This window comes from Eucyclogobius newberryi, unplaced genomic scaffold, assembly GCF_026437365.1.
Source record: "Eucyclogobius newberryi isolate DKJ021-1_F unplaced genomic scaffold, fEucNew1.0.hap1 SCAF_14, whole genome shotgun sequence".
Taxonomy (NCBI): Eukaryota; Metazoa; Chordata; class Actinopteri; order Gobiiformes; family Gobiidae; genus Eucyclogobius; species Eucyclogobius newberryi.
Genome location: NW_027315768.1, coordinates 5,146,391 through 5,218,479, shown reverse-complemented (window position 1 = coordinate 5,218,479; position 72,089 = coordinate 5,146,391).

Here is a 72,089-nt window from a genome sequence, read left to right as displayed (position 1 = left end):
TTCACTCTCCAGCTCTTCTTCCTCACACACTTCAGTCTCCTGCTCTTCTTCCTCACACACTTCACTCTCCAGCTCTTCTTCCTCACACACTTCAGTCTCCAGCTCTTCTTCCTCACACACTTCAGTCTCCAGCTCTTCTTCCTCACACACTTCAGTCTCCAGCTCTTCTTCCTCACACACTTCAGTCTCCAGCTCTTCTTCCTCACACACTTCACTCTCCAGCTCTTCTTCCTCACACACTTCACTCTCCAGCTCTTCTTCCTCACACACTTCAGTCTCCTGCTCTTCTTCCTCACAAACTTCACTCTCCAGCTCTTCTTCTTCCTCACACACTTCACTCTCCAGCTCTTCTTCCTCACACACTTCACTCTCCAGCTCTTCTTCCTCACACACTTCACTCTCCAGCTCTTCTTCCTCACACACTTCAGTCTCCAGCTCTTCTTCCTCACACACTTCACTCTCCAGCTCTTCTTCTTCCTCACACACTTCAGTCTCCAGCTCTTCTTCCTCACACACTTCAGTCTCCTGCTCTGCTTCCTCATACACTTCACTCTCCAGCTCTTCTTCTTCCTCACACACTTCAGTCCCCAGCTCTTCTTCCTCACACACTTCACTCTCCAGCTCTTCTTCCTCACACACTTCACTCTCCAGCTCTTCTTCCTCACACACTTCATTATCCAGCTCTTCTTCCTCACACACTTCACTCTCCAGCTCTTCTTCTTCCTCACACACTTCACTCTCCAGCTCTTCTTCTTCCTCAAACACTTCAGTCTCCAGCTCTTCTTCCTCACACACTTCAGTCTCCAGCTCTTCTTCCTCACACACTTCAGTCTCCAGCTCTTCTTCCTCACACACTTCACTCTCCAGCTCTTCTTCCTCACACACTTCAGTCTCCAGCTCTTCTTCCTCACACACTTCACTCTCCAGCCCTTCTTCCTCACACACTTCAGTCTCCAGCTCTTCTTCCTCACACACTTCACTCTCCAGCCCTTCTTCCTCACACACTTCACTCTCCAGCTCTTCTTCCTCACACACTTCAGTCTCCAGCTCTTCTTCCTCACACACTTCAGTCTCCAGCTCTTCTTCCTCACACACTTCAGTCTCCAGCTCTTCTTCCTCACACACTTCAGTCTCCAGCTCTTCTTCCTCACACACTTATGTCTTCAGCTCTTCTTCCTCACACACTTCGGTCTCCAGCTCTTCTTCCTCACACACTTCACTCTCCAGCTCTTCTTCCTCACACACTTCAGTCTCCTGCTCTTCTTCCTCACACACTTCAGTCTCCAGCTCTTCTTCCTCACACACTTCAGTCTCCAGCTCTTCTTCCTCACACACTTCACTCTCCAGCTCTTCATCCTCACACACTTCAGTCTCCAGCTCTTCTTCCTCACACACTTCAGTCTCCTGCTCTTCTTCCTCACACACTTCACTCTCCAGCTCTTCTTCCTTCTTCCTCACACACTTCAGTATCCAGCTCTTCTTCCTCACACACTTCAGTCTCCTGCTCTTCTTCCTCACACACTTCACTCTCCAGCTCTTCTTCCTCACACACTTCAGTCTCCAGCTCTTCTTCCTCACACACTTCACTCTCCAGCTCTTCTTCCTCACACACTTCAGTCTACAGCTCTTCTTCCTCACACACTTCAGTCTCCAGCTCTTCTTCCTCACACACTTCACTCTCCAGCTCTTCTTCTTCCTCACACACTTCAGTCTCCAGCTCTTCTTCCTCACACACTTCACTCTCCAGCTCTTCTTCTTCCTCACACACTTCAGTCTCCAGCTCTTCTTCCTCATACACTTCACTCTCCAGCTCTTCTTCTTCCTCACACACTTCAGTCTCCAGCTCTTCTTCCTCACACACTTCACTCTCCAGCTCTTCTTCCTCACACACTTCAGTCTCCAGCTCTTCTTCCTCACACACTTCACTCTCCAGCTCTTCTTTCTCACACACTTCAGTCTCCTGCTCTTCTTCCTCACACACTTCACTCTCCAGCTCTTCTTCTTCCTCACACACTTCACTCTCCAGCTCTTCTTCCTCACACACTTCACTCTCCAGCTCTTCTTCCTCACACACTTCAGTCTCCAGCTCTTCTTCTTCCTCACACACTTAAGTCTCCAGCTCTTCTTCCTCACACACTTCACTCTCCAGCTCTTCTTCCTCACACACTTCAGTCTCCAGCTCTTCTTCCTCACACACTTCACTCTCCAGCTCTTCTTCCTCACACACTTCAGTCTCCAGCTCTTTTTCCTCACACACTTCAGTCTCCAGCTCTTCTTCCTCACACACTTCACTCTCCAGCTCTTCGTGCTCACACACTTCACTCTCCAGCTCTTCTTCCTCACACACTTCACTCTCCAGCTCTTCTTCCTCACACACTTCAGTCTCCTGCTCTTCTTCCTCACACACTTCGCTCTTCTTCTTCCTCACACACTTCAGTCTCCTGCTCTTCTTCCTCACACACTTCAGTCTCCCGCTCTGCTTCCTCATACAGTTCACTCTCCAGCTCTTCTTCTTCCTCACACACTTCAGTCTCCAGCTCTTCTTCCTCACACACTTCACTCTCCAGCTCTTCTTCCTCACACACTTCACTCTCCAGCTCTTCTTCCTCACACACTTCAGTCTCCAGCTCTTCTTCCTCACACACTTCAGTCTCCAGCTCTTCTTCCTCACACACTTCACTCTCCAGCTCTTCTTCCTCACACACTTCAGTCTCCAGCTCTTCTTCCTCACACACTTCAGTCTCCAGCTCTTCTTCCTCACACACTTCAGTCTCCAGCTCTTCTTCCTCACCGACTTCACTCTCCAGCTCTTCTTCCTCACACACTTCACTCTCCAGCTCTTCTTCCTCACACACTTCAGTCTCCTGCTCTTCTTCCTCACACACTTCACTCTCCAGCTCTTCTTATTCCTCACACACTTCACTCTCCAGCTCTTCTTCCTCACACACTTCACTCTCCAGCTCTTCTTCCTCACACACTTCACTCTCCAGCTCTTCTTCCTCACACACTTCACTCTCCAGCTCTTCTTCCTCACACACTTCAGTCTCCAGCTCTTCTTCCTCACACACTTCAGTCTCCTGCTCTTCTTCCTCACACACTTCACTCTCCAGCTCTTCTTCTTCCTCACACACTTCAGTCTCCTGCTCTTCTTCCTCACACACTTCAGTCTCCTGCTCTGCTTCCTCACACACTTCATTCTCCAGCTCTTCTTCCTCACACACTTCACTCTCCAGCCCTTCTTCTTCCTCACACACTTCACTCTCCAGCCCTTCTTCTTCCTCACACACTTCAGTCTCCAGCTCTTCTTCCTCACACACTTCACTCTCCAGCTCTTCTTCCTCACACACTTCAGTCTCCAGCTCTTCTTCCTCACACAATTCACTCTCCAGCTCTTCTTCCTCACACACTTCAGTCTCCAGCTCTTCTTCCTCACACACTTCAATGTCCAGCTCTTCTTCCTCACACACTTCAGTCTCCTGCTCTTCTTCCTCACACACTTCACTCTCCAGCTCTTCTTCTTCCTCACGCACTTCAGTCTCCAGCTCTTCTTCCTCACACACTTCACTCTCCAGCTCTTCGTCCTCACACACTTCACTCTCCAGCTCTTCTTCCTCACACACTTCACTCTCCAGCTCTTCTTCCTCATACACTTCACTCTCCAGCCCTTCTTCTTCCTCACACACTTCACTCTCCAGCTCTTCTTCCTCATACACTTCACTCTCCAGTTCTTCTTCCTCACACACTTCACTCGCCAGCTCTTCTTCATCACACACTTCAGTCTCCTGCTCTTCTTCCTCACACACTTCAGTCTCCAGCTCTTCTTCCTCACACACTTCAGTCTCCAGCTCTTCTTCCTCACACACTTCACTCTCCAGCTCTTCTTCCTCACACACTTCACTCTCCAGCTCTTCTTCCTCACAAACTTCACTCTCCAGCTCTTCTTCCTCACACACTTCACTCTCCAGCTCTTCTTCCTCACACACTTCACTCTCCAGCTCTTCTTCCTCACACACTTCAGTCTCCAGCTCTTCTTCTTCCTCACACACTTCAGTCTCCAGCTCTTCTTCCTCACACACTTCAGTCTCCAGCTCTTCTTCCTCACACACTTCAGTCTCCAGCTCTTCTTCCTCACACACTTCAGTCTCCAGCTCTTCTTCCTCACACACTTCAGTCTCCAGCTCTTCTTCCTCACACACTTCAGTCTCCAGCTCTTCTTCCTCACACACTTCACTCTCCAGCTCTTCTTCCTCACACACTTCAGTCTCCAGCTCTTCTTCCTCACACACTTCAGTCTCCAGCTCTTCTTCCTCACACACTTCACTCTCCAGCTCTTCTTCCTCACACACTTCACTCTCCAGCTCTTCTTTCTCACACACTTCAGTCTCCTGCTCTTCTTCCTCACACACTTCACTCTCCAGCTCTTCTTCTTCCTCACACACTTCACTCTCCAGCTCTTCTTCCTCACACACTTCACTCTCCAGCTCTTCTTCCTCACACACTTCAGTCTCCAGCTCTTCTTCCTCACACACTTCAGTCTCCTGCTCTGCTTCCTCATACAGTTCACTCTCCAGCTCTTCTTCTTCCTCACACACTTCAGTCTCCAGCTCTTCTTCCTCACACACTTCACTCTCCAGCTCTTCTTCCTCACACACTTCACTCTCCAGCTCTTCTTCCTCACACACTTCAGTCTCCAGCTCTTCTTCCTCACACACTTCACTCTCCAGCTCTTCTTCCTCACACACTTCACTCTCCAGCTCTTCTTTCTCACACACTTCAGTCTCCTGCTCTTCTTCCTCACACACTTCACTCTCCAGCTCTTCTTCTTCCTCACACACTTCACTCTCCAGCTCTTCTTCCTCACACACTTCACTCTCCAGCTCTTCTTCCTCACACACTTCAGTCTCCAGCTCTTCTTCTTCCTCACACACTTAAGTCTCCAGCTCTTCTTCCTCACACACTTCACTCTCCAGCTCTTCTTCCTCACACACTTCAGTCTCCAGCTCTTCTTCCTCACACACTTCACTCTCCAGCTCTTCTTCCTCACACACTTCAGTCTCCAGCTCTTTTTCCTCACACACTTCAGTCTCCAGCTCTTCTTCCTCACACACTTCACTCTCCAGCTCTTCGTGCTCACACACTTCACTCTCCAGCTCTTCTTCCTCACACACTTCACTCTCCAGCTCTTCTTCCTCACACACTTCAGTCTCCTGCTCTTCTTCCTCACACACTTCGCTCTTCTTCTTCCTCACAAACTTCAGTCTCCTGCTCTTCTTCCTCACACACTTCAGTCTCCTGCTCTGCTTCCTCATACAGTTCACTCTCCAGCTCTTCTTCTTCCTCACACACTTCAGTCTCCAGCTCTTCTTCCTCACACACTTCACTCTCCAGCTCTTCTTCCTCACACACTTCACTCTCCAGCTCTTCTTCCTCACACACTTCAGTCTCCTGCTCTTCTTCCTCACACATTTCACTCTCCAGCTCTTCTTCTTCCTCACACACTTCACTCTCCAGCTCTTCTTCCTCACACACTTCAGTCTCCAGCTCTTCTTCTTCCTCACACACTTCAGTCTCCAGCTCTTCTTCCTCACACACTTCAGTCTCCAGCTCTTCTTCCTCACACACTTCACTCTCCAGCTCTTCTTCCTCACACACTTCACTCTCCAGCTCTTCTTCCTCACACACTTCAGTCTCCAGCTCTTCTTCCTCACACACTTCAGTCTCCAGCTCTTCTTCCTCACACACTTCAGTCTCCTGCTCTTCTTCCTCACACACTTCACTCTCCAGCTCTTCTTCCTCACACACTTCAGTCTCCAGCTCTTCTTCCTCACACACTTCAGTCTCCAGCTCTTCTTCCTCACACACTTCAGTCTCCAGCTCTTCTTCCTCACACACTTCAGTCTCCTGCTCTTCTTCCTCACACACTTCAGTCTCCAGCTCTTCTTCCTCACACGCTTCACTCTCCAGCTCTTCTTCCTCACACACTTCAGTCTCCAGCTCTTCTTCCTCACACACTTCAGTCTCCAGCTCTTCTTCCTCACACACTTCACTCTCCAGCTCTTCTTCCTCACACACTTCACTCTCCAGCTCTTCTTCCTCACACACTTCACCCTCCAGCTCTTCTTCCTCACACACTTCAGTCTCCAGCTCTTCTTCCTCACACACTTCAGACTCCAGCTCTTCTTCCTCACACACTTCAGTCCCCTGCTCTTCTTCCTCACACACTTCACTCTCCAGCTCTTCTTCTTCCTCACACACTTCACTCTCCAGCTCTTCTTCCTCACACACTTCACTCTCCAGCTCTTCTTCCTCACACACTTCAGTCTCCTGCTCTTCTTCCTCACACATTTCACTCTCCAGCTCTTCTTCTTCCTCACACACTTCACTCTCCAGCTCTTCTTCCTCACACACTTCAGTCTCCAGCTCTTCTTCTTCCTCACACACTTCAGTCTCCAGCTCTTCTTCCTCACACACTTCAGTCTCCAGCTCTTCTTCCTCACACACTTCACTCTCCAGCTCTTCTTCCTCACACACTTCACTCTCCAGCTCTTCTTCCTCACACACTTCAGTCTCCAGCTCTTCTTCCTCACACACTTCAGTCTCCAGCTCTTCTTCCTCACACACTTCAGTCTCCTGCTCTTCTTCCTCACACACTTCACTCTCCAGCTCTTCTTCTTCCTCAAACACTTCAGTCTCCAGCTCTTCTTCCTCACACACTTCACTCTCCAGCTCTTCATCCTCACACACTTCAGTCTCCAGCTCTTCTTCCTCACACACTTCAGTCTCCTGCTCTTCTTCCTCACACACTTCACTCTCCAGCTCTTCTTCCTTCTTCCTCACACACTTCAGTATCCAGCTCTTCTTCCTCACACACTTCAGTCTCCTGCTATTCTTCCTCACACACTTCACTCTCCAGCTCTTCTTCCTCACACACTTCAGTCTCCAGCTCTTCTTCCTCACACACTTCACTCTCCAGCTCTTCTTCCTCACACACTTCAGTCTACAGCTCTTCTTCCTCACACACTTCAGTCTCCTGCTCTTCTTCCTCACACATTTCACTCTCCAGCTCTTCTTCTTCCTCACACACTTCACTCTCCAGCTCTTCTTCCTCACACACTTCAGTCTCCAGCTCTTCTTCTTCCTCACACACTTCAGTCTCCAGCTCTTCTTCCTCACACACTTCAGTCTCCAGCTCTTCTTCCTCACACACTTCACTCTCCAGCTCTTCTTCCTCACACACTTCACTCTCCAGCTCTTCTTCCTCACACACTTCAGTCTCCAGCTCTTCTTCCTCACACACTTCAGTCTCCAGCTCTTCTTCCTCACACACTTCAGTCTCCTGCTCTTCTTCCTCACACACTTCACTCTCCAGCTCTTCTTCCTCACACACTTCAGTCTCCAGCTCTTCTTCCTCACACACTTCAGTCTCCAGCTCTTCTTCCTCACACACTTCAGTCTCCAGCTCTTCTTCCTCACACACTTCAGTCTCCTGCTCTTCTTCCTCACACACTTCAGTCTCCAGCTCTTCTTCCTCACACGCTTCACTCTCCAGCTCTTCTTCCTCACACACTTCAGTCTCCAGCTCTTCTTCCTCACACACTTCACTCTCCAGCTCCTATTCCTCACACACTTCAGTCTCCAGCTCTTCTTCCTCACACACTTCACTCTCCAGCTCTTCTTCCTCACACACTTCACTCTCCAGCTCTTCTTCCTCACACACTTCACCCTCCAGCTCTTCTTCCTCACACACTTCAGTCTCCAGCTCTTCTTCCTCACACACTTCAGACTCCAGCTCTTCTTCCTCACACACTTCAGTCCCCTGCTCTTCTTCCTCACACACTTCACTCTCCAGCTCTTCTTCTTCCTCACACACTTCAGTCTCCAGCTCTTCTTCCTCACACACTTCACTCTCCAGCTCTTCTTCTTCCTCACACACTTCACTCTCCAGCTCTTCTTCCTCACACACTTCACTCTCCAGCTCTTCTTCCTCACACACTTCAGTCTCCTGCTCTTCTTCCTCACACATTTCACTCTCCAGCTCTTCTTCTTCCTCACACACTTCACTCTCCAGCTCTTCTTCCTCACACACTTCAGTCTCCAGCTCTTCTTCTTCCTCACACACTTCAGTCTCCAGCTCTTCTTCCTCACACACTTCAGTCTCCAGCTCTTCTTCCTCACACACTTCACTCTCCAGCTCTTCTTCCTCACACACTTCACTCTCCAGCTCTTCTTCCTCACACACTTCAGTCTCCAGCTCTTCTTCCTCACACACTTCAGTCTCCAGCTCTTCTTCCTCACACACTTCAGTCTCCTGCTCTTCTTCCTCACACACTTCACTCTCCAGCTCTTCTTCTTCCTCAAACACTTCAGTCTCCAGCTCTTCTTCCTCACACACTTCACTCTCCAGCTCTTCATCCTCACACACTTCAGTCTCCAGCTCTTCTTCCTCACACACTTCAGTCTCCTGCTCTTCTTCCTCACACACTTCACTCTCCAGCTCTTCTTCCTTCTTCCTCACACACTTCAGTATCCAGCTCTTCTTCCTCACACACTTCAGTCTCCTGCTATTCTTCCTCACACACTTCACTCTCCAGCTCTTCTTCCTCACACACTTCAGTCTCCAGCTCTTCTTCCTCACACACTTCACTCTCCAGCTCTTCTTCCTCACACACTTCAGTCTACAGCTCTTCTTCCTCACACACTTCAGTCTCCAGCTCTTCTTCCTCACACACTTCACTCTCCAGCTCTTCTTCTTCCTCACACACTTCAGTCTCCAGCTCTTCTTCCTCACACACTTCACTCTCCAGCTCTTCTTCTTCCTCACACACTTCAGTCTCCAGCTCTTCTTCCTCACACACTTCAGTCTCCAGCTCTTCTTCCTCACACACTTCAGTCTCCAGCTCTTCATCCTCACACACTTCAGTCTCCAGCTCTTCTTCCTCACACACTTCAGTCTCCTGCTCTTCTTCCTCACACACTTCACTCTCCAGCTCTTCTTCCTTCTTCCTCACACACTTCAGTATCCAGCTCTTCTTCCTCACACACTTCAGTCTCCTGCTCTTCTTCCTCACACACTTCACTCTCCAGCTCTTCTTCCTCACACACTTCAGTCTCCAGCTCTTCTTCCTCACACACTTCACTCTCCAGCTCTTCTTCCTCACACACTTCAGTCTCCAGCTCTTCTTCCTCACACACTTCAGTCTCCAGCTCTTCTTCCTCACACACTTCACTCTCCAGCTCTTCTTCCTCACACACTTCACTCTCCAGCCCTTCTTCCTCACACACTTCAGTCTCTAGCTCTTCTTCCTCACACACTTCAGTCTCCTGCTCTTCTTCCTTACACACTTCAGTCTCCAGCTCTTCTTCCTCACACACTTCAGTCTCCAGCTCTTCTTCCTCACACACTTCAGTCTCCAGCTCTTCATCCTCACACACTTCAGTCTCCAGCTCTTCTTCCTCACACACTTCAGTCTCCTGCTCTTCTTCCTCACACACTTCACTCTCCAGCTCTTCTTCCTTCTTCCTCACACACTTCAGTATCCAGCTCTTCTTCCTCACACACTTCAGTCTCCTGCTCTTCTTCCTCACACACTTCACTCTCCAGCTCTTCTTCCTCACACACTTCAGTCTCCAGCTCTTCTTCCTCACACACTTCACTCTCCAGCTCTTCTTCCTCACACACTTCAGTCTCCAGCTCTTCTTCCTCACACACTTCAGTCTCCAGCTCTTCTTCCTCACACACTTCACTCTCCAGCTCTTCTTCCTCACACACTTCACTCTCCAGCTCTTCTTCCTCACACACTTCAGTCTCTAGCTCTTCTTCCTCACACACTTCAGTCTCCTGCTCTTCTTCCTTACACACTTCAGTCTCCAGCTCTTCTTCCTCACACGCTTCAGTCTCCAGCTCTTCTTCCTTACACACTTCACTCTCCAGCTCTTCTTCCTCACACACTTCACTCTCCAGCTCTTCTTCCTCACACACTTCAGTCTCCAGCTCTTTTTCCTCACACACTTCAGTCTCCAGCTCTTCTTCCTCACACACTTCACTCTCCAGCTCTTCGTGCTCACACACTTCACTCTCCAGCTCTTCTTCCTCACACACTTCACTCTCCAGCTCTTCTTCCTCACACACTTCAGTCTCCTGCTCTTCTTCCTCACACACTTCGCTCTTCTTCTTCCTCACACACTTCAGTCTCCTGCTCTTCTTCCTCACACACTTCAGTCTCCTGCTCTGCTTCCTCATTCAGTTCACTCTCCAGCTCTTCTTCATCCTCAAACACTTCAGTCTCCAGCTCTTCTTCCTCAAACACTTCACTCTCCAGCTCTTCTTCCTCACACACTTCACTCTCCAGCTCTTCTTCCTCACACACTTCAGTCTCCAGCTCTTCTTCCTCACACACTTCAGTCTCCAGCTCTTCTTCCTCACACACTTCAGTCTCCAGCTCTTCTTCCTCACACACTTCAGTCTCCAGCTCTTCTTCCTCACACACTTCACTCTCCAGCTCTTCTTCCTCACACACTTCACTCTCCAGCTCTTCTTCCTCACACACTTCAGTCTCCTGCTCTTCTTCCTCACACACTTCACTCTCCAGCTCTTCTTCTTCCTCACACACTTCACTCTCCAGCTCTTCTTCCTCACACACTTCACTCTCCAGCTCTTCTTCCTCACACACTTCACTCTCCAGCTCTTCTTTCTCACACACTTCAGTCTCCAGCTCTTCTTCCTCACACACTTCACTCTCCAGCTCTTCTTCTTCCTCACACACTTCAGTCTCCTGCTCTTCTTCCTCACACACTTCAGTCTCCTGCTCTGCTTCCTCATACACTTCACTCTCCAGCTCTTCTTCTTCCTCACACACTTCAGTCCCCAGCTCTTCTTCCTCACACACTTCACTCTCCAGCTCTTCTTCCTCACACACTTCATTATCCAGCTCTTCTTCCTCACACACTTCACTCTCCAGCTCTTCTTCTTCCTCACACACTTCACTCTCCAGCTCTTCTTCTTCCTCACACACTTCAGTCTCCAGCTCTTCTTCCTCACACACTTCAGTCTCCAGCTCTTCTTCCTCACACACTTCAGTCTCCAGCTCTTCTTCCTCACACACTTCACTCTCCAGCTCTTCTTCCTCACACACTTCAGTCTCCAGCTCTTCTTCCTCACACACTTCACTCTCCAGCCATTCTTCCTCACACACTTCAGTCTCCAGCTCTTCTTCCTCACACACTTCACTCTCCAGCCCTTCTTCCTCACACACTTCACTCTCCAGCTCTTCTTCCTCACACACTTCAGTCTCCAGCTCTTCTTCCTCACACACTTCAGTCTCCAGCTCTTCTTCCTCACACACTTCAGACTCCAGCTCTTTTTCCTCACACACTTCAGTCTCCAGCTCTTCTTCCTCACACACTTATGTCTTCAGCTCTTCTTCCTCACACACTTCGGTCTCCAGCTCTTCTTCCTCACACACTTCACTCTCCAGCTCTTCTTCCTCACACACTTCAGTCTCCTGCTCTTCTTCCTCACACACTTCAGTCTCCAGCTCTTCTTCCTCACACACTTCAGTCTCCTGCTCTTCTTCCTCACACACTTCAGTCTCCAGCTCTTCTTCCTCACACACTTCAGTCTCCAGCTCTTCTTCCTCACACACTTCACTCTCCAGCTCTTCATCCTCACACACTTCAGTCTCCAGCTCTTCTTCCTCACACACTTCACTCTCCAGCTCTTCTTCCTTCTTCCTCACACACTTCAGTATCCAGCTCTTCTTCCTCACACACTTCAGTCTCCTGCTCTTCTTCCTCACACACTTCACTCTCCAGCTCTTCTTCCTCACACACTTCAGTCTCCAGCTCTTCTTCCTCACACACTTCACTCTCCAGCTCTTCTTCCTCACACACTTCAGTCTACAGCTCTTCTTCCTCACACACTTCAGTCTCCAGCTCTTCTTCCTCACACACTTCACTCTCCAGCTCTTCTTCTTCCTCACACACTTCAGTCTCCAGCTCTTCTTCCTCACACACTTCACTCTCCAGCTCTTCTTCTTCCTCACACACTTCAGTCTCCAGCTCTTCTTCCTCACACACTTCAGTCTCCAGCTCTTCTTCCTCACACACTTCAGTCTCCAGCTCTTCATCCTCACACACTTCAGTCTCCAGCTCTTCTTCCTCACACACTTCAGTCTCCTGCTCTTCTTCCTCACACACTTCACTCTCCAGCTCTTCTTCCTTCTTCCTCACACACTTCAGTATCCAGCTCTTCTTCCTCACACACTTCAGTCTCCTGCTCTTCTTCCTCACACACTTCACTCTCCAGCTCTTCTTCCTCACACACTTCAGTCTCCAGCTCTTCTTCCTCACACACTTCACTCTCCAGCTCTTCTTCCTCACACACTTCACTCTCCAGCCCTTCTTCTTCCTCACACACTTCACTCTCCAGCTCTTCTTCCTCACACACTTCACTCTCCAGCTCTTCGTCCTCACACACTTCACTCTCCAGCTCTTCTTCCTCACACACTTCACTCTCCAGCTCTTCTTCCTCATACACTTCACTCTCCAGCCCTTCTTCTTCCTCACACACTTCACTCTCCAGCTCTTCTTCCTCATACACTTCACTCTCCAGTTCTTCTTCCTCACACACTTCACTCGCCAGCTCTTCTTCATCACACACTTCAGTCTCCTGCTCTTCTTCCTCACACACTTCAGTCTCCAGCTCTTCTTCCTCACACACTTCAGTCTCCAGCTCTTCTTCCTCACACACTTCACTCTCCAGCTCTTCTTCCTCACACACTTCACTCTCCAGCTCTTCTTCCTCACAAACTTCACTCTCCAGCTCTTCTTCCTCACACACTTCACTCTCCAGCTCTTCTTCCTCACACACTTCACTCTCCAGCTCTTCTTCCTCACACACTTCAGTCTCCAGCTCTTCTTCTTCCTCACACACTTCAGTCTCCAGCTCTTCTTCCTCACACACTTCAGTCTCCAGCTCTTCTTCCTCACACACTTCAGTCTCCAGCTCTTCTTCCTCACACACTTCAGTCTCCAGCTCTTCTTCCTCACACACTTCAGTCTCCAGCTCTTCTTCCTCACACACTTCAGTCTCCAGCTCTTCTTCCTCACACACTTCACTCTCCAGCTCTTCTTCCTCACACACTTCAGTCTCCAGCTCTTCTTCCTCACACACTTCAGTCTCCAGCTCTTCTTCCTCACACACTTCACTCTCCAGCTCTTCTTCCTCACACACTTCACTCTCCAGCTCTTCTTTCTCACACACTTCAGTCTCCTGCTCTTCTTCCTCACACACTTCACTCTCCAGCTCTTCTTCTTCCTCACACACTTCACTCTCCAGCTCTTCTTCCTCACACACTTCACTCTCCAGCTCTTCTTCCTCACACACTTCAGTCTCCAGCTCTTCTTCCTCACACACTTCAGTCTCCTGCTCTGCTTCCTCATACAGTTCACTCTCCAGCTCTTCTTCTTCCTCACACACTTCAGTCTCCAGCTCTTCTTCCTCACACACTTCACTCTCCAGCTCTTCTTCCTCACACACTTCACTCTCCAGCTCTTCTTCCTCACACACTTCAGTCTCCAGCTCTTCTTCCTCACACACTTCACTCTCCAGCTCTTCTTCCTCACACACTTCACTCTCCAGCTCTTCTTTCTCACACACTTCAGTCTCCTGCTCTTCTTCCTCACACACTTCACTCTCCAGCTCTTCTTCTTCCTCACACACTTCACTCTCCAGCTCTTCTTCCTCACACACTTCACTCTCCAGCTCTTCTTCCTCACACACTTCAGTCTCCAGCTCTTCTTCTTCCTCACACACTTAAGTCTCCAGCTCTTCTTCCTCACACACTTCACTCTCCAGCTCTTCTTCCTCACACACTTCAGTCTCCAGCTCTTCTTCCTCACACACTTCACTCTCCAGCTCTTCTTCCTCACACACTTCAGTCTCCAGCTCTTTTTCCTCACACACTTCAGTCTCCAGCTCTTCTTCCTCACACACTTCACTCTCCAGCTCTTCGTGCTCACACACTTCACTCTCCAGCTCTTCTTCCTCACACACTTCACTCTCCAGCTCTTCTTCCTCACACACTTCAGTCTCCTGCTCTTCTTCCTCACACACTTCGCTCTTCTTCTTCCTCACACACTTCAGTCTCCTGCTCTTCTTCCTCACACACTTCAGTCTCCTGCTCTGCTTCCTCATACAGTTCACTCTCCAGCTCTTCTTCTTCCTCACACACTTCAGTCTCCAGCTCTTCTTCCTCACACACTTCACTCTCCAGCTCTTCTTCCTCACACACTTCACTCTCCAGCTCTTCTTCCTCACACACTTCAGTCTCCTGCTCTTCTTCCTCACACATTTCACTCTCCAGCTCTTCTTCTTCCTCACACACTTCACTCTCCAGCTCTTCTTCCTCACACACTTCAGTCTCCAGCTCTTCTTCTTCCTCACACACTTCAGTCTCCAGCTCTTCTTCCTCACACACTTCAGTCTCCAGCTCTTCTTCCTCACACACTTCACTCTCCAGCTCTTCTTCCTCACACACTTCACTCTCCAGCTCTTCTTCCTCACACACTTCAGTCTCCAGCTCTTCTTCCTCACACACTTCAGTCTCCAGCTCTTCTTCCTCACACACTTCAGTCTCCTGCTCTTCTTCCTCACACACTTCACTCTCCAGCTCTTCTTCCTCACACACTTCAGTCTCCAGCTCTTCTTCCTCACACACTTCAGTCTCCAGCTCTTCTTCCTCACACACTTCAGTCTCCAGCTCTTCTTCCTCACACACTTCAGTCTCCTGCTCTTCTTCCTCACACACTTCAGTCTCCAGCTCTTCTTCCTCACACGCTTCACTCTCCAGCTCTTCTTCCTCACACACTTCAGTCTCCAGCTCTTCTTCCTCACACACTTCAGTCTCCAGCTCTTCTTCCTCACACACTTCACTCTCCAGCTCTTCTTCCTCACACACTTCACTCTCCAGCTCTTCTTCCTCACACACTTCACCCTCCAGCTCTTCTTCCTCACACACTTCAGTCTCCAGCTCTTCTTCCTCACACACTTCAGACTCCAGCTCTTCTTCCTCACACACTTCAGTCCCCTGCTCTTCTTCCTCACACACTTCACTCTCCAGCTCTTCTTCTTCCTCACACACTTCAGTCTCCAGCTCTTCTTCCTCACACACTTCACTCTCCAGCTCTTCTTCTTCCTCACACACTTCACTCTCCAGCTCTTCTTCCTCACACACTTCACTCTCCAGCTCTTCTTCCTCACACACTTCAGTCTCCTGCTCTTCTTCCTCACACATTTCACTCTCCAGCTCTTCTTCTTCCTCACACACTTCACTCTCCAGCTCTTCTTCCTCACACACTTCAGTCTCCAGCTCTTCTTCTTCCTCACACACTTCAGTCTCCAGCTCTTCTTCCTCACACACTTCAGTCTCCAGCTCTTCTTCCTCACACACTTCACTCTCCAGCTCTTCTTCCTCACACACTTCACTCTCCAGCTCTTCTTCCTCACACACTTCAGTCTCCAGCTCTTCTTCCTCACACACTTCAGTCTCCAGCTCTTCTTCCTCACACACTTCAGTCTCCTGCTCTTCTTCCTCACACACTTCACTCTCCAGCTCTTCTTCTTCCTCAAACACTTCAGTCTCCAGCTCTTCTTCCTCACACACTTCACTCTCCAGCTCTTCATCCTCACACACTTCAGTCTCCAGCTCTTCTTCCTCACACACTTCAGTCTCCTGCTCTTCTTCCTCACACACTTCACTCTCCAGCTCTTCTTCCTTCTTCCTCACACACTTCAGTATCCAGCTCTTCTTCCTCACACACTTCAGTCTCCTGCTATTCTTCCTCACACACTTCACTCTCCAGCTCTTCTTCCTCACACACTTCAGTCTCCAGCTCTTCTTCCTCACACACTTCACTCTCCAGCTCTTCTTCCTCACACACTTCAGTCTACAGCTCTTCTTCCTCACACACTTCAGTCTCCAGCTCTTCTTCCTCACACACTTCACTCTCCAGCTCTTCTTCTTCCTCACACACTTCAGTCTCCAGCTCTTCTTCCTCACACACTTCACTCTCCAGCTCTTCTTCTTCCTCACACACTTCAGTCTCCAGCTCTTCTTCCTCACACACTTCAGTCTCCAGCTCTTCTTCCTCACACACTTCAGTCTCCAGCTCTTCATCCTCACACACTTCAGTCTCCAGCTCTTCTTCCTCACACACTTCAGTCTCCTGCTCTTCTTCCTCACACACTTCACTCTCCAGCTCTTCTTCCTTCTTCCTCACACACTTCAGTATCCAGCTCTTCTTCCTCACACACTTCAGTCTCCTGCTCTTCTTCCTCACACACTTCACTCTCCAGCTCTTCTTCCTCACACACTTCAGTCTCCAGCTCTTCTTCCTCACACACTTCACTCTCCAGCTCTTCTTCCTCACACACTTCAGTCTCCAGCTCTTCTTCCTCACACACTTCAGTCTCCAGCTCTTCTTCCTCACACACTTCACTCTCCAGCTCTTCTTCCTCACACACTTCACTCTCCAGCTCTTCTTCCTCACACACTTCAGTCTCTAGCTCTTCTTCCTCACACACTTCAGTCTCCTGCTCTTCTTCCTTACACACTTCAGTCTCCAGCTCTTCTTCCTCACACACTTCAGTCTCCAGCTCTTCTTCCTCACACACTTCAGTCTCCAGCTCTTCATCCTCACACACTTCAGTCTCCAGCTCTTCTTCCTCACACACTTCAGTCTCCTGCTCTTCTTCCTCACACACTTCACTCTCCAGCTCTTCTTCCTTCTTCCTCACACACTTCAGTATCCAGCTCTTCTTCCTCACACACTTCAGTCTCCTGCTCTTCTTCCTCACACACTTCACTCTCCAGCTCTTCTTCCTCACACACTTCAGTCTCCAGCTCTTCTTCCTCACACACTTCACTCTCCAGCTCTTCTTCCTCACACACTTCAGTCTCCAGCTCTTCTTCCTCACACACTTCAGTCTCCAGCTCTTCTTCCTCACACACTTCACTCTCCAGCTCTTCTTCCTCACACACTTCACTCTCCAGCTCTTCTTCCTCACACACTTCAGTCTCTAGCTCTTCTTCCTCACACACTTCAGTCTCCTGCTCTTCTTCCTTACACACTTCAGTCTCCAGCTCTTCTTCCTCACACGCTTCAGTCTCCAGCTCTTCTTCCTTACACACTTCACTCTCCAGCTCTTCTTCCTCACACACTTCACTCTCCAGCTCTTCTTCCTCACACACTTCAGTCTCCAGCTCTTTTTCCTCACACACTTCAGTCTCCAGCTCTTCTTCCTCACACACTTCACTCTCCAGCTCTTCGTGCTCACACACTTCACTCTCCAGCTCTTCTTCCTCACACACTTCACTCTCCAGCTCTTCTTCCTCACACACTTCAGTCTCCTGCTCTTCTTCCTCACACACTTCGCTCTTCTTCTTCCTCACACACTTCAGTCTCCTGCTCTTCTTCCTCACACACTTCAGTCTCCTGCTCTGCTTCCTCATTCAGTTCACTCTCCAGCTCTTCTTCATCCTCAAACACTTCAGTCTCCAGCTCTTCTTCCTCACACACTTCACTCTCCAGCTCTTCTTCCTCACACACTTCACTCTCCAGCTCTTCTTCCTCACACACTTCAGTCTCCAGCTCTTCTTCCTCACACACTTCAGTCTCCAGCTCTTCTTCCTCACACACTTCAGTCTCCAGCTCTTCTTCCTCACACACTTCAGTCTCCAGCTCTTCTTCCTCACACACTTCACTCTCCAGCTCTTCTTCCTCACACACTTCACTCTCCAGCTCTTCTTCCTCACACACTTCAGTCTCCTGCTCTTCTTCCTCACACACTTCACTCTCCAGCTCTTCTTCTTCCTCACACACTTCACTCTCCAGCTCTTCTTCCTCACACACTTCACTCTCCAGCTCTTCTTCCTCACACACTTCACTCTCCAGCTCTTCTTTCTCACACACTTCAGTCTCCAGCTCTTCTTCCTCACACACTTCACTCTCCAGCTCTTCTTCTTCCTCACACACTTCAGTCTCCTGCTCTTCTTCCTCACACACTTCAGTCTCCTGCTCTGCTTCCTCATACACTTCACTCTCCAGCTCTTCTTCTTCCTCACACACTTCAGTCCCCAGCTCTTCTTCCTCACACACTTCACTCTCCAGCTCTTCTTCCTCACACACTTCATTATCCAGCTCTTCTTCCTCACACACTTCACTCTCCAGCTCTTCTTCTTCCTCACACACTTCACTCTCCAGCTCTTCTTCTTCCTCACACACTTCAGTCTCCAGCTCTTCTTCCTCACACACTTCAGTCTCCAGCTCTTCTTCCTCACACACTTCAGTCTCCAGCTCTTCTTCCTCACACACTTCACTCTCCAGCTCTTCTTCCTCACACACTTCAGTCTCCAGCTCTTCTTCCTCACACACTTCACTCTCCAGCCATTCTTCCTCACACACTTCAGTCTCCAGCTCTTCTTCCTCACACACTTCACTCTCCAGCCCTTCTTCCTCACACACTTCACTCTCCAGCTCTTCTTCCTCACACACTTCAGTCTCCAGCTCTTCTTCCTCACACACTTCAGTCTCCAGCTCTTCTTCCTCACACACTTCAGACTCCAGCTCTATTTCCTCACACACTTCAGTCTCCAGCTCTTCTTCCTCACACACTTATGTCTTCAGCTCTTCTTCCTCACACACTTCGGTCTCCAGCTCTTCTTCCTCACACACTTCACTCTCCAGCTCTTCTTCCTCACACACTTCAGTCTCCTGCTCTTCTTCCTCACACACTTCAGTCTCCAGCTCTTCTTCCTCACACACTTCAGTCTCCAGCTCTTCTTCCTCACACACTTCACTCTCCAGCTCTTCATCCTCACACACTTCAGTCTCCAGCTCTTCTTCCTCACACACTTCACTCTCCAGCTCTTCTTCCTTCTTCCTCACACACTTCAGTATCCAGCTCTTCTTCCTCACACACTTCAGTCTCCTGCTCTTCTTCCTCACACACTTCACTCTCCAGCTCTTCTTCCTCACACACTTCAGTCTCCAGCTCTTCTTCCTCACACACTTCACTCTCCAGCTCTTCTTCCTCACACACTTCAGTCTACAGCTCTTCTTCCTCACACACTTCAGTCTCCAGCTCTTCTTCCTCACACACTTCACTCTCCAGCTCTTCTTCTTCCTCACACACTTCAGTCTCCAGCTCTTCTTCCTCACACACTTCACTCTCCAGCTCTTCTTCTTCCTCACACACTTCAGTCTCCAGCTCTTCTTCCTCACACACTTCAGTCTCCAGCTCTTCTTCCTCACACACTTCAGTCTCCAGCTCTTCATCCTCACACACTTCAGTCTCCAGCTCTTCTTCCTCACACACTTCAGTCTCCTGCTCTTCTTCCTCACACACTTCACTCTCCAGCTCTTCTTCCTTCTTCCTCACACACTTCAGTATCCAGCTCTTCTTCCTCACACACTTCAGTCTCCTGCTCTTCTTCCTCACACACTTCACTCTCCAGCTCTTCTTCCTCACACACTTCAGTCTCCAGCTCTTCTTACTCACACACTTCACTCTCCAGCTCTTCTTCCTCACACACTTCAGTCTCCAGCTCTTCTTCCTCACACACTTCAGTCTCCAGCTCTTCTTCCTCACACACTTCACTCTCCAGCTCTTCTTCCTCACACACTTCACTCTCCAGCTCTTCTTCCTCACACACTTCAATCTCTAGCTCTTCTTCCTCACACACTTCAGTCTCCTGCTCTTCTTCCTTACACACTTCAGTCTCCAGCTCTTCTTCCTCACACGCTTCAGTCTCCAGCTCTTCTTCCTTACACACTTCACTCTCCAGCTCTTCTTCCTCACACACTTCACTCTCCAGCTCTTCTTCCTCACACACTTCAGTCTCCAGCTCTTTTTCCTCACACACTTCAGTCTCCAGCTCTTCTTCCTCACACACTTCACTCTCCAGCTCTTCGTGCTCACACACTTCACTCTCCAGCTCTTCTTCCTCACACACTTCACTCTCCAGCTCTTCTTCCTCACACACTTCAGTCTCCTGCTCTTCTTCCTCACACACTTCGCTCTTCTTCTTCCTCACACACTTCAGTCTCCTGCTCTTCTTCCTCACACACTTCAGTCTCCTGCTCTGCTTCCTCATACAGTTCACTCTCCAGCTCTTCTTCTACCTCACACACTTCAGTCTCCAGCTCTTCTTCCTCACACACTTCACTCTCCAGCTCTTCTTCCTCACACACTTCACTCTCCAGCTCTTCTTCCTCACACACTTCAGTCTCCAGCTCTTCTTCCTCACACACTTCAGTCTCCAGCTCTTCTTCCTCACACACTTCACTCTCCAGCTCTTCTTCCTCACACACTTCAGTCTCCAGCTCTTCTTCCTCACACACTTCAGTCTCCAGCTCTTCTTCCTCACACACTTCAGTCTCCAGCTCTTCTTCCTCACCGACTTCACTCTCCAGCTCTTCTTCCTCACACACTTCACTCTCCAGCTCTTCTTCCTCACACACTTCAGTCTCCTGCTCTTCTTCCTCACACACTTCACTCTCCAGCTCTTCTTCCTCACACACTTCAGTCTTCAGCTCTTCTTCCTCACACACTTCAGACTCCAGCTCTTCTTCCTCACACACTTCAGTCTCCAGCTCTTCTTCTTCCTCACACACTTCAGTCTCCAGCTCTTCTTCCTCACACACTTCACTCTCCTGCTCTTCTTCCTCACACACTTCGCTCTTCTTCTTCCTCACACACTTCAGTCTCCTGCTCTTCTTCCTCACACACTTCAGTCTCCTGCTCTGCTTCCTCATACAGTTCACTCTCCAGCTCTTCTTCTTCCTCACACACTTCACTCTCCAGCTCTTCTTCCTCACACACTTCACTCTCCAGCTCTTCTTCCTCACACACTTCAATCTCCAGCTCTTCTTCCTCACACACTTCAGTCTCCAGCTCTTCTTCCTCACACACTTCAGTCTCCAGCTCTTCTTCCTCACACACTTCACTCTCCAGCTCTTCTTCCTCACACACTTCAGTCTCCAGCTCTTCTTCCTCACACAATTCAGTCTCCAGCTCTTCTTCCTCACACACTTCAGTCTCCAGCTCTTCTTCCTCACCGACTTCACTCTCCAGCTCTTCTTCCTCACACACTTCACTCTCCAGCTCTTCTTCCTCACACACTTCAGTCTCCTGCTCTTCTTCCTCACACACTTCACTCTCCAGCTCTTCTTCTTCCTCACACACTTCACTCTCCAGCTCTTCTTCCTCACACACTTCACTCTCCAGCTCTTCTTCCTCACACACTTCACTCTCCAGCTCTTCTTCCTCACACACTTCACTCTCCAGCTCTTCTTCCTCACACACTTCAGTCTCCAGCTCTTCTTCCTCACACACTTCAGTCTCCTGCTCTTCTTCCTCACACACTTCACTCTCCAGCTCTTCTTCTTCCTCACACACTTCAGTCTCCTGCTCTTCTTCCTCACACACTTCAGTCTCCTGCTCTGCTTCCTCACACACTTCACTCTCCAGCTCTTCTTCCTCACACACTTCATTCTCCAGCTCTTCTTCCTCACACACTTCACTCTCCAGCCCTTCTTCTTCCTCACACACTTCAGTCTCCAGCTCTTCTTCCTCACACACTTCACTCTCCAGCTCTTCTTCCTCACACACTTCAGTCTCCAGCTCTTCTTCCTCACACAATTCACTCTCCAGCTCTTCTTCCTCACACACTTCAGTCTCCAGCTCTTCTTCCTCATACACTTCACTCTCCAGTTCTTCTTCCTCACACACTTCACTCGCCAGCTCTTCTTCATCACACACTTCAGTCTCCTGCTCTTCTTCCTCACACACTTCAGTCTCCAGCTCTTCTTCCTCACACACTTCAGTCTCCAGCTCTTCTTCCTCACACACTTCACTCTCCAGCTCTTCTTCCTCACACACTTCACTCTCCAGCTCTTCTTCCTCACAAACTTCACTCTCCAGCTCTTCTTCCTCACACACTTCACTCTCCAGCTCTTCTTCCTCACACACTTCACTCTCCAGCTCTTCTTCCTCACACACTTCAGTCTCCAGCTCTTCTTCTTCCTCACACACTTCAGTCTCCAGCTCTTCTTCCTCACACACTTCAGTCTCCAGCTCTTCTTCCTCACACACTTCAGTCTCCAGCTCTTCTTCCTCACACACTTCAGTCTCCAGCTCTTCTTCCTCACACACTTCACTCTCCAGCTCTTCTTCCTCACACACTTCAGTCCCCAGCTCTTCTTCCTCACACACTTCACTCTCCAGCTCTTCTTCCTCACACACTTCAGTCTCCAGCTCTTCTTCCTCACACACTTCAGTCTCCAGCTCTTCTTCCTCACACACTTCAGTCTCCTGCTCTTCTTCCTCACACACTTCAGTCTCCAGCTCTTCTTCCTCACACGCTTCACTCTCCAGCTCTTCTTCCTCACACACTTCAGTCTCCAGCTCTTCTTCCTCACACACTTCAGTCTCCAGCTCTTCTTCCTCACACACTTCAGTCTCCAGCTCTTCTTCCTCACACACTTCACTCTCCAGCTCTTCTTCCTCACACACTTCACCCTCCAGCTCTTCTTCCTCACACACTTCAGTCTCCAGCTCTTCTTCCTCACACACTTCAGACTCCAGCTCTTCTTCCTCACACACTTCAGTCTCCTGCTCTTCTTCCTCACACACTTCACTCTCCAGCTCTTCTTCTTCCTCACACACTTCAGTCTCCAGCTCTTCTTCCTCACACACTTCACTCTCCAGCTCTTCGTCCTCACACACTTCACTCTCCAGCTCTTCTTCCTCACACACTTCACTCTCCAGCTCTTCTTCCTCATACACTTCACTCTCCAGCTCTTCTTCCTCACACACTTAACTCTCCAGCTCTTCTTCCTCACACACTTCACTCGCCAGCTCTTCTTCATCACACACTTCAGTCTCCTGCTCTTCTTCCTCACACACTTCAGTCTCCAGCTCTTCTTCCTCACACACTTCAGTCTCCAGCTCTTCTTCCTCACACACTTCACTCTCCAGCTCTTCTTCCTCACACACTTCACTCTCCAGCTCTTCTTCCTCACAAACTTCACTCTCCAGCTCTTCTTCCTCACACACTTCACTCTCCAGCTCTTCTTCCTCACACACTTCACTCTCCAGCTCTTCTTCCTCACACACTTCAGTCTCCAGCTCTTCTTCTTCCTCACACACTTCAGTCTCCAGCTCTTCTTCCTCACACACTTCAGTCTCCAGCTCTTCTTCCTCACACACTTCAGTCTCCAGCTCTTCTTCCTCACACACTTCAGTCTCCAGCTCTTCTTCCTCACACACTTCACTCTCCAGCTCTTCTTCCTCACACACTTCAGTCTCCAGCTCTTCTTCCTCACACACTTCACTCTCCAGCTCTTCTTCCTCACACACTTCAGTCTCCAGCTCTTCTTCCTCACACACTTCAGTCTCCAGCTCTTCTTCCTCACACACTTCACTCTCCAGCTCTTCTTCCTCACACACTTCACTCTCCAGCTCTTCTTCCTCACACACTTCAGTCTCCAGCTCTTCTTCCTCACACACTTCAGTCTCCAGCTCTTCTTCCTCACACACTTCACTCTCCAGCTCTTCTTCCTCACACACTTCAGTCTCCAGCTCTTCTTCCTCACACACTTCAGTCTCCAGCTCTTCTTCCTCACACACTTCAGTCTCCAGCTCTTCTTCCTCACCGACTTCACTCTCCAGCTCTTCTTCCTCACACACTTCACTCTCCAGCTCTTATTCCTCACACACTTCAGTCTCCTGCTCTTCTTCCTCACACACTTCACTCTCCAGCTCTTCTTCTTCCTCACACACTTCACTCTCCAGCTCTTCTTCCTCACACACTTCAGTCTCCAGCTCTTCTTCCTCACACACTTCACTCTCCAGCTCTTCTTCCTCACACACTTCACTCTCCAGCTCTTCTTCCTCACACACTTCAGTCTCCAGCTCTTCTTCCTCACACACTTCAGTCTCCTGCTCTTCTTCCTCACACACTTCACTCTCCAGCTCTTCTTCTTCCTCACACACTTCAGTCTCCTGCTCTTCTTCCTCACACACTTCAGTCTCCTGCTCTGCTTCCTCACACACTTCACTCTCCAGCTCTTCTTCCTCACACACTTCATTCTCCAGCTCTTCTTCCTCACACACTTCAGTCTCCAGCCCTTCTTCTTCCTCACACACTTCAGTCTCCAGCTCTTCTTCCTCACACACTTCACTCTCCAGCTCTTCTTCCTCACACACTTCAGTCTCCAGCTCTTCTTCCTCACACAATTCACTCTCCAGCTCTTCTTCCTCACACACTTCAGTCTCCAGCTCTTCTTCCTCACACACTTCAATGTCCAGCTCTTCTTCCTCACACACTTCAGTCTCCTGCTCTTCTTCCTCACACACTTCACTCTCCAGCTCTTCTTCTTCCTCACACACTTCAGTCTCCAGCTCTTCTTCCTCACACACTTCACTCTCCAGCTCTTCGTCCTCACACACTTCACTCTCCAGCTCTTCTTCCTCACACACTTCACTCTCCAGCTCTTCTTCCTCATACACTTCACTCTCCAGCTCTTCTTCCTCACACACTTAACTCTCCAGCTCTTCTTCCTCATACACTTCACTCTCCAGTTCTTCTTCCTCACACACTTCACTCGCCAGCTCTTCTTCATCACACACTTCAGTCTCCTGCTCTTCTTCCTCACACACTTCAGTCTCCAGCTCTTCTTCCTCACACACTTCAGTCTCCAGCTCTTCTTCCTCACACACTTCACTCTCCAGCTCTTCTTCCTCACACACTTCACTCTCCAGCTCTTCTTCCTCACAAACTTCACTCTCCAGCTCTTCTTCCTCACACACTTCACTCTCCAGCTCTTCTTCCTCACACACTTCACTCTCCAGCTCTTCTTCCTCACACACTTCAGTCTCCAGCTCTTCTTCTTCCTCACACACTTCAGTCTCCAGCTCTTCTTCCTCACACACTTCAGTCTCCAGCTCTTCTTCCTCACACACTTCAGTCTCCAGCTCTTCTTCCTCACACACTTCAGTCTCCAGCTCTTCTTCCTCACACACTTCACTCTCCAGCTCTTCTTCCTCACACACTTCAGTCCCCAGCTCTTCTTCCTCACACACTTCACTCTCCAGCTCTTCTTCCTCACACACTTCAGTCTCCAGCTCTTCTTCCTCACACACTTCAGTCTCCAGCTCTTCTTCCTCACACACTTCAGTCTCCAGCTCTTCTTCCTCACACACTTCAGTCTCCTGCTCTTCTTCCTCACACACTTCAGTCTCCAGCTCTTCTTCCTCACACGCTTCACTCTCCAGCTCTTCTTCCTCACACACTTCAGTCTCCAGCTCTTCTTCCTCACACACTTCAGTCTCCAGCTCTTCTTCCTCACACACTTCAGTCTCCAGCTCTTCTTCCTCACACACTTCACTCTCCAGCTCTTCTTCCTCACACACTTCACTCTCCAGCTCTTCTTCCTCACACACTTCAGTCTCCAGCTCTTCTTCCTCACACACTTCAGACTCCAGCTCTTCTTCCTCACACACTTCAGTCTCCTGCTCTTCTTCCTCACACACTTCACTCTCCAGCTCTTCTTCTTCCTCACACACTTCAGTCTCCAGCTCTTCTTCCTCACACACTTCACTCTCCAGCTCTTCTTCTTCCTCACACACTTCACTCTCCAGCTCTTCTTCCTCACACACTTCACTCTCCAGCTCTTCTTCCTCACACACTTCAGTCTCCTGCTCTTCTTCCTCACACACTTCACTCTCCAGCTCTTCTTCTTCCTCACACACTTCACTCTCCAGCTCTTCTTCCTCACACACTTCAGTCTCCAGCTCTTCTTCTTCCTCACACACTTCAGTCTCCAGCTCTTCTTCCTCACACACTTCAGTCTCCAGCTCTTCTTCCTCACACACTTCACTCCCCAGCTCTTCTTCCTCACACACTTCACTCTCCAGCTCTTCTTCCTCACACACTTCACTCTCCAGCTCTTCTTCCTCACACACTTCAGTCTCCAGCTCTTCTTCCTAACACACTTCAGTCTCCTGCTCTTCTTCCTCACACACTTCACTCTCCAGCTCTTCTTCTTCCTCAAACACTTCAGTCTCCAGCTCTTCTTCCTCACACACTTCAGTCTCCAGCTCTTCTTCCTCACACACTTCAGTCTCCAGCTCTTCTTCCTCACACACTTCACTCTCCAGCTCTTCTTCCTCACACACTTCAGTCTCCAGCTCTTCTTCTTCACACACTTCACTCTCCAGCCCTTCTTCCTCACACACTTCAGTCTCCAGCTCTTCTTCCTCACACACTTCACTCTCCAGCCCTTCTTCCTCACACACTTCAGTCTCCAGCTCTTCTTCCTCACACACTTCAGTCTCCAGCTCTTCTTCCTCACACACTTCACTCTCCAGCTCTTCTTCCTCACACACTTCAGTCTCCAGCTCTTCTTCCTCACACACTTCACTCTCCAGCTCTTCTTCCTCACACACTTCAGTCTCCAGCTCTTCTTCCTCACACACTTCAGTCTCCAGCTCTTCTTCCTCACACACTTCAGTCCCCTGCTCTTCTTCCTCATACACTTCAGTCTCCAGCTCTTCTTCCTCACACGCTTCACTCTCCAGCTCTTCTTCCTCACACACTTCAGTCTCCAGCTCTTCTTCCTCACACACTTCAGTCTCCAGCTCTTCTTCCTCACACACTTCAGTCTCCAGCTCTTCTTCCTCACACACTTCACTCTCCAGCTCTTCTTCCTCACACACTTCACCCTCCAGCTCTTCTTCCTCACACACTTCAGTCTCCAGCTCTTCTTCCTCACACACTTCAGACTCCAGCTCTTCTTCCTCACACACTTCAGTCTCCTGCTCTTCTTCCTCACACACTTCACTCTCCAGCTCTTCTTCTTCCTCACACACTTCAGTCTCCAGCTCTTCTTCCTCACACACTTCACTCTCCAGCTCTTCTTCTTCCTCACACACTTCACTCTCCAGCTCTTCTTCCTCACACACTTCACTCTCCAGCTCTTCTTCCTCACACACTTCAGTCTCCTGCTCTTCTTCCTCACACACTTCACTCTCCAGCTCTTCTTCTTCCTCACACACTTCACTCTCCAGCTCTTCTTCCTCACACACTTCAGTCTCCAGCTCTTCTTCTTCCTCACACACTTCAGTCTCCAGCTCTTCTTCCTCACACACTTCAGTCTCCAGCTCTTCTTCCTCCCACACTTCACTCTCCAGCTCTTCTTCCTCACACACTTCACTCTCCAGCTCTTCTTCCTCACACACTTCAGTCTCCAGCTCTTCTTCCTCACACACTTCAGTCTCCAGCTCTTCTTCCTCACACACTTCAGTCTCCTGCTCTTCTTCCTCACACACTTCACTCTCCAGCACTTCTTCTTCCTCAAATACTTCAGTCTCCAGCTCTTCTTCCTCACACACTTCAGTCTCCAGCTCTTCTTCCTCACACACTTCAGTCTCCAGCTCTTCTTCCTCACACACTTCACTCTCCAGCTCTTCTTCCTCACACACTTCAGTCTCCAGCTCTTCTTCTTCACACACTTCACTCTCCAGCCCTTCTTCCTCACACACTTCAGTCTCCAGCTCTTCTTCCTCACACACTTCACTCTCCAGCCCTTCTTCCTCACACACTTCAGTCTCCAGCTCTTCTTCCTCACACACTTCAGTCTCCAGCTCTTCTTCCTCACACACTTCAGTCTCCAGCTCTTCTTCCTCACACACTTCAGTCTCCAGCTCTTCTTCCTCACACACTTCACTCTCAGCCCTTCTTCCTCACACACTTCACTCTCCAGCTCTTCTTCCTCACACACTTCAGTCTCCTGCTCTTCTTCCTCACACACTTCACTCTCCAGCCCTTCTTCCTCACACACTTCAGTCTCCAGCTCTTCTTCCTCACACACTTCACTCTCCAGCTCTTCTTCCTCACACACTTCACCCTCCAGCTCTTCTTCCTCACACACTTCAGTCTCCAGCTCTTCTTCCTCACACACTTCAGACTCCAGCTCTTCTTCCTCACACACTTCACTCTCCAGCTCTTCTTCTTCCTCACACACTTCACTCTCCAGCTCTTCTTCCTCACACACTTCACTCTCCAGCTCTTCTTCCTCACTCACTTCAGTCTCCTGCTCTTCTTCCTCACACACTTCACTCTCCAGCTCTTCTTCTTACTCACACACTTCACTCTCCAGCTCTTCTTCCTCACACACTTCAGTCTCCAGCTCTTCTTCTTCCTCACACACTTCAGTCTCCAGCTCTTCTTCCTCACACACTTCAGTCTCCAGCTCTTCTTCCTCCCACACTTCACTCTCCAGCTCTTCTTCCTCACACACTTCACTCTCCAGCTCTTCTTCCTCACACACTTCAGTCTCCAGCTCTTCTTCCTCACACACTTCAGTCTCCAGCTCTTCTTCCTCACACACTTCAGTCTCCAGCTCTTCTTCCTCACACACTTCACTCTCCAGCTCTTCTTCCTCACACACTTCAGTCTCCAGCTCTTCTTCTTCACACACTTCACTCTCCAGCCCTTCTTCCTCACACACTTCAGTCTCCAGCTCTTCTTCCTCACACACTTCACTCTCCAGCCCTTCTTCCTCACACACTTCAGTCTCCAGCTCTTCTTCCTCACACACTTCAGTCTCCAGCTCTTCTTCCTCACACACTTCAGTCTCCAGCTCTTCTTCCTCACACACTTCACTCTCCAGCCCTTCTTCCTCACACACTTCACTCTCCAGCTCTTCTTCCTCACACACTTCAGTCTCCAGCTCTTCTTCCTCACACACTTCAGTCTCCAGCTCTTCTTCCTCACACACTTCACTCTCCAGCTCTTCTTCCTCACACACTTCAGTCTCCTGCTCTTCTTCCTCACACACTTCACTCTCCAGCTCCTCTTCCTCACACACTTCAGTCTCCAGCTCTTCTTCCTCACACACTTCAGAGTCCAGCTCTTCTTCCTCACAAACTTCAGTCTCCAGCTCTTCTTCCTAACACACTTCACTCTCCAGCTCTTCTTCCTCATACACTTCACTCTCCAGCTCTTCTTCTTCCTCAAACACTTCAGTCTCCAGCTCTTCTTCCTCACACACTTCAGTCTCCAGCTCTTCTTCCTCACACACTTCAGTCTCCAGCTCTTCTTCCTCACACACTTCACTCTCCAGCTCTTCTTCCTCACACACTTCAGTCTCCAGCTCTTCTTCTTCACACACTTCACTCTCCAGCCCTTCTTCCTCACACACTTCAGTCTCCAGCTCTTCTTCCTCACACACTTCACTCTCCAGCCCTTCTTCCTCACACACTTCAGTCTCCAGCTCTTCTTCCTCACACACTTCAGTCTCCAGCTCTTCTTCCTCACACACTTCACTCTCCAGCTCTTCTTCCTCACACACTTCAGTCTCCAGCTCTTCTTCCTCACACACTTCACTCTCCAGCTCTTCTTCCTCACACACTTCAGTCTCCAGCTCTTCTTCCTCACACACTTCAGTCTCCAGCTCTTCTTCCTCACACACTTCAGTCTCCAGCTCTTCTTCCTCACACACTTCAGTCCCCTGCTCTTCTTCCTCACACACTTCAGTCTCCAGCTCTTCTTCCTCACACGCTTCACTCTCCAGCTCTTCTTCCTCACACACTTCAGTCTCCAGCTCTTCTTCCTCACACACTTCAGTCTCCAGCTCTTCTTCCTCACACACTTCAGTCTCCAGCTCTTCTTCCTCACACACTTCACTCTCCAGCTCTTCTTCCTCACACACTTCACCCTCCAGCTCTTCTTCCTCACACACTTCAGTCTCCAGCTCTTCTTCCTCACACACTTCAGACTCCAGCTCTTCTTCCTCACACACTTCAGTCTCCTGCTCTTCTTCCTCACACACTTCACTCTCCAGCTCTTCTTCTTCCTCACACACTTCAGTCTCCAGCTCTTCTTCCTCACACACTTCACTCTCCAGCTCTTCTTCTTCCTCACACACTTCACTCTCCAGCTCTTCTTCCTCACACACTTCACTCTCCAGCTCTTCTTCCTCACACACTTCAGTCTCCTGCTCTTCTTCCTCACACACTTCACTCTCCAGCTCTTCTTCTTCCTCACACACTTCACTCTCCAGCTCTTCTTCCTCACACACTTCAGTCTCCAGCTCTTCTTCTTCCTCACACACTTCAGTCTCCAGCTCTTCTTCCTCACACACTTCAGTCTCCAGCTCTTCTTCCTCCCACACTTCACTCTCCAGCTCTTCTTCCTCACACACTTCAGTCTCCAGCTCTTCTTCCTCACACACTTCAGTCTCCAGCTCTTCTTCCTCACACACTTCAGTCTCCAGCTCTTCTTCCTCACACACTTCAGTCTCCTGCTCTTCTTCCTCACACACTTCACTCTCCAGCACTTCTTCTTCCTCAAATACTTCAGTCTCCAGCTCTTCTTCCTCACACACTTCAGTCTCCAGCTCTTCTTCCTCACACACTTCACTCTCCAGCTCTTCTTCTTCACACACTTCACTCTCCAGCCCTTCTTCCTCACACACTTCAGTCTCCAGCTCTTCTTCCTCACACACTTCACTCTCCAGCCCTTCTTCCTCACACACTTCAGTCTCCAGCTCTTCTTCCTCACACACTTCAGTCTCCAGCTCTTCTTCCTCACACACTTCAGTCTCCAGCTCTTCTTCCTCACACACTTCAGTCTCCAGCTCTTCTTCCTCACACACTTCACTCTCCAGCCCTTCTTCCTCACACACTTCACTCTCCAGCTCTTCTTCCTCACACACTTCAGTCTCCAGCTCTTCTTCCTCACACACTTCAGTCTCCAGCTCTTCTTCCTCACACACTTCACTCTCCAGCTCTTCTTCCTCACACACTTCACTCTCCAGCTCTTCTTCCTCACACACTTCACTCTCCAGCTCTTCTTCCTCACACACTTCAGTCTCCTGCTCTTCTTCCTCACACACTTCACTCTCCAGCTCCTCTTCCTCACACACTTCAGTCTCCAGCTCTTCTTCCTCACACACTTCAGAGTCCAGCTCTTCTTCCTCACAAACTTCAGTCTCCAGCTCTTCTTCCTCACACACTTCACTCTCCAGCTCTTCTTCCTCATACACTTCACTCTCCAGCTCTTCTTCCTCACACACTTCACTCTCCAGCTCTTCTTCCTCATACACTTCACTCTCCAGCTCTTCTTCCTCACACACTTCACTCTCCAGCTCTTCTTCATCACACACTTCAGTCTCCAGCGCTTCTTCATCACACACTTCAGTCTCCAGCTCTTCTTCCTCACACAATTCACTCTCCAGCTCTTCTTCCTCACAAACTTATATCTCCAGCTCTTCTTCCTCACACACTTCAGTCTCCAGCTCTTCTTCCTCACACACTTCACGCTCCAGCTCTTCTTCTTCCTCACAAACTTCACTCTCCAGCTCTTCTTCCTCACACACTTCAGTCTCCAGCTCTTCTTCCTCACACACTTCACTCTCCAGCTCTTCTTCCTCACACACTTCACTCTCCAGCTCTTCTTCCTCACACACTTCAGTCTCCAGCTCTTCTTCCTCACACACTTCAGTCTCCAGCTCTTCTTCCTCACACGCTTATGTCTTCAGCTCTTCTTCCTCACACACTTCGGTCTCCAGCTCTTCTTCCTCACACACTTCACTCTCCAGCTCTTCTTCCTCACACACTTCAGTCTCCTGCTCTTCTTCCTCACACACTTCAGTCTCCAGCTCTTCTTCCTCACACACTTCAGTCTCCAGCTCTTCTTCCTCACACACTTCACTCTCCAGCTCTTCATCCTCACACACTTCAGTCTCCAGCTCTTCTTCCTCACACACTTCAGTCTCCTGCTCTTCTTCCTCACACACTTCACTCTCCAGCTCTTCTTCCTTCTTCCTCACACACTTCAGTATCCAGCTCTTCTTCCTCACACACTTCAGTCTCCTGCTCTTCTTCCTCACACACTTCACTCTCCAGCTCTTCTTCCTCACACACTTCAGTCTCCAGCTCTTCTTCCTCACACACTTCACTCTCCAGCTCTTCTTCCTGACACACTTCAGTCTCCAGCTCTTCTTCCTCACACACTTCAGTCTCCAGCTCTTTTTCCTCACACACTTCACTCTCCAGCTCTTCTTCCTCACACACTTCACTCTCCAGCTCTTCTTCCTCACACACTTCAGTCTCTAGCTCTTCTTCCTCACACACTTCAGTCTCCTGCTCTTCTTCCTTACACACTTCAGTCTCCAGCTCTTCTTCCTCACACACTTCACTCTCCAGCTCTTCTTCCTCACACACTTCACCCTCCAGCTCTTCTTCCTCACACACTTCAGTCTCCAGCTCTTCTTCCTCACACACTTCAGACTCCAGCTCTTCTTCCTCACACACTTCAGTCTCCCGCTCTTCTTCCTCACACACTTCACTCTCCAGCTCTTCTTCTTCCTCACACACTTCAGTCTCCAGCTCTTCTTCCTCACACACTTCACTCTCCAGCTCTTCTTCTTCCTCACACACTTCACTCTCCAGCTCTTCTTCCTCACACACTTCACTCTCCAGCTCTTCTTCCTCACACACTTCAGTCTCCTGCTCTTCTTCCTCACACACTTCACTCTCCAGCTCTTCTTCCTCACACACTTCAGTCTCCAGCTCTTCTTCTTCCTCACACACTTCAGTCTCCAGCTCTTCTTCCTCACACACTTCAGTCTCCAGCTCTTCTTCCTCACACACTTCACTCTCCAGCTCTTCTTCCTCACACACTTCACTCTCCAGCTCTTCTTCCTCACACACTTCAGTCTCCAGCTCTTCTTCCTCACACACTTCAGTCTCCTGCTCTTCTTCCTCACACACTTCACTCTCCAGCTCTTCTTCCTCACACACTTCAGTCTCCAGCTCTTCTTCTTCCTCACACACTTCAGTCTCCAGCTCTTCTTCCTCACACACTTCAGTCTCCAGCTCTTCTTCCTCACACACTTCACTCTCCAGCTCTTCTTCCTCACACACTTCAGTCTCCTGCTCTTCTTCCTAGCACACTTCACTCTCCAGCTCTTCTTCCTCACACACTTCAGTCTCCAGCTCTTCTTCTTCCTCACACACTTCAGTCTCCAGCTCTTCTTCCTCACACACTTCAGTCTCCAGCTCTTCTTCCTCACACACTTCACTCTCCAGCTCTTCTTCCTCACACACTTCACTCTCCAGCTCTTCTTCCTCACACACTTCAGTCTCCAGCTCTTCTTCCTCACACACTTCAGTCTCCAGCTCTTCTTCCTCACACGCTTATGTCTTCAGCTCTTCTTCCTCACACACTTCGGTCTCCAGCTCTTCTTCCTCACACACTTCACTCTCCAGCTCTTCTTCTTCCTCACACACTTCAGTCTCCTGCTCTTCTTCGTCACACACTTCAGTCTCCAGCTCTTCTTCCTCACACACTTCAGTCTCCAGCTCTTCTTCCTCACACACTTCACTCTCCAGCTCTTCATCCTCACACACTTCAGTCTCCAGCTCTTCTTCCTCACACACTTCAGTCTCCTGCTCTTCTTCCTCACACACTTCACTCTCCAGCTCTTCTTCCTTCTTCCTCACACACTTCAGTATCCAGCTCTTCTTCCTCACACACTTCAGTCTCCTGCTCTTCTTCCTCACACACTTCACACTCCAGCTCTTCTTCCTCACACACTTCAGTCTCCAGCTCTTCTTCCTCACACACTTCACTCTCCAGCTCTTCTTCCTCACACACTTCAGTCTCCAGCTCTTCTTCCTCACAAACTTCAGTCTCCAGCTCTTTTTCCTCACACACTTCACTCTCCAGCTCTTCTTCCTCACACACTTCACTCTCCAGCTCTTCTTCCTCACACACTTCAGTCTCTAGCTCTTCTTCCTCACACACTTCAGTCTCCTGCTCTTCTTCCTTACACACTTCAGTCTCCAGCTCTTCTTCCTCACACACTTCACTCTCCAGCTCTTCTTCCTCACACACTTCACCCTCCAGCTCTTCTTCCTCACACACTTCAGTCTCCAGCTCTTCTTCCTCACACACTTCAGACTCCAGCTCTTCTTCCTCACACACTTCAGTCTCCCGCTCTTCTTCCTCACACACTTCACTCTCCAGCTCTTCTTCTTCCTCACACACTTCAGTCTCCAGCTCTTCTTCCTCACACACTTCACTCTCCAGCTCTTCTTCTTCCTCACACACTTCACTCTCCAGCTCTTCTTCCTCACACACTTCACTCTCCAGCTCTTCTTCCTCACACACTTCAGTCTCCTGCTCTTCTTCCTCACACACTTCACTCTCCAGCTCTTCTTCCTCACACACTTCAGTCTCCAGCTCTTCTTCTTCCTCACACACTTCAGTCTCCAGCTCTTCTTCCTCACACACTTCAGTCTCCAGCTCTTCTTCCTCACACACTTCACTCTCCAGCTCTTCTTCCTCACACACTTCACTCTCCAGCTCTTCTTCCTCACACACTTCAGTCTCCAGCTCTTCTTCCTCACACACTTCAGTCTCCTGCTCTTATTCCTCACACACTTCACTCTCCAGCTCTTCTTCTTCCTCAAACACTTCAGTCTCCAGCTCTTCTTCCTCACACACTTCAGTCTCCAGCTCTTCTTCCTCACACACTTCAGTCTCCAGCTCTTCTTCCTCACACACTTCACTCTCCAGCTCTTCTTCCTCACACACTTCAGTCTCCAGCTCTTCTTCTTCACACACTTCACTCTCCAGCCCTTCTTCCTCACACACTTCACTCTCCAGCTCTTCTTCCTCACACACTTCACTCTCCAGCCCTTCTTCCTCACACACTTCAGTCTCCAGCTCTTCTTCCGCACACACTTCAGTCTCCAGCTCTTCTTCCTCACACACTTCAGTCTCCAGCTCTTCTTCCTCACACACTTCAGTCTCCAGCTCTTCTTCCTCACACACTTCACTCTCCAGCCCTTCTTCCTCACACACTTCACTCTCCAGCTCTTCTTCCTCACACACTTCAGTCTCCAGCTCTTCTTCCTCACACACTTCAGTCTCCAGCTCTTCTTCCTCACACACTTCACTCTCCAGCTCTTCTTCCTCACACACTTCACTCTCCAGCTCTTCTTCCTCACACACTTCACTCTCCAGCTCTTCTTCCTCACACACTTCAGTCTCCTGCTCTTCTTCCTCACACACTTCACTCTCCAGCTCTTCTTCCTCACAAACTTCAGTCTCCAGCTCTTCTTCCTCACACACTTCACTCTCCAGCTCTTCTTCCTCATACACTTCACTTTCCAGCTCTTCTTCCTCACACACTTCACTCTCCAGCTCTTCTTCCTCATACACTTCACTCTCCAGCTCTTCTTCCTCACACACTTCACTCTCTAGCTCTTCTTCATCACACACTTCAGTCTCCAGCGCTTCTTCCTCACACACTTCAGTCTCCAGCTCTTCTTCCTCACACAATTCACTCTCCAGCTCTTCTTCCTCACAAACTTATATCTCCAGCTCTTCTTCCTCACACACTTCAGTCTCCAGCTCTTCTTCCTCACACACTTCACGCTCCAGCTCTTCTTCTTCCTCACAAACTTCACTCTCCAGCTCTTCTTCCTCACACACTTCAGTCTCCAGCTCTTCTTCCTCACACACTTCACTCTCCAGCTCTTCTTCCTCACACACTTCACTCTCCAGCTCTTCTTCCTCACACACTTCAGTCTCCAGCTCTTCTTCCTCACACACTTCAGTCTCCAGCTCTTCTTCCTCACACGCTTATGTCTTCAGCTCTTCTTCCTCACACACTTCGGTCTCCAGCTCTTCTTCCTCACACACTTCACTCTCCAGCTCTTCTTCCTCACACACTTCAGTCTCCTGCTCTTCTTCCTCACACACTTCAGTCTCCAGCTCTTCTTCCTCACACACTTCAGTCTCCAGCTCTTCTTCCTCACACACTTCACTCTCCAGCTCTTCATCCTCACACACTTCAGTCTCCAGCTCTTCTTCCTCACACACTTCAGTCTCCTGCTCTTCTTCCTCACACACTTCACTCTCCAGCTCTTCTTCCTTCTTCCTCACACACTTCAGTATCCAGCTCTTCTTCCTCACACACTTCAGTCTCCTGCTCTTCTTCCTCACACACTTCACTCTCCAGCTCTTCTTCCTCACACACTTCAGTCTCCAGCTCTTCTTCCTCACACACTTCACTCTCCAGCTCTTCTTCCTCACACACTTCAGTCTCCAGCTCTTCTTCCTCACACACTTCAGTCTCCAGCTCTTCTTCCTCACACACTTCACTCTCCAGCTCTTCTTCCTCACACACTTCACTCTCCAGCTCTTCTTCCTCACACACTTCAGTCTCTAGCTCTTCTTCCTCACACACTTCAGTCTCCTGCTCTTCTTCCTTACACACTTCAGTCTCCAGCTCTTCTTCCTCACACGCTTCAGTCTCCAGCTCTTCTTCCTTACACACTTCACTCTCCAGCTCTTCTTCCTCACACACTTCAGTCTCCAGCTCTTCTTCCTCACACACTTCAGTCTCCAGCTCTTCTTCCTCACACACTTCAATCTCCAGCTCTTCATCCTCACACACTTCAGTCTTCAGCTCTTCTTCCTCACACACTTCAGTCTCCTGCTCTTCTTCCTCACACACTTCACTCTCCAGCTCTTCTTCCTTCTTCCTCACACACTTCAGTATCCAGCTCTTCTTCCTCACACACTTCAGTCTCCTGCTCTTCTTCCTCACACACTTCACTCTCCAGCTCTTCTTCCTCACACACTTCAGTCTCCAGCTCTTCTTCCTCACACACTTCACTCTCCAGCTCTTCTTCCTCACACACTTCAGTCTCCAGCTCTTCTTCCTCACAGACTTCAGTCTCCAGCTCTTCTTCCTCACACACTTCACTCTCCAGCTCTTCTTCTTCCTCACACAGTTCAGTCTCCTGCTCTTCTTCCTCACACACTTCAGTCTCCTGCTCTGCTTCCTCATACACTTCACTCTCCAGCTCTTCTTCTTCCTCACACACTTCAGTCTCCAGCTCTTCTTCCTCACACACTTCACTCTCCAGCTCTTCTTCCTCACACACTTCACTCTCCAGCTCTTCTTTCTCACACACTTCAGTCTCCTGCTCTTCTTCCTCACACACTTCACTCTCCAGCTCTTCTTCTTCCTCACACACTTCACTCTCCAGCTCTTCCTCTTCCTCACACACTTCACTCTCCAGCTCTTCTTCCTCACACACTTCACTCTCCAGCTCTTCTTCCTCACACACTTCACTCTCCAGCTCTTCTTCCTCACACACTTCAGTCTCCAGCTCTTCTTCCTCACACACTTCAGTCTCCAGCTCTTCTTCCTCACACACTTCAGTCTCCAGCTCTTCTTCCTCACACACTTCACTCTCCAGCTCTTCTTCCTCACACACTTCAGTCTCCAGCTCTTCTTCCTCACACACTTCACTCTCCAGCTCTTCTTCCTCACACACTTCAGTCTCCAGCTCTTCTTCCTCACACACTTCACTCTCCAGCTCTTCTTCCTCACACGCTTCACTCTCCAGCTCTTCTTCCTCACACACTTCAGTCTCCAGCTCTTCTTCCTCACACACTTCAGTCTCCAGCTCTTCTTCCTCACACACTTCAGTCTCCAGCTCTTCTTCCTCACACACTTCAGTCTCCAGCTCTTCTTCCTCACACACTTCACTCTCCAGCTCTTCTTCCTCACACACTTCACCATCCAGCTCTTCTTCCTCACACACTTCAGTCTCCAGCTCTTCTTCCTCACACACTTCAGACTCCAGCTCTTCTTCCTCACACACTTCACTCTCCAGCTCTTCTTCCTCACACACTTCACTCTCCAGCTCTTCTTCCTCACACACTTCACTCTCCAGCTCTTCTTCCTCACACACTTCACTCTCCAGCTCTTCTTCTTCCTCACACACTTCAGTCTCCAGCTCTTCTTCCTCACACAATTCACTCTCCAGTTCTTCTTACTCACACACTTCACTCTCCAGCTCTTCATCCTCACACACTTCAGTCTCCAGCTCTTCTTCCTCACACGCTTCAGTCTCCAGCTCTTCTTCCTTACACACTTCACTCTCCAGCTCTTTTTCCTCACACACTTCACTCTCCAGCTCTTCTTCCTCACACGCTTCAGTCTCCAGCTCTTCTTCCTTACACACTTCACTCTCCAGCTCTTTGTCCTCACACACTTCACTCTCCAGCTCTTCTTCCTCACACACTTCAGTCTCCAGCTCTTCTTCTTCCTCACACACTTCAGTCTCCAGCTCTTCTTCCTCACACACTTCAGTCTCCAGCTCTTCTTCCTCACACACTTCACTCTCCAGCTCTTCTTCCTCACACACTTCACTCTCCAGCTCTTCTTCCTCACACATTTCAGTCTCCAGCTCTTCTTTTTCCTCAAACACTTCAGTCTCCAGCTCATCTTCCTCACACACTTCAGTCTCCAGCTCTTCTTCCTCACACACTTCAGTCTCCAGCTCTTCTTCCTCACACACTTCACTCTCCAGCTCTTCTTCCTCACACACTTCAGTCTCCAGCTCTTCTTCTTCACACACTTCACTCTCCAGCCCTTCTTCCTCACACACTTCAGTCTCCAGCTCTTCTTCCTCACACACTTCACTCTCCAGCCCTTCTTCCTCACACACTTCAGTCTCCAGCTCTTCTTCCTCACACACTTCAGTCTCCAGCTCTTCTTCCTCACACACTTCAGTCTCCAGCGCTTCTTCCTCACACACTTCAGTCTCCAGCTCTTCTTCCTCACACACTTCACTCTCCAGCCCTTCTTCCTCACACACTTCACTCTCCAGCTCTTCTTCCTCACACACTTCAGTCTCCAGCTCTTCTTCCTCACACACTTCAGTCTCCAGCTCTTCTTCCTCACACACTTCACTCTCCAGCTCTTCTTCCTCACACACTTCACTCTCCAGCTCTTCTTCCTCACACACTTCACTCTCCAGCTCTTCTTCCTCACACACTTCAGTCTCCTGCTCTTCTACCTCACACACTTCACTCTCCAGCTCCTCTTCCTCACACACTTCAGTCTCCAGCGCTTCTTCCTCACACACTTCAGTCTCCAGCTCTTCTTCCTCACACAATTCACTCTCCAGCTCTTCTTCCTCACAAACTTATATCTCCAGCTCTTCTTCCTCACACACTTCAGTCTCCAGCTCTTCTTCCTCACACACTTCACGCTCCAGCTCTTCTGCTTCCTCACAAACTTCACTCTCCAGCTCTTCTTCCTCACACACTTCAGTCTCCAGCTCTTCTTCCTCACACACTTCACTCTCCAGCTCTTCTTCCTCACACACTTCACTCTCCAGCTCTTCTTCCTCACACACTTCAGTCTCCAGCTCTTCTTCCTCACACACTTCACTCTCCAGCTCTTCTTCCTCACACGCTTATGTCTTCAGCTCTTCTTCCTCACACACTTCACTCTCCAGCTCTTCTTCCTCACACACTTCAGTCTCCTGCTCTTCTTCCTCACACACTTCAGTCTCCAGCTCTTCTTCCTCACACACTTCAGTCTCCAGCTCTTCTTCCTCACACACTTCACTCTCCAGCTCTTCATCCTCACACACTTCAGTCTCCAGCTCTTCTTCCTCACACACTTCAGTCTCCTGCTCTTCTTCCTCACACACTTCACTCTCCAGCTCTTCTTCCTTCTTCCTCACACACTTCAGTATCCAGCTCTTCTTCCTCACACACTTCAGTCTCCTGCTCTTCTTCCTCACACACTTCACTCTCCAGCTCTTCTTCCTCACACACTTCACTCTCCAGCTCTTCTTCCTCACACACTTCAGTCTCCAGCTCTTCTTCCTCACACACTTCAGTCTCCAGCTCTTCTTCCTCACACACTTCACTCTCCAGCTCTTCTTCCTCACACACTTCACTCTCCAGCTCTTCTTCCTCACACACTTCAGTCTCTAGCTCTTCTTCCTCACACACTTCAGTCTCCAGCTCTTCTTCCTTACACACTTCACTCTCCAGCTCTTCTTCCTCACACACTTCACTCTCCAGCTCTTCTTCCTCACACACTTCAGTCTCCAGCTCTTCTTCCTCACACACTTCAGTCTCCAGCTCTTCTTCCTCACACACTTCAGACTCCAGCTCTTCTTCCTCACACACTTCAGTCTCCCGCTCTTCTTCCTCACACACTTCACTCTCCAGCTCTTCTTCTTCCTCACACACTTCAGTCTCCAGCTCTTCTTCCTCACACACTTCACTCTCCAGCTCTTCTTCTTCCTCACACACTTCACTCTCCAGCTCTTCTTCCTCACACACTTCACTCTCCAGCTCTTCTTCCTCACACACTTCAGTCTCCTGCTCTTCTTCCTCACACACTTCACTCTCCAGCTCTTCTTCCTCACACACTTCAGTCTCCAGCTCTTCTTCTTCCTCACACACTTCAGTCTCCAGCTCTTCTTCCTCACACACTTCAGTCTCCAGCTCTTCTTCCTCACACACTTCACTCTCCAGCTCTTCTTCCTCACACACTTCACTCTCCAGCTCTTCTTCCTCACACACTTCAGTCTCCAGCTCTTCTTCCTCACACACTTCAGTCTCCTGCTCTTCTTCCTCACACACTTCACTCTCCAGCTCTTCTTCTTCCTCAAACACTTCAGTCTCCAGCTCTTCTTCCTCACACACTTCAGTCTCCAGCTCTTCTTCCTCACACACTTCAGTCTCCAGCTCTTCTTCCTCACACACTTCACTCTCCAGCTCTTCTTCCTCACACACTTCAGTCTCCAGCTCTTCTTCTTCACACACTTCACTCTCCAGCCCTTCTTCCTCACACACTTCACTCTCCAGCTCTTCTTCCTCACACACTTCACTCTCCAGCCCTTCTTCCTCACACACTTCAGTCTCCAGCTCTTCTTCCGCACACACTTCAGTCTCCAGCTCTTCTTCCTCACACACTTCAGTCTCCAGCTCTTCTTCCTCACACACTTCAGTCTCCAGCTCTTCTTCCTCACACACTTCACTCTCCAGCCCTTCTTCCTCACACACTTCACTCTCCAGCTCTTCTTCCTCACACACTTCAGTCTCCAGCTCTTCTTCCTCACACACTTCAGTCTCCAGCTCTTCTTCCTCACACACTTCACTCTCCAGCTCTTCTTCCTCACACACTTCACTCTCCAGCTCTTCTTCCTCACACACTTCACTCTCCAGCTCTTCTTCCTCACACACTTCAGTCTCCTGCTCTTCTTCCTCACACACTTCACTCTCCAGCTCTTCTTCCTCACAAACTTCAGTCTCCAGCTCTTCTTCCTCACACACTTCACTCTCCAGCTCTTCTTCCTCATACACTTCACTTTCCAGCTCTTCTTCCTCACACACTTCACTCTCCAGCTCTTCTTCCTCATACACTTCACTCTCCAGCTCTTCTTCCTCACACACTTCACTCTCTAGCTCTTCTTCTTCACACACTTCAGTCTCCAGCGCTTCTTCCTCACACACTTCAGTCTCCAGCTCTTCTTCCTCACACAATTCACTCTCCAGCTCTTCTTCCTCACAAACTTATATCTCCAGCTCTTCTTCCTCACACACTTCAGTCTCCAGCTCTTCTTCCTCACACACTTCACGCTCCAGCTCTTCTTCTTCCTCACAAACTTCACTCTCCAGCTCTTCTTCCTCACACACTTCAGTCTCCAGCTCTTCTTCCTCACACACTTCACTCTCCAGCTCTTCTTCCTCACACACTTCACTCTCCAGCTCTTCTTCCTCACACACTTCAGTCTCCAGCTCTTCTTCCTCACACACTTCAGTCTCCAGCTCTTCTTCCTCACACGCTTATGTCTTCAGCTCTTCTTCCTCACACACTTCGGTCTCCAGCTCTTCTTCCTCACACACTTCACTCTCCAGCTCTTCTTCCTCACACACTTCACTCTCCTGCTCTTCTTCCTCACACACTTCAGTCTCCAGCTCTTCTTCCTCACACACTTCAGTCTCCAGCTCTTCTTCCTCACACACTTCACTCTCCAGCTCTTCATCCTCACACACTTCAGTCTCCAGCTCTTCTTCCTCACACACTTCAGTCTCCTGCTCTTCTTCCTCACACACTTCACTCTCCAGCTCTTCTTCCTTCTTCCTCACACACTTCAGTATCCAGCTCTTCTTCCTCACACACTTCAGTCTCCTGCTCTTCTTCCTCACACACTTCACTCTCCAGCTCTTCTTCCTCACACACTTCAGTCTCCAGCTCTTCTTCCTCACACACTTCACTCTCCAGCTCTTCTTCCTCACACACTTCAGTCTCCAGCTCTTCTTCCTCACACACTTCAGTCTCCAGCTCCTCTTCCTCACACACTTCACTCTCCAGCTCTTCTTCCTCACACACTTCACTCTCCAGCTCTTCTTCCTCACACACTTCAGTCTCTAGCTCTTCTTCCTCACACACTTCAGTCTCCTGCTCTTCTTCCTTACACACTTCAGTCTCCAGCTCTTCTTCCTCACACGCTTCAGTCTCCAGCTCTTCTTCCTTACACACTTCACTCTCCAGCTCTTCTTCCTCACACACTTCAGTCTCCAGCTCTTCTTCCTCACACACTTCAGTCTCCAGCTCTTCTTCCTCACACACTTCAATCTCCAGCTCTTCATCCTCACACACTTCAGTCTTCAGCTCTTCTTCCTCACACACTTCAGTCTCCTGCTCTTCTTCCTCACACACTTCACTCTCCAGCTCTTCTTCCTTCTTCCTCACACACTTCAGTATCCAGCTCTTCTTCCTCACACACTTCAGTCTCCTGCTCTTCTTCCTCACACACTTCACTCTCCAGCTCTTCTTCCTCACACACTTCAGTCTCCAGCTCTTCTTCCTCACACACTTCACTCTCCAGCTCTTCTTCCTCACACACTTCAGTCTCCAGCTCTTCTTCCTCACAGACTTCAGTCTCCAGCTCTTCTTCCTCACACACTTCACTCTCCAGCTCTTCTTCTTCCTCACACAGTTCAGTCTCCTGCTCTTCTTCCTCACACACTTCAGTCTCCTGCTCTGCTTCCTCATACACTTCACTCTCCAGCTCTTCTTCTTCCTCACACACTTCAGTCTCCAGCTCTTCTTCCTCACACACTTCACTCTCCAGCTCTTCTTCCTCACACACTTCAGTCTCCAGCTCTTCTTCCTCACACACTTCACTCTCCAGCTCTTCTTTCTCACACACTTCAGTCTCCTGCTCTTCTTCCTCACACACTTCACTCTCCAGCTCTTCTTCTTCCTCACACACTTCACTCTCCAGCTCTTCCTCTTCCTCACACACTTCACTCTCCAGCTCTTCTTCCTCACACACTTCACTCTCCAGCTCTTCTTCCTCACACACTTCACTCTCCAGCTCTTCTTCCTCACACACTTCAGTCTCCAGCTCTTCTTCCTCACACACTTCAGTCTCCAGCTCTTCTTCCTCACACACTTCAGTCTCCAGCTCTTCTTCCTCACACACTTCACTCTCCAGCTCTTCTTCCTCACACACTTCAGTCTCCAGCTCTTCTTCCTCACACACTTCACTCTCCAGCTCTTCTTCCTCACACACTTCAGTCTCCAGCTCTTCTTCCTCACACACTTCACTCTCCAGCTCTTCTTCCTCACACGCTTCACTCTCCAGCTCTTCTTCCTCACACACTTCAGTCTCCAGCTCTTCTTCCTCACACACTTCAGTCTCCAGCTCTTCTTCCTCACACACTTCAGTCTCCAGCTCTTCTTCCTCACACACTTCAGTCTCCAGCTCTTCTTCCTCACACACTTCACTCTCCAGCTCTTCTTCCTCACACACTTCACCATCCAGCTCTTCTTCCTCACACACTTCAGTCTCCAGCTCTTCTTCCTCACACACTTCAGACTCCAGCTCTTCTTCCTCACACACTTCACTCTCCAGCTCTTCTTCCTCACACACTTCACTCTCCAGCTCTTCTTCCTCACACACTTCACTCTCCAGCTCTTCTTCCTCACACACTTCACTCTCCAGCTCTTCTTCTTCCTCACACACTTCAGTCTCCAGCTCTTCTTCCTCACACAATTCACTCTCCAGTTCTTCTTACTCACACACTTCACTCTCCAGCTCTTCATCCTCACACACTTCAGTCTCCAGCTCTTCTTCCTCACACGCTTCAGTCTCCAGCTCTTCTTCCTTACACACTTCACTCTCCAGCTCTTTTTCCTCACACACTTCACTCTCCAGCTCTTCTTCCTCACACGCTTCAGTCTCCAGCTCTTCTTCCTTACACACTTCACTCTCCAGCTCTTTGTCCTCACACACTTCACTCTCCAGCTCTTCTTCCTCACACACTTCAGTCTCCAGCTCTTCTTCTTCCTCACACACTTCAGTCTCCAGCTCTTCTTCCTCACACACTTCAGTCTCCAGCTCTTCTTCCTCACACACTTCACTCTCCAGCTCTTCTTCCTCACACACTTCACTCTCCAGCTCTTCTTCCTCACACATTTCAGTCTCCAGCTCTTCTTTTTCCTCAAACACTTCAGTCTCCAGCTCATCTTCCTCACACACTTCAGTCTCCAGCTCTTCTTCCTCACACACTTCAGTCTCCAGCTCTTCTTCCTCACACACTTCACTCTCCAGCTCTTCTTCCTCACACACTTCAGTCTCCAGCTCTTCTTCTTCACACACTTCACTCTCCAGCCCTTCTTCCTCACACACTTCAGTCTCCAGCTCTTCTTCCTCACACACTTCACTCTCCAGCCCTTCTTCCTCACACACTTCAGTCTCCAGCTCTTCTTCCTCACACACTTCAGTCTCCAGCTCTTCTTCCTCACACACTTCAGTCTCCAGCGCTTCTTCCTCACACACTTCAGTCTCCAGCTCTTCTTCCTCACACACTTCACTCTCCAGCCCTTCTTCCTCACACACTTCACTCTCCAGCTCTTCTTCCTCACACACTTCAGTCTCCAGCTCTTCTTCCTCACACACTTCAGTCTCCAGCTCTTCTTCCTCACACACTTCACTCTCCAGCTCTTCTTCCTCACACACTTCACTCTCCAGCTCTTCTTCCTCACACACTTCACTCTCCAGCTCTTCTTCCTCACACACTTCAGTCTCCTGCTCTTCTTCCTCACACACTTCACTCTCCAGCTCCTCTTCCTCACACACTTCAGTCTCCAGCGCTTCTTCCTCACACACTTCAGTCTCCAGCTCTTCTTCCTCACACAATTCACTCTCCAGCTCTTCTTCCTCACAAACTTATATCTCCAGCTCTTCTTCCTCACACACTTCAGTCTCCAGCTCTTCTTCCTCACACACTTCACGCTCCAGCTCTTCTGCTTCCTCACAAACTTCACTCTCCAGCTCTTCTTCCTCACACACTTCAGTCTCCAGCTCTTCTTCCTCACACACTTCACTCTCCAGCTCTTCTTCCTCACACACTTCACTCTCCAGCTCTTCTTCCTCACACACTTCAGTCTCCAGCTCTTCTTCCTCACACACTTCACTCTCCAGCTCTTCTTCCTCACACGCTTATGTCTTCAGCTCTTCTTCCTCACACACTTCACTCTCCAGCTCTTCTTCCTCACACACTTCAGTCTCCTGCTCTTCTTCCTCACACACTTCAGTCTCCAGCTCTTCTTCCTCACACACTTCAGTCTCCAGCTCTTCTTCCTCACACACTTCACTCTCCAGCTCTTCATCCTCACACACTTCAGTCTCCAGCTCTTCTTCCTCACACACTTCAGTCTCCTGCTCTTCTTCCTCACACACTTCACTCTCCAGCTCTTCTTCCTTCTTCCTCACACACTTCAGTATCCAGCTCTTCTTCCTCACACACTTCAGTCTCCTGCTCTTCTTCCTCACACACTTCACTCTCCAGCTCTTCTTCCTCACACACTTCACTCTCCAGCTCTTCTTCCTCACACACTTCAGTCTCCAGCTCTTCTTCCTCACACACTTCAGTCTCCAGCTCTTCTTCCTCACACACTTCACTCTCCAGCTCTTCTTCCTCACACACTTCACTCTCCAGCTCTTCTTCCTCACACACTTCAGTCTCTAGCTCTTCTTCCTCACACACTTCAGTCTCCAGCTCTTCTTCCTTACACACTTCACTCTCCAGCTCTTCTTCCTCACACACTTCACTCTCCAGCACTTCTTCCTCACACACTTCAGTCTCCAGCTCTTCTTCCTCACACACTTCAGTCTCCAGCTCTTCTTCCTCACACACTTCAGACTCCAGCTCTTCTTCCTCACACACTTCAGTCTCCCGCTCTTCTTCCTCACACACTTCACTCTCCAGCTCTTCTTCTTCCTCACACACTTCAGTCTTCAGCTCTTCTTCCTCACACACTTCGGTCTCCAGCTCTTCTTCTTCACACACTTCACTCTCCAGCTCTTCTTCCTCACACACTTCAGTCTCCTGCTCTTCTTCCTCACACACTTCAGTCTCCAGCTCTTCTTCCTCACACACTTCAGTCTCCAGCTCTTCTTCCTCACACACTTCACTCTCCAGCTCTTCATCCTCACACACTTCAGTCTCCAGCTCTTCTTCCTCACACACTTCAGTCTCCTGCTCTTCTTCCTCACACACTTCACTCTCCAGCTCTTCTTCCTTCTTCCTCACACACTTCAGTATCCAGCTCTTCTTCCTCACACACTTCAGTCTCCTGCTCTTCTTCCTCACACACTTCACTCTCCAGCTCTTCTTCCTCACACACTTCAGTCTCCAGCTCTTCTTCCTCACACACTTCACTCTCCAGCTCTTCTTCCTCACACACTTCAGTCTCCAGCTCTTCTTCCTCACACACTTCAGTCTCCAGCTCTTCTTCCTCACACACTTCACTCTCCAGCCCTTCTTCCTCACACACTTCACTCTCCAGCTCTTCTTCCTCACACACTTCAGTCTCCAGCTCTTCTTCCTCACACACTTCAGTCTCCAGCTCTTCTTCCTCACACACTTCACTCTCCAGCTCTTCTTCCTCACACACTTCACTCTCCAGCTCTTCTTCCTCACACACTTCACTCTCCAGCTCTTCTTCCTCACACACTTCAGTCTCCTGCTCTTCTTCCTCACACACTTCACTCTGCAGCTCCTCTTCCTCACACACTTCAGTCTCCAGCGCTTCTTCCTCACACACTTCAGTCTCCAGCTCTTCTTCCTCACACAATTCACTCTCCAGCTCTTCTTCCTCACAAACTTATATCTCCAGCTCTTCTTCCTCACACACTTCAGTCTCCAGCTCTTCTTCCTCACACACTTCACGCTCCAGCTCTTCTGCTTCCTCACAAACTTCACTCTCCAGCTCTTCTTCCTCACACACTTCAGTCTCCAGCTCTTCTTCCTCACACACTTCACTCTCCAGCTCTTCTTCCTCACACACTTCACTCTCCAGCTCTTCTTCCTCACACACTTCAGTCTCCAGCTCTTCTTCCTCACACACTTCACTCTCCAGCTCTTCTTCCTCACACGCTTATGTCTTCAGCTCTTCTTCCTCACACACTTCACTCTCCAGCTCTTCTTCCTCACACACTTCAGTCTCCTGCTCTTCTTCCTCACACACTTCAGTCTCCAGCTCTTCTTCCTCACACACTTCAGTCTCCAGCTCTTCTTCCTCACACACTTCACTCTCCAGCTCTTCATCCTCACACACTTCAGTCTCCAGCTCTTCTTCCTCACACACTTCAGTCTCCTGCTCTTCTTCCTCACACACTTCACTCTCCAGCTCTTCTTCCTTCTTCCTCACACACTTCAGTATCCAGCTCTTCTTCCTCACACACTTCAGTCTCCTGCTCTTCTTCCTCACACACTTCACTCTCCAGCTCTTCTTCCTCACACACTTCACTCTCCAGCTCTTCTTCCTCACACACTTCAGTCTCCAGCTCTTCTTCCTCACACACTTCAGTCTCCAGCTCTTCTTCCTCACACACTTCACTCTCCAGCTCTTCTTCCTCACACACTTCACTCTCCAGCTCTTCTTCCTCACACACTTCAGTCTCTAGCTCTTCTTCCTCACACACTTCAGTCTCCAGCTCTTCTTCCTTACACACTTCACTCTCCAGCTCTTCTTCCTCACACACTTCACTCTTCAGCTCTTCTTCCTCACACACTTCAGTCTCCAGCTCTTCTTCCTCACACACTTCACTCTCCAGCCCTTCTTCCTCACACACTTCAGTCTCCAGCTCTTCTTCCTCACACACTTCAGTCTCCAGCTCTTCTTCCTCACACACTTCAGTCTCCAGCGCTTCTTCCTCACACACTTCAGTCTCCAGCTCTTCTTCCTCACACACTTCACTCTCCAGCCCTTCTTCCTCACACACTTCACTCTCCAGCTCTTCTTCCTCACACACTTCAGTCTCCAGCTCTTCTTCCTCACACACTTCAGTCTCCAGCTCTTCTTCCTCACACACTTCACTCTCCAGCTCTTCTTCCTCACACACTTCACTCTCCAGCTCTTCTTCCTCACACACTTCACTCTCCAGCTCTTCTTCCTCACACACTTCAGTCTCCTGCTCTTCTTCCTCACACACTTCACTCTCCAGCTCCTCTTCCTCACACACTTCAGTCTCCAGCGCTTCTTCCTCACACACTTCAGTCTCCAGCTCTTCTTCCTCACACAATTCACTCTCCAGCTCTTCTTCCTCACAAACTTATATCTCCAGCTCTTCTTCCTCACACACTTCAGTCTCCAGCTCTTCTTCCTCACACACTTCACGCTCCAGCTCTTCTGCTTCCTCACAAACTTCACTCTCCAGCTCTTCTTCCTCACACACTTCAGTCTCCAGCTCTTCTTCCTCACACACTTCACTCTCCAGCTCTTCTTCCTCACACACTTCACTCTCCAGCTCTTCTTCCTCACACACTTCAGTCTCCAGCTCTTCTTCCTCACACACTTCACTCTCCAGCTCTTCTTCCTCACACGCTTATGTCTTCAGCTCTTCTTCCTCACACACTTCACTCTCCAGCTCTTCTTCCTCACACACTTCAGTCTCCTGCTCTTCTTCCTCACACACTTCAGTCTCCAGCTCTTCTTCCTCACACACTTCAGTCTCCAGCTCTTCTTCCTCACACACTTCACTCTCCAGCTCTTCATCCTCACACACTTCAGTCTCCAGCTCTTCTTCCTCACACACTTCAGTCTCCTGCTCTTCTTCCTCACACACTTCACTCTCCAGCTCTTCTTCCTTCTTCCTCACACACTTCAGTATCCAGCTCTTCTTCCTCACACACTTCAGTCTCCTGCTCTTCTTCCTCACACACTTCACTCTCCAGCTCTTCTTCCTCACACACTTCACTCTCCAGCTCTTCTTCCTCACACACTTCAGTCTCCAGCTCTTCTTCCTCACACACTTCAGTCTCCAGCTCTTCTTCCTCACACACTTCACTCTCCAGCTCTTCTTCCTCACACACTTCACTCTCCAGCTCTTCTTCCTCACACACTTCAGTCTCTAGCTCTTCTTCCTCACACACTTCAGTCTCCAGCTCTTCTTCCTTACACACTTCACTCTCCAGCTCTTCTTCCTCACACACTTCACTCTCCAGCTCTTCTTCCTCACACACTTCAGTCTCCAGCTCTTCTTCCTCACACACTTCAGTCTCCAGCTCTTCTTCCTCACACACTTCAGACTCCAGCTCTTCTTCCTCACACACTTCAGTCTCCCGCTCTTCTTCCTCACACACTTCACTCTCCAGCTCTTCTTCTTCCTCACACACTTCAGTCTTCAGCTCTTCTTCCTCACACACTTCACTCTCCAGCTCTTCTTCTTCCTCACACACTTCACTCTCCAGCTCTTCTTCCTCACACACTTCACTCTCCAGCTCTTCTTCCTCACACACTTCAGTCTCCTGCTCTTCTTCCTCACACACTTCACTCTCCAGCTCTTCTTCCTCACACACTTCAGTCTCCAGCTCTTCTTCTTCCTCACACACTTCAGTCTCCAGCTCTTCTTCCTCACACACTTCAGTCTCCAGCTCTTCTTCCTCACACACTTCACTCTCCAGCTCTTCTTCCTCACACACTTCACTCTCCAGCTCTTCTTCCTCACACACTTCAGTCTCCAGCTCTTCTTCCTCACACACTTCAGTCTCCTGCTCTTCTTCCTCACACACTTCACTCTCCAGCTCTTCTTCTTCCTCAAACACTTCAGTCTCCAGCTCTTCTTCCTCACACACTTCAGTCTCCAGCTCTTCTTCCTCACACACTTCAGTCTCCAGCTCTTCTTCCTCACACACTTCACTCTCCAGCTCTTCTTCCTCACACACTTCAGTCTCCAGCTCTTCTTCTTCACACACTTCACTCTCCAGCCCTTCTTCCTCACACACTTCACTCTCCAGCTCTTCTTCCTCACACACTTCACTCTCCAGCCCTTCTTCCTCACACACTTCAGTCTCCAGCTCTTCTTCCGCACACACTTCAGTCTCCAGCTCTTCTTCCTCACACACTTCAGTCTCCAGCTCTTCTTCCTCACACACTTCACTCTCCAGCCCTTCTTCCTCACACACTTCACTCTCCAGCTCTTCTTCCTCAAACACTTCAGTCTCCAGCTCTTCTTCCTCACACACTTCAGTCTCCAGCTCTTCTTCCTCACACACTTCACTCTCCAGCTCTTCTTCCTCACACACTTCACTCTCCAGCTCTTCTTCCTCACACACTTCACTCTCCAGCTCTTCTTCCTCACACACTTCAGTCTCCTGCTCTTCTTCCTCACACACTTCACTCTCCAGCTCTTCTTCCTCACAAACTTCAGTCTCCAGCTCTTCTTCCTCACACACTTCACTCTCCAGCTCTTCTTCCTCATACACTTCACTTTCCAGCTCTTCTTCCTCACACACTTCACTCTCCAGCTCTTCTTCCTCATACACTTCACTCTCCAGCTCTTCTTCCTCACACACTTCACTCTCTAGCTCTTCTTCTTCACACACTTCAGTCTCCAGCGCTTCTTCCTCACACACTTCAGTCTCCAGCTCTTCTTCCTCACACAATTCACTCTCCAGCTCTTCTTCCTCACAAACTTATATCTCCAGCTCTTCTTCCTCACACACTTCAGTCTCCAGCTCTTCTTCCTCACACACTTCACGCTCCAGCTCTTCTTCTTCCTCACAAACTTCACTCTCCAGCTCTTCTTCCTCACACACTTCAGTCTCCAGCTCTTCTTCCTCACACACTTCACTCTCCAGCTCTTCTTCCTCACACACTTCACTCTCCAGCTCTTCTTCCTCACACACTTCAGTCTCCAGCTCTTCTTCCTCACACACTTCAGTCTCCAGCTCTTCTTCCTCACACGCTTATGTCTTCAGCTCTTCTTCCTCACACACTTCGGTCTCCAGCTCTTCTTCTTCACACACTTCACTCTCCAGCTCTTCTTCCTCACACACTTCAGTCTCCTGCTCTTCTTCCTCACACACTTCAGTCTCCAGCTCTTCTTCCTCACACACTTCAGTCTCCAGCTCTTCTTCCTCACACACTTCACTCTCCAGCTCTTCATCCTCACACACTTCAGTCTCCAGCTCTTCTTCCTCACACACTTCAGTCTCCTGCTCTTCTTCCTCACACACTTCACTCTCCAGCTCTTCTTCCTTCTTCCTCACACACTTCAGTATCCAGCTCTTCTTCCTCACACACTTCAGTCTCCTGCTCTTCTTCCTCACACACTTCACTCTCCAGCTCTTCTTCCTCACACACTTCAGTCTCCAGCTCTTCTTCCTCACACACTTCACTCTCCAGCTCTTCTTCCTCACACACTTCAGTCTCCAGCTCTTCTTCCTCACACACTTCAGTCTCCAGCTCTTCTTCCTCACACACTTCAGTCTCCAGCTCTTCTTCCTCACACACTTCACTCTCCAGCCCTTCTTCCTCACACACTTCACTCTCCAGCTCTTCTTCCTCACACACTTCAGTCTCCAGCTCTTCTTCCTCACACACTTCAGTCTCCAGCTCTTCTTCCTCACACACTTCACTCTCCAGCTCTTCTTCCTCACACACTTCACTCTCCAGCTCTTCTTCCTCACACACTTCACTCTCCAGCTCTTCTTCCTCACACACTTCAGTCTCCTGCTCTTCTTCCTCACACACTTCACTCTGCAGCTCCTCTTCCTCACACACTTCAGTCTCCAGCGCTTCTTCCTCACACACTTCAGTCTCCAGCTCTTCTTCCTCACACAATTCACTCTCCAGCTCTTCTTCCTCACAAACTTATATCTCCAGCTCTTCTTCCTCACACACTTCAGTCTCCAGCTCTTCTTCCTCACACACTTCACGCTCCAGCTCTTCTGCTTCCTCACAAACTTCACTCTCCAGCTCTTCTTCCTCACACACTTCAGTCTCCAGCTCTTCTTCCTCACACACTTCACTCTCCAGCTCTTCTTCCTCACACACTTCACTCTCCAGCTCTTCTTCCTCACACACTTCAGTCTCCAGCTCTTCTTCCTCACACACTTCACTCTCCAGCTCTTCTTCCTCACACGCTTATGTCTTCAGCTCTTCTTCCTCACACACTTCACTCTCCAGCTCTTCTTCCTCACACACTTCAGTCTCCTGCTCTTCTTCCTCACACACTTCAGTCTCCAGCTCTTCTTCCTCACACACTTCAGTCTCCAGCTCTTCTTCCTCACACACTTCACTCTCCAGCTCTTCATCCTCACACACTTCAGTCTCCAGCTCTTCTTCCTCACACACTTCAGTCTCCTGCTCTTCTTCCTCACACACTTCACTCTCCAGCTCTTCTTCCTTCTTCCTCACACACTTCAGTATCCAGCTCTTCTTCCTCACACACTTCAGTCTCCTGCTCTTCTTCCTCACACACTTCACTCTCCAGCTCTTCTTCCTCACACACTTCACTCTCCAGCTCTTCTTCCTCACACACTTCAGTCTCCAGCTCTTCTTCCTCACACACTTCAGTCTCCAGCTCTTCTTCCTCACACACTTCACTCTCCAGCTCTTCTTCCTCACACACTTCACTCTCCAGCTCTTCTTCCTCACACACTTCAGTCTCCAGCTCTTCTTCCTCACACACTTCAGACTCCAGCTCTTCTTCCTCACACACTTCAGTCTCCCGCTCTTCTTCCTCACACACTTCACTCTCCAGCTCTTCTTCTTCCTCACACACTTCAGTCTCCAGCTCTTCTTCCTCACACACTTCACTCTCCAGCTCTTCTTCTTCCTCACACACTTCACTCTCCAGCTCTTCTTCCTCACACACTTCACTCTCCAGCTCTTCTTCCTCACACACTTCAGTCTCCTGCTCTTCTTCCTCACACACTTCACTCTCCAGCTCTTCTTCCTCACACACTTCAGTCTCCAGCTCTTCTTCTTCCTCACACACTTCAGTCTCCAGCTCTTCTTCCTCACACACTTCAGTCTCCAGCTCTTCTTCCTCACACACTTCACTCTCCAGCTCTTCTTCCTCACACACTTCACTCTCCAGCTCTTCTTCCTCACACACTTCAGTCTCCAGCTCTTCTTCCTCACACACTTCAGTCTCCTGCTCTTCTTCCTCACACACTTCACTCTCCAGCTCTTCTTCTTCCTCAAACACTTCAGTCTCCAGCTCTTCTTCCTCACACACTTCACTCTCCAGCCCTTCTTCCTCACACACTTCAGTCTCCAGCTCTTCTTCCGCACACACTTCAGTCTCCAGCTCTTCTTCCTCACACACTTCAGTCTCCTGCTCTTCTTCCTCACACACTTCACTCTCCAGCTCTTCTTCCTCACACACTTCAGTCTCCAGCTCTTCTTCCTCACACACTTCACTCTCCAGCTCTTCTTCCTCACACACTTCAGTCTCCAGCTCTTCTTCCTCACACACTTCAGTCTCCAGCTCTTCTTCCTCACACACTTCACTCTCCAGCTCTTCTTCCTCACACACTTCACTCTCCAGCTCTTCTTCCTCACACACTTCAGTCTCTAGCTCTTCTTCCTCACACACTTCAGTCTCCTGCTCTTCTTCCTTACACACTTCAGTCTCCAGCTCTTCTTCCTCACACGCTTCAGTCTCCAGCTCTTCTTCCTTACACACTTCACTCTCCAGCTCTTCTTCCTCACACACTTCAGTCTCCAGCTCTTCTTCCTCACACACTTCAGTCTCCAGCTCTTCTTCCTCACACACTTCACTCTCCAGCTCTTCATCCTCACACACTTCAGTCTCCAGCTCTTCTTCCTCACACACTTCAGTCTCCTGCTCTTCTTCCTCACACACTTCACTCTCCAGCTCTTCTTCCTTCTTCCTCACACACTTCAGTATCCAGCTCTTCTTCCTCACACACTTCAGTCTCCTGCTCTTCTTCCTCACACACTTCACTCTCCAGCTCTTCTTCCTCACACACTTCAGTCTCCAGCTCTTCTTCCTCACACACTTCACTCTCCAGCTCTTCTTCCTCACACACTTCAGTCTCCAGCTCTTCTTCCTCACAGACTTCAGTCTCCAGCTCTTCTTCCTCACACACTTCACTCTCCAGCTCTTCTTCTTCCTCACACAGTTCAGTCTCCTGCTCTTCTTCCTCACACACTTCAGTCTCCTGCTCTGCTTCCTCATACACTTCACTCTCCAGCTCTTCTTCTTCCTCACACACTTCAGTCTCCAGCTCTTCTTCCTCACACACTTCACTCTCCAGCTCTTCTTCCTCACACACTTCAGTCTCCAGCTCTTCTTCCTCACACACTTCACTCTCCAGCTCTTCTTTCTCACACACTTCAGTCTCCTGCTCTTCTTCCTCACACACTTCACTCTCCAGCTCTTCTTCTTCCTCACACACTTCACTCTCCAGCTCTTCCTCTTCCTCACACACTTCACTCTCCAGCTCTTCTTCCTCACACACTTAACTCTCCAGCTCTTCTTCCTCACACACTTCACTCTCCAGCTCTTCTTCCTCACACACTTCAGTCTCCAGCTCTTCTTCCTCACACACTTCAGTCTCCAGCTCTTCTTCCTCACACACTTCAGTCTCCAGCTCTTCTTCCTCACACACTTCACTCTCCAGCCCTTCTTCCTCACACACTTCAGTCTCCAGCTCTTCTTCCTCACACACTTCAGTCTCCAGCTCTTCTTCCTCACACACTTCAGTCTCCAGCGCTTCTTCCTCACACACTTCAGTCTCCAGCTCTTCTTCCTCACACACTTCACTCTCCAGCCCTTCTTCCTCACACACTTCACTCTCCAGCTCTTCTTCCTCACACACTTCAGTCTCCAGCTCTTCTTCCTCACACACTTCAGTCTCCAGCTCTTCTTCCTCACACACTTCACTCTCCAGCTCTTCTTCCTCACACACTTCACTCTCCAGCTCTTCTTCCTCACACACTTCACTCTCCAGCTCTTCTTCCTCACACACTTCAGTCTCCTGCTCTTCTTCCTCACACACTTCACTCTCCAGCTCCTCTTCCTCACACACTTCAGTCTCCAGCGCTTCTTCCTCACACACTTCAGTCTCCAGCTCTTCTTCCTCACACAATTCACTCTCCAGCTCTTCTTCCTCACAAACTTATATCTCCAGCTCTTCTTCCTCACACACTTCAGTCTCCAGCTCTTCTTCCTCACACACTTCACGCTCCAGCTCTTCTGCTTCCTCACAAACTTCACTCTCCAGCTCTTCTTCCTCACACACTTCAGTCTCCAGCTCTTCTTCCTCACACACTTCACTCTCCAGCTCTTCTTCCTCACACACTTCACTCTCCAGCTCTTCTTCCTCACACACTTCAGTCTCCAGCTCTTCTTCCTCACACACTTCACTCTCCAGCTCTTCTTCCTCACACGCTTATGTCTTCAGCTCTTCTTCCTCACACACTTCACTCTCCAGCTCTTCTTCCTCACACACTTCAGTCTCCTGCTCTTCTTCCTCACACACTTCAGTCTCCAGCTCTTCTTCCTCACACACTTCAGTCTCCAGCTCTTCTTCCTCACACACTTCACTCTCCAGCTCTTCATCCTCACACACTTCAGTCTCCAGCTCTTCTTCCTCACACACTTCAGTCTCCTGCTCTTCTTCCTTCTTCCTCACACACTTCAGTATCCAGCTCTTCTTCCTCACACACTTCAGTCTCCTGCTCTTCTTCCTCACACACTTCACTCTCCAGCTCTTCTTCCTCACACACTTCACTCTCCAGCTCTTCTTCCTCACACACTTCAGTCTCCAGCTCTTCTTCCTCACACACTTCAGTCTCCAGCTCTTCTTCCTCACACACTTCACTCTCCAGCTCTTCTTCCTCACACACTTCACTCTCCAGCTCTTCTTCCTCACACACTTCAGTCTCTAGCTCTTCTTCCTCACACACTTCAGTCTCCAGCTCTTCTTCCTTACACACTTCACTCTCCGGCTCTTCTTCCTCACACACTTCACTCTCCAGCTCTTCTTCCTCACACACTTCAGTCTCCAGCTCTTCTTTTTCCTCACACACTTCACTCTCCAGCTCTTCTTCCTCACACACTTCACTCTCCAGTTCTTCTTCCTCACACACTTCAGTCTCCTGCTCTTCTTCCTCACACACTTCACTCTCCAGCTCTTCTTCTTCCTCACACACTTCAGTCTCCTGCTCTTCTTCCTCACACACTTCAGTCTCCTGCTCTGCTTCCTCATACACTTCACTCTCCAGCCCTTCTTCTTCCTCACACACTTCAGTCTCCAGCTCTTCTTCCTCACTCACTTCACTCTCCAGCTCTTCTTCCTCACACAATTCACTCTCCAGCTCTTCTTCTTCCTCACACACTTCAGTCCCCAGCTCTTCTTCCTCCACACTTCACTCTCCAGCTCTTCTTCCTCACACACTTCAGTCTCCAGCTCTTCTTCCTCACACACTTCACTCTCCAGCTCTTCTTCCTCACACACTTCACTCTCCAGCTCTTCTTCCTCACACACTTCACTCTCCAGCTCTTCTTTCTCACACACTTCAGTCTCCTGCTCTTCTTCCTCACACACTTCACTCTCCAGCTCTTCTTCTTCCTCACACACTTCACTCTCCAGCTCTTCTTCCTCACACACTTCACTCTCCAGCTCTTCTTCCTCACACACTTCACTCTCCAGCTCTTCTTCTTCCTCACACACTTCAGTCTCCAGCTCTTCTTCCTCACACACTTCACTCTCCAGCTCTTCTTCCTCACACACTTATGTCTTCAGCTCTTCTTCCTCACACACTTCGGTCTCCAGCTCTTCTTCCTCACACACTTCACTCTCCAGCTCTTCTTCCTCACACACTTCAGTCTCCTGCTCTTCTTCCTCACACACTTCAGTCTCCAGCTCTTCTTCCTCACACACTTCAGTCTCCAGCTCTTCTTCCTCACACACTTCACTCTCCAGCTCTTCATCCTCACACACTTCAGTCTCCAGCTCTTCTTCCTCACACACTTCAGTCTCCTGCTCTTCTTCCTCACACACTTCACTCTCCAGCTCTTCTTCCTTCTTCCTCACACACTTCAGTATCCACCTCTTCTTCCTCACACACTTCAGTCTCCTGCTCTTCTTCCTCACACACTTCACTCTCCAGCTCTTCTTCCTCACACACTTCAGTCTCCAGCTCTTCTTCCTCACACACTTCACTCTCCAGCTCTTCTTCCTCACACACTTCAGTCTCCAGCTCTTCTTCCTCACACACTTCAGTCTCCAGCTCTTCTTCCTCACACACTTCACTTTCCAGCTCTTCTTCTTCCTCACACACTTCACTCTCCAGCTCTTCTTCCTCACACACTTCAGTCTCCAGCTCTTCTTCCTCACACACTTCACTCTCCAGCTCTTCTTCCTCACACACTTCACTCTCCAGCTCTTCTTCCTCACACACTTCACTCTCCAGCTCTTCTTTCTCACACACTTCAGTCTCCTGCTCTTCTTCCTCACACACTTCACTCTCCAGCTCTTCTTCTTCCTCACACACTTCACTCTCCAGCTCTTCTTCCTCACACACTTCACACTCCAGCTCTTCTTCCTCACACACTTCACTCTCCAGCTCTTCTTCCTCACACACTTCAGTCTCCAGCTCTTATTCCTCACACACTTCACGCTCCAGCTCTTCTTCTTCCTCACACACTTCACTCTCCAGCTCTTCTTCCTCACACATTTCAGTCTCCAGCTCTTCTTCCTCACACACTTCACTCTCCTGCTCTTCTTCCTCACAAACTTATATCTCCAGCTCTTCTTCCTCACACACTTCACGCTCCAGCTCTTCTTCTTCCTCACACACTTCACTCTCCAGCTCTTCTTCCTCACAAACTTCACTCTCCAGCTCTTCTTCCTCACACACTTCAGTCTCCAGCTCTTCTTCCTCACACACTTCACTCTCCAGCTCTTCTTCCTCACACACTTCACTCTCCAGCTCTTCTTCCTCACACACTTCACTCTCCAGCTCTTCTTCCTCACACGCTTATGTCTTCAGCTCTTCTTCCTCACACACTTCACTCTCCAGCTCTTCTTCCTCACACACTTCAGTCTCCTGCTCTTCTTCCTCACACACTTCAGTCTCCAGCTCTTCTTCCTCACACACTTCAGTCTCCAGCTCTTCTTCCTCACACACTTCACTCTCCAGCTCTTCATCCTCACACACTTCAGTCTCCAGCTCTTCTTCCTCACACACTTCAGTCTCCTGCTCTTCTTCCTCACACACTTCACTCTCCAGCTCTTCTTCCTTCTTCCTCACACACTTCAGTATCCAGCTCTTCTTCCTCACACACTTCAGTCTCCTGCTCTTCTTCCTCACACACTTCACTCTCCAGCTCTTCTTCCTCACACACTTCAGTCTCCAGCTCTTCTTCCTCACACACTTCACTCTCCAGCTCTTCATCCTCACACACTTCAGTCTCCAGCTCTTCTTCCTCACACACTTCAGTCTCCTGCTCTTCTTCCTCACACACTTCACTCTCCAGCTCTTCTTCCTTCTTCCTCACACACTTCAGTATCCAGCTCTTCTTCCTCACACACTTCAGTCTCCTGCTCTTCTTCCTCACACACTTCACTCTCCAGCTCTTCTTCCTCACACACTTCAGTCTCCAGCTCTTCTTCCTCACACACTTCACTCTCCAGCTCTTCTTCCTCACACACTTCAGTCTCCAGCTCTTCTTCCTCACACACTTCAGTCTCCAGCTCTTCTTCCTCACACACTTCACTTTCCAGCTCTTCTTCTTCCTCACACACTTCACTCTCCAGCTCTTCTTCCTCACACACTTCAGTCTCCAGCTCTTCTTCCTCACAAACTTCACTCTCCAGCTCTTCTTCCTCACACACTTCACTCTCCAGCTCTTCTTCCTCACACACTTCACTCTCCAGCTCTTCTTTCTCACACACTTCAGTCTCCTGCTCTTCTTCCTCACACACTTCACTCTCCAGCTCTTCTTCTTCCTCACACACTTCACTCTCCAGCTCTTCTTCCTCACACACTTCACTCTCCAGCTCTTCTTCCTCACACACTTCACTCTCCAGCTCTTCTTCCTCACACACTTCAGTCTCCAGCTCTTATTCCTCACACACTTCACGCTCCAGCTCTTCTTCTTCCTCACACACTTCACTCTCCAGCTCTTCTTCCTCACACATTTCAGTCTCCAGCTCTTCTTCCTCACACACTTCACTCTCCTGCTCTTCTTCCTCACAAACTTATATCTCCAGCTCTTCTTCCTCACACACTTCACGCTCCAGCTCTTCTTCTTCCTCACACACTTCACTCTCCAGCTCTTCTTCCTCACACACTTCAGTCTCCTGCTCTTCTTCCTCACACACTTCACTCTCCAGCTCTTCTTCTTCCTCACACACTTCACTCTCCAGCTCTTCTTCCTCACACACTTCACTCTCCAGCTCTTCTTCCTCACACACTTCACTCTCCAGCTCTTCTTCCTCACACACTTCACTCTCCAGCTCTTCTTCCTCACACACTTCAGTCTCCAGCTCTTCTTCCTCACACAATTCAGTCTCCTGCTCTTCTTCCTCACACACTTCACTCTCCAGCTCTTCTTCTTCCTCACACACTTCAGTCTCCTGCTCTTCTTCCTCACACACTTCAGTCTCCTGCTCTGCTTCCTCATACACTTCACTCTCCAGCTCTTCTTCTTCCTCACACACTTCAGTCTCCAGCTCTTCTTCCTCACACACTTCACTCTCCAGCTCTTCTTCCTCACACACTTCATTCTCCAGCTCTTCTTCCTCACACACTTCATTCTCCAGCTCTTCTTCTTCCTCACACACTTCAGTCTCCAGCTCTTCTTCCTCACACACTTCACTCTCCAGCTCTTCTTCCTCACACACTTCAGTCTCCAGCTCTTCTTCCTCACACACTTCACTCTCCAGCTCTTCTTCCTCACACACTTCAATGTCCAGCTCTTCTTCCTCACACACTTCAGTCTCCTGCTCTTCTTCCTCACACACTTCACTCTCCAGCTCTTCTTCTTCCTCACATTCTTCAGTCTCCAGCTCTTCTTCCTCACACACTTCACTCTCCAGCTCTTCTTCCTCACACACTTCACTCTCCAGCTCTTCTTCCTCACACACTTCACTCTCCAGCTCTTCTTCCTCATACACTTCACGCTCCAGCTCTTCTTCTTCCTCACACACTTCACTCTCCAGCTCTTCTTCCTCACACATTTCAGTCTCCAGCTCTTCTTCCTCACACACTTCACTCTCCTGCTCTTCTTCCTCACAAACTTATATCTCCAGCTCTTCTTCCTCACACACTTCACGCTCCAGCTCTTCTTCTTCCTCACACACTTCACTCTCCAGCTCTTCTTCCTCACACACTTCACTCTCCAGCTCTTCTTCCTCACACACTTATGTCTTCAGCTCTTCTTCCTCACACACTTCGGTCTCCAGCTCTTCTTCCTCACACACTTCACTCTCCAGCTCTTCTTCCTCACACACTTCAGTCTCCAGCTCTTCTTCCTCACACACTTCAGTCTCCAGCTCTTCTTCCTCACACACTTCACTCTCCAGCTCTTCATCCTCACACACTTCAGTCTCCAGCTCTTCTTCCTCACACACTTCAGTCTCCTGCTCTTCTTCCTCACACACTTCACTCTCCAGCTCTTCTTCCTTCTTCCTCACACACTTCAGTATCCAGCTCTTCTTCCTCACACACTTCAGTCTCCTGCTCTTCTTCCTCACACACTTCACTCTCCAGCTCTTCTTCCTCACACACTTCAGTCTCCAGCTCTTCTTCCTCACACACTTCACTCTCCAGCTCTTCTTCCTCACACACTTCAGTCTCCAGCTCTTCTTCCTCACACACTTCAGTCTCCAGCTCTTCTTCCTCACACACTTCACTTTCCAGCTCTTCTTCTTCCTCACACACTTCACTCTCCAGCTCTTCTTCCTCACACACTTCAGTCTCCAGCTCTTCTTCCTCACACACTTCACTCTCCAGCTCTTCTTCCTCACACACTTCACTCTCCAGCTCTTCTTCCTCACACACTTCACTCTCCAGCTCTTCTTTCTCACACACTTCAGTCTCCTGCTCTTCTTCCTCACACACTTCACTCTCCAGCTCTTCTTCTTCCTCACACACTTCACTCTCCAGCTCTTCTTCCTCACACACTTCACTCTCCAGCTCTTCTTCCTCACACACTTCACTCTCCAGCTCTTCTTCCTCACACACTTCAGTCTCCAGCTCTTATTCCTCACACACTTCACGCTCCAGCTCTTCTTCTTCCTCACACACTTCACTCTCCAGCTCTTCTTCCTCACACATTTCAGTCTCCAGCTCTTCTTCCTCACACACTTCACTCTCCTGCTCTTCTTCCTCACAAACTTATATCTCCAGCTCTTCTTCCTCACACACTTCACGCTCCAGCTCTTCTTCTTCCTCACACACTTCACTCTCCAGCTCTTCTTCCTCACACACTTCAGTCTCCTGCTCTTCTTCCTCACACACTTCACTCTCCAGCTCTTCTTCTTCCTCACACACTTCACTCTCCAGCTCTTCTTCCTCACACACTTCACTCTCCAGCTCTTCTTCCTCACACACTTCACTCTCCAGCTCTTCTTCCTCACACACTTCACTCTCCAGCTCTTCTTCCTCACACACTTCAGTCTCCAGCTCTTCTTCTTCACACACTTCAGTCTCCTGCTCTTCTTCCTCACACACTTCACTCTCCAGCTCTTCATCTTCCTCACACACTTCAGTCTCCTGCTCTTCTTCCTCACACACTTCAGTCTCCTGCTCTGCTTCCTCATACACTTCACTCTCCAGCTCTTCTTCCTCACACACTTCACTCTCCAGCTCTTCTTCCTCACACACTTCAGTCTCCTGCTCTTCTTCCTCACACACTTCACTCTGCAGCTCCTCTTCCTCACACACTTCAGTCTCCAGCGCTTCTTCCTCACACACTTCAGTCTCCAGCTCTTCTTCCTCACACAATTCACTCTCCAGCTCTTCTTCCTCACAAACTTATATCTCCAGCTCTTCTTCCTCACACACTTCAGTCTCCAGCTCTTCTTCCTCACACACTTCACGCTCCAGCTCTTCTGCTTCCTCACAAACTTCACTCTCCAGCTCTTCTTCCTCACACACTTCAGTCTCCAGCTCTTCTTCCTCACACACTTCAGTCTCCAGCTCTTCTTCCTCACACACTTCACTCTCCAGCTCTTCTTCCTCACACACTTCAGTCTCCAGCTCTTCTTCCTCACACACTTCACTCTCCAGCTCTTCTTCCTCACACGCTTATGTCTTCAGCTCTTCTTCCTCACACACTTCACTCTCCAGCTCTTCTTCCTCACACACTTCAGTCTCCTGCTCTTCTTCCTCACACACTTCAGTCTCCAGCTCTTCTTCCTCACACACTTCAGTCTCCAGCTCTTCTTCCTCACACACTTCACTCTCCAGCTCTTCATCCTCACACACTTCAGTCTCCAGCTCTTCTTCCTCACACACTTCAGTCTCCTGCTCTTCTTCCTCACACACTTCACTCTCCAGCTCTTCTTCCTTCTTCCTCACACACTTCAGTATCCAGCTCTTCTTCCTCACACACTTCAGTCTCCTGCTCTTCTTCCTCACACACTTCACTCTCCAGCTCTTCTTCCTCACACACTTCACTCTCCAGCTCTTCTTCCTCACACACTTCAGTCTCCAGCTCTTCTTCCTCACACACTTCAGTCTCCAGCTCTTCTTCCTCACACACTTCACTCTCCAGCTCTTCTTCCTCACACACTTCACTCTCCAGCTCTTCTTCCTCACACACTTCAGTCTCTAGCTCTTCTTCCTCACACACTTCAGTCTCCAGCTCTTCTTCCTTACACACTTCACTCTCCAGCTCTTCTTCCTCACACACTTCACTCTTCAGCTCTTCTTCCTCACACACTTCAGTCTCCAGCTCTTCTTCCTCACACACTTCAGTCTCCAGCTCTTCTTCCTCACACACTTCAGACTCCAGCTCTTCTTCCTCACACACTTCAGTCTCCCGCTCTTCTTCCTCACACACTTCACTCTCCAGCTCTTCTTCTTCCTCACACACTTCAGTCTCCAGCTCTTCTTCCTCACACACTTCACTCTCCAGCTCTTCTTCTTCCTCACACACTTCACTCTCCAGCTCTTCTTCCTCACACACTTCACTCTCCAGCTCTTCTTCCTCACACACTTCAGTCTCCTGCTCTTCTTCCTCACACACTTCACTCTCCAGCTCTTCTTCCTCACACACTTCAGTCTCCAGCTCTTCTTCTTCCTCACACACTTCAGTCTCCAGCTCTTCTTCCTCACACACTTCAGTCTCCAGCTCTTCTTCCTCACACACTTCACTCTCCAGCTCTTCTTCCTCACACACTTCACTCTCCAGCTCTTCTTCCTCACACACTTCAGTCTCCAGCTCTTCTTCCTCACACACTTCAGTCTCCTGCTCTTCTTCCTCACACACTTCACTCTCCAGCTCTTCTTCTTCCTCAAACACTTCAGTCTCCAGCTCTTCTTCCTCACACACTTCACTCTCCAGCCCTTCTTCCTCACACACTTCAGTCTCCAGCTCTTCTTCCGCACACACTTCAGTCTCCAGCTCTTCTTCCTCACACACTTCAGTCTCCTGCTCTTCTTCCTCACACACTTCACTCTCCAGCTCTTCTTCCTCACACACTTCAGTCTCCAGCTCTTCTTCCTCACACACTTCACTCTCCAGCTCTTCTTCCTCACACACTTCAGTCTCCAGCTCTTCTTCCTCACACACTTCAGTCTCCAGCTCTTCTTCCTCACACACTTCACTCTCCAGCTCTTCTTCCTCACACACTTCACTCTCCAGCTCTTCTTCCTCACACACTTCAGTCTCTAGCTCTTCTTCCTCACACACTTCAGTCTCCTGCTCTTCTTCCTTACACACTTCAGTCTCCAGCTCTTCTTCCTCACACGCTTCAGTCTCCAGCTCTTCTTCCTTACACACTTCACTCTCCAGCTCTTCTTCCTCACACACTTCAGTCTCCAGCTCTTCTTCCTCACACACTTCAGTCTCCAGCTCTTCTTCCTCACACACTTCACTCTCCAGCTCTTCATCCTCACACACTTCAGTCTCCAGCTCTTCTTCCTCACACACTTCAGTCTCCTGCTCTTCTTCCTCACACACTTCACTCTCCAGCTCTTCTTCCTTCTTCCTCACACACTTCAGTATCCAGCTCTTCTTCCTCACACACTTCAGTCTCCTGCTCTTCTTCCTCACACACTTCACTCTCCAGCTCTTCTTCCTCACACACTTCAGTCTCCAGCTCTTCTTCCTCACACACTTCACTCTCCTGCTCTTCTTCCTCACAAACTTATATCTCCAGCTCTTCTTCCTCACACACTTCACGCTCCAGCTCTTCTTCTTCCTCACACACTTCACTCTCCAGCTCTTCTTCCTCACAAACTTCACTCTCCAGCTCTTCTTCCTCACACACTTCAGTCTCCAGCTCTTCTTCCTCACACACTTCACTCTCCAGCTCTTCTTCCTCACACACTTCACTCTCCAGCTCTTCTTCCTCACACACTTCACTCTCCAGCTCTTCTTCCTCACACGCTTATGTCTTCAGCTCTTCTTCCTCACACACTTCACTCTCCAGCTCTTCTTCCTCACACACTTCAGTCTCCTGCTCTTCTTCCTCACACACTTCAGTCTCCAGCTCTTCTTCCTCACACACTTCAGTCTCCAGCTCTTCTTCCTCACACACTTCACTCTCCAGCTCTTCATCCTCACACACTTCAGTCTCCAGCTCTTCTTCCTCACACACTTCAGTCTCCTGCTCTTCTTCCTCACACACTTCACTCTCCAGCTCTTCTTCCTTCTTCCTCACACACTTCAGTATCCAGCTCTTCTTCCTCACACACTTCAGTCTCCTGCTCTTCTTCCTCACACACTTCACTCTCCAGCTCTTCTTCCTCACACACTTCAGTCTCCAGCTCTTCTTCCTCACACACTTCACTCTCCAGCTCTTCATCCTCACACACTTCAGTCTCCAGCTCTTCTTCCTCACACACTTCAGTCTCCTGCTCTTCTTCCTCACACACTTCACTCTCCAGCTCTTCTTCCTTCTTCCTCACACACTTCAGTATCCAGCTCTTCTTCCTCACACACTTCAGTCTCCTGCTCTTCTTCCTCACACACTTCACTCTCCAGCTCTTCTTCCTCACACACTTCAGTCTCCAGCTCTTCTTCCTCACACACTTCACTCTCCAGCTCTTCTTCCTCACACACTTCAGTCTCCAGCTCTTCTTCCTCACACACTTCAGTCTCCAGCTCTTCTTCCTCACACACTTCACTTTCCAGCTCTTCTTCTTCCTCACACACTTCACTCTCCAGCTCTTCTTCCTCACACACTTCAGTCTCCAGCTCTTCTTCCTCACAAACTTCACTCTCCAGCTCTTCTTCCTCACACACTTCACTCTCCAGCTCTTCTTCCTCACACACTTCACTCTCCAGCTCTTCTTTCTCACACACTTCAGTCTCCTGCTCTTCTTCCTCACACACTTCACTCTCCAGCTCTTCTTCTTCCTCACACACTTCACTCTCCAGCTCTTCTTCCTCACACACTTCACTCTCCAGCTCTTCTTCCTCACACACTTCACTCTCCAGCTCTTCTTCCTCACACACTTCAGTCTCCAGCTCTTATTCCTCACACACTTCACGCTCCAGCTCTTCTTCTTCCTCACACACTTCACTCTCCAGCTCTTCTTCCTCACACATTTCAGTCTCCAGCTCTTCTTCCTCACACACTTCACTCTCCTGCTCTTCTTCCTCACAAACTTATATCTCCAGCTCTTCTTCCTCACACACTTCACGCTCCAGCTCTTCTTCTTCCTCACACACTTCACTCTCCAGCTCTTCTTCCTCACACACTTCAGTCTCCTGCTCTTCTTCCTCACACACTTCACTCTCCAGCTCTTCTTCTTCCTCACACACTTCACTCTCCAGCTCTTCTTCCTCACACACTTCACTCTCCAGCTCTTCTTCCTCACACACTTCACTCTCCAGCTCTTCTTCCTCACACACTTCACTCTCCAGCTCTTCTTCCTCACACACTTCAGTCTCCAGCTCTTCTTCCTCACACAATTCAGTCTCCTGCTCTTCTTCCTCACACACTTCACTCTCCAGCTCTTCTTCTTCCTCACACACTTCAGTCTCCTGCTCTTCTTCCTCACACACTTCAGTCTCCTGCTCTGCTTCCTCATACACTTCACTCTCCAGCTCTTCTTCTTCCTCACACACTTCAGTCTCCAGCTCTTCTTCCTCACACACTTCACTCTCCAGCTCTTCTTCCTCACACACTTCATTCTCCAGCTCTTCTTCCTCACACACTTCATTCTCCAGCTCTTCTTCTTCCTCACACACTTCAGTCTCCAGCTCTTCTTCCTCACACACTTCACTCTCCAGCTCTTCTTCCTCACACACTTCAGTCTCCAGCTCTTCTTCCTCACACACTTCACTCTCCAGCTCTTCTTCCTCACACACTTCAATGTCCAGCTCTTCTTCCTCACACACTTCAGTCTCCTGCTCTTCTTCCTCACACACTTCACTCTCCAGCTCTTCTTCTTCCTCACATTCTTCAGTCTCCAGCTCTTCTTCCTCACACACTTCACTCTCCAGCTCTTCTTCCTCACACACTTCACTCTCCAGCTCTTCTTCCTCACACACTTCACTCTCCAGCTCTTCTTCCTCATACACTTCACGCTCCAGCTCTTCTTCTTCCTCACACACTTCACTCTCCAGCTCTTCTTCCTCACACATTTCAGTCTCCAGCTCTTCTTCCTCACACACTTCACTCTCCTGCTCTTCTTCCTCACAAACTTATATCTCCAGCTCTTCTTCCTCACACACTTCACGCTCCAGCTCTTCTTCTTCCTCACACACTTCACTCTCCAGCTCTTCTTCCTCACACACTTCACTCTCCAGCTCTTCTTCCTCACACACTTATGTCTTCAGCTCTTCTTCCTCACACACTTCGGTCTCCAGCTCTTCTTCCTCACACACTTCACTCTCCAGCTCTTCTTCCTCACACACTTCAGTCTCCAGCTCTTCTTCCTCACACACTTCAGTCTCCAGCTCTTCTTCCTCACACACTTCACTCTCCAGCTCTTCATCCTCACACACTTCAGTCTCCAGCTCTTCTTCCTCACACACTTCAGTCTCCTGCTCTTCTTCCTCACACACTTCACTCTCCAGCTCTTCTTCCTTCTTCCTCACACACTTCAGTATCCAGCTCTTCTTCCTCACACACTTCAGTCTCCTGCTCTTCTTCCTCACACACTTCACTCTCCAGCTCTTCTTCCTCACACACTTCAGTCTCCAGCTCTTCTTCCTCACACACTTCACTCTCCAGCTCTTCTTCCTCACACACTTCAGTCTCCAGCTCTTCTTCCTCACACACTTCAGTCTCCAGCTCTTCTTCCTCACACACTTCACTTTCCAGCTCTTCTTCTTCCTCACACACTTCACTCTCCAGCTCTTCTTCCTCACACACTTCAGTCTCCAGCTCTTCTTCCTCACACACTTCACTCTCCAGCTCTTCTTCCTCACACACTTCACTCTCCAGCTCTTCTTCCTCACACACTTCACTCTCCAGCTCTTCTTTCTCACACACTTCAGTCTCCTGCTCTTCTTCCTCACACACTTCACTCTCCAGCTCTTCTTCTTCCTCACACACTTCACTCTCCAGCTCTTCTTCCTCACACACTTCACTCTCCAGCTCTTCTTCCTCACACACTTCACTCTCCAGCTCTTCTTCCTCACACACTTCAGTCTCCAGCTCTTATTCCTCACACACTTCACGCTCCAGCTCTTCTTCTTCCTCACACACTTCACTCTCCAGCTCTTCTTCCTCACACATTTCAGTCTCCAGCTCTTCTTCCTCACACACTTCACTCTCCTGCTCTTCTTCCTCACAAACTTATATCTCCAGCTCTTCTTCCTCACACACTTCACGCTCCAGCTCTTCTTCTTCCTCACACACTTCACTCTCCAGCTCTTCTTCCTCACACACTTCAGTCTCCTGCTCTTCTTCCTCACACACTTCACTCTCCAGCTCTTCTTCTTCCTCACACACTTCACTCTCCAGCTCTTCTTCCTCACACACTTCACTCTCCAGCTCTTCTTCCTCACACACTTCACTCTCCAGCTCTTCTTCCTCACACACTTCACTCTCCAGCTCTTCTTCCTCACACACTTCAGTCTCCAGCTCTTCTTCCTCACACACTTCAGTCTCCTGCTCTTCTTCCTCACACACTTCACTCTCCAGCTCTTCTTCTTCCTCACACACTTCAGTCTCCTGCTCTTCTTCCTCACACACTTCAGTCTCCTGCTCTGCTTCCTCATACACTTCACTCTCCAGCTCTTCTTCTTCCTCACACACTTCAGTCTCCAGCTCTTCTTCCTCACACACTTCACTCGCCAGCTCTTCTTCCTCACACACTTCATTCTCCAGCTCTTCTTCCTCACACACTTCATTCTCCAGCTCTTCTTCTTCCTCACACACTTCAGTCTCCAGCTCTTCTTCCTCACACACTTCACTCTCCAGCTCTTCTTCCTCACACACTTCAGTCTCCAGCTCTTCTTCCTCACACACTTCACTCTCCAGCTCTTCTTCCTCACACACTTCAATGTCCAGCTCTTCTTCCTCACACACTTCAGTCTCCTGCTCTTCTTCCTCACACACTTCACTCTCCAGCTCTTCTTCTTCCTCACATTCTTCAGTCTCCAGCTCTTCTTCCTCACACACTTCACTCTCCAGCTCTTCTTCCTCACACACTTCAGTCTCCAGCTCTTCTTCCTCACACACTTCACTCTCCAGCTCTTCTTCCTCATACACTTCACGCTCCAGCTCTTCTTCTTCCTCACACACTTCACTCTCCAGCTCTTCTTCCTCACACATTTCAGTCTCCAGCTCTTCTTCCTCACACACTTCACTCTCCTGCTCTTCTTCCTCACAAACTTATATCTCCAGCTCTTCTTCCTCACACACTTCACGCTCCAGCTCTTCTTCTTCCTCACACACTTCACTCTCCAGCTCTTCTTCCTCACACACTTCAGTCTCCTGCTTTTCTTCCTCACACACTTCACTCTCCAGCTCTTCTTCTTCCTCACACACTTCACTCTCCAGCTCTTCTTCCTCACACACTTCACTCTCCAGCTCTTCTTCCTCACACACTTCACTCTCCAGCTCTTCTTCCTCACACACTTAACTCTCCAGCTCTTCTTCCTCACACACTTCAGTCTCCAGCTCTTCTTCCTCACACACTTCAGTCTCCTGCTCTTCTTCCTCACACACTTCAGTCTCCAGCTCTTCTTCCTCACACACTTCAGTCTCCTGCTCTTCTTCCTCACACACTTCAGTCTCCTGCTCTGCTTCCTCATACACTTCACTCTCCAGCTCTTCTTCTTCCTCACACACTTCAGTCTCCAGCTCTTCTTCCTCACACACTTCACTCTCCAGCTCTTCTTCCTCACACACTTCATTCTCCAGCTCTTCTTCCTCACACACTTCACTCTCCAGCTCTTCTTCTTCCTCACACACTTCACTCTCCAGCTCTTCTTCCTCACACACTTCACTCTCCAGCTCTTCTTCCTCACACACTTCAGTCTCCAGCTCTTCTTCCTCACACACTTCACTCTCCAGCTCTTCTTCCTCACACACTTCACTCTCCAGCTCTTCTTCCTCACACACTTCAATGTCCAGCTCTTCTTCCTCACACACTTCAGTCTCCTGCTCTTCTTCCTCACACACTTCACTCTCCAGCTCTTCTTCTTCCTCACATTCTTCAGTCTCCAGCTCTTCTTCCTCACACACTTCACTCTCCAGCTCTTCTTCCTCACACACTTCACTCTCCAGCTCTTCTTCCTCACACACTTCACTCTCCAGCTCTTCTTCCTCATACACTTCACTCTCCAGCTCTTCTTCCTCACACACTTCACTCTCCAGCTCTTCTTCCTCATACACTTCACTCTCCAGTTCTTCTTCCTCACACACTTCACTCGCCAGCTCTTCTTCATCACACACTTCAGTCTCCAGCTCTTCTTCCTCACACACTTCAGTCTCCAGCTCTTCTTCCTCACACACTTCACGCTCCAGCTCTTCTTCTCCCTCACACACTTCAGTCTCCAGCTCTTCTTCCTCACACACTTCACTCTCCAGCTCTTCTTCCTCACACACTTCAGTCTCCTGCTCTTCTTCCTCACACACTTAACTCTCCAGCTCTTCTTCCTCACACACCTCACTCTCTAGCTCTTCTTCCTCACACACTTCAGTCTCCAGCTCTTCTTCCTCACACACTTCACTCTCCAGCTCTTCTTCCTCATACACTTCAGTCTCCTGCTCTTCTTCCTCACACACTTCACTCTCCAGCTCTTCTTCGTCAAACACTTCACTCTCCAGCTCTTCTTCCTCACACACTTCACTCTCCAGCTCTTCTTCCTCACACACTTCAGTCTCCAGCTCTTCTTCCTCACACACTTCACTCTCCAGCTCTTCTTCTTCCTCACACACTTCAGTCTCCAGCTCTTCTTCCTCACACACTTCACTCTCCAGCTCTTCTTCCTTACACACTTCACTCTCCAGCTCTTCTTCCTCACACACTTCAGTCTCCAGCTCTTCTTCCTCACACACTTCACTCTCCAGCTCTTCTTCCTCACAAACTTCAGTCACCAGCTCTTCTTCCTCACACACTTCAATCTCCAGCTCTTCTTCCTCACACACTTCAGTCTCCAGCTCTTCTTCCTCACACACTTCACTCTCCAGCTCTTCTTCTTCCTCACACACTTCACTCTCCAGCTCTTCTTCTTCCTCACATACTTCAGTCTCCAGCTCTTCTTCCTCACACACTTCACTCTCCAGCTCTTCTTCCTCACACACTTCAGTCTCCAGCTCTTCATCCTCACACACTTTACTCTCCAGCTCTTCTTCCTCACACACTTCAGTCTCCTGTTCTTCTTCCTCACACACTTCAGTCTCCAGCTCTTCTTCCTCACACACTTCAGTCTCCAGCTCTTCTTCCTCACACACTTCACTCTCCAGCTCTTCTTCCTCACACACTTCAGTCTCCAGCTCTTCTTCCTCACACACTTCATTCTCCAGCTCTTCTTCCTCACACACTTCACTCTCCAGCTCTTCTTCCTCATACACTTCACTCTCCAGCTCTTCTTCCTCACACACTTCACTCTCCAGCTCTTCTTCCTCATACACTTCACTCTCCAGTTCTTCTTCCTCACACACTTCACTCGCCAGCTCTTCTTCATCACACACTTCAGTCTCCAGCTCTTCTTCCTCACACACTTCAGTCTCCAGCTCTTCTTCCTCACACACTTCACGCTCCAGCTCTTCTTCTCCCTCACACACTTCAGTCTCCAGCTCTTCTTCCTCACACACTTCACTCTCCAGCTCTTCTTCCTCACACACTTCAGTCTCCTGCTCTTCTTCCTCACACACTTAACTCTCCAGCTCTTCTTCCTCACACACCTCACTCTCCAGCTCTTCTTCCTCACACACTTCAGTCTCCAGCTCTTCTTCCTCACACACTTCACTCTCCAGCTCTTCTTCCTCACACACTTCAGTCTCCTGCTCTTCTTCCTCACACACTTCACTCTCCAGCTCTTCTTCTTCCTCACACACTTCACTCTCCAGCTCTTCTTCCTCACACACTTCACTCTCCAGCTCTTCTTCCTCACACACTTCACTCTCCAGCTCTTCTTCCTCACACACTTCACTCTCCAGCTCTTCTTCCTCACACACTTCAGTCTCCAGCTCTTCTTCCTCACACACTTCAGTCTCCTGCTCTTCTTCCTCACACACTTCACTCTCCAGCTCTTCTTCTTC